Source organism: Candoia aspera, chromosome 4 (genome assembly GCF_035149785.1).
Source record: "Candoia aspera isolate rCanAsp1 chromosome 4, rCanAsp1.hap2, whole genome shotgun sequence".
Lineage (NCBI taxonomy): Eukaryota > Metazoa > Chordata > Lepidosauria > Squamata > Boidae > Candoia > Candoia aspera.
Window position 1 is genome coordinate 68,757,193 of NC_086156.1, and position 57,956 is coordinate 68,815,148.

The window sequence follows — 57,956 nt, forward strand, 5'->3', positions numbered from 1 at the left end:
CAATGGCAAACTACCTCCGTATTGTTGCCAAGGAAACTGAATGAACATGGCTGTAACATTTAAATTTAGGTACCAGATTGGAAGACATTCCTCTAACTACAGAACTTTTATCAGTATATCTGGAATGATGGTGTGATGGTTACACAAAGCCAAAGGAAGTCTGGTGGTGTCAATACTGAAAGGAATAGGCAATCGCAAGCAATTGAGCCCAACCTGATGTCACCTAACTAACTTCAGTGATTCCAGTGTTGTTTCAGAAGTCTGTTTTCCTCTTCTCTATGCTTTTGGTGGGTTATCTGGCTTCTTAAATATAGGCCACATATATATTCTACCAAATGTTCATTAGTACTTTAAAAAAAATGATCAGTTTAAGAAATATTTGGTTCCTAAGAGCGGGGAGGAAGGATGCTAATAAGCATGATGAATTGTAGGATCTGCTTTAGATGCTGAACTTGCAATCAGTTGCCTCATTTACCAGTTTCCTGCCTGTTTTATCCAATCCAATTAATTAGATAGGCCTGTTAGAAAATGTAGAGGTCAAGCTTAATTACAAACCATAACAGGCTGTTTTATTGGACTCTAGCAGGAAATTTTTATTGGACTCCAGCAGGAAATTTTACTTGGCAGTGAAAAAAAATAAGAGGAGAAAAAAGTGAAATAAGACTTGATTTAGTTGATTATCTCCCTTCTCCTATATAGTGTAGGGCCTAGGCTGTAGATTATAGCCTATCCTATGACAGAATCAAATGTTTCCATTTTACATTGGCAGTATGATGGGTAAGCACATTTAGAGCTCAGGTGACAGCTTTGTAATAATAGCCAACTAATTCAGGACACTGATGCTTTTATTTATTTTGCTTGTTTAAAAACTTGAAATAACTTATCAAATGTACCTAAAGCACAGTAAAAAAAGTCCAAATTACAGAATCTAATTTCATGTAATAAAAGAAGAGCAGGGTCAAACAAAGCACCACTGAAACAGGGATAAAACTCAAAGCCAATAAAATTAAAATGTTTTAATAGGCTGAAGCTCAACTGAGAGAAAGCTGAGTGAATCTCTATCAGTAGGATAGTAAATAGGATTGGAATACCATAAACGGAAGGTACCAAAAAAGGCCCTCCCTTGTACTATGATCTGGTGTATCTCCAGAGTAGAGCAATGGCAGATGCAGAACATATACGCACAGGAATTTAGGGAAGATGGCTTGATCTCAAATTACTTTGGGCTTAGCAGCAAAACTCTGGATATACATTTTTTTTTTTTAAAAAGTTGGAATATGAAAGAAAAAAAAGAAACAACATCTTGTATCTTACTCTTTAAAACATTGAACTCTGACCACATGGAATAATATTGATCCATCTTTGCATTTCGTCTATAAAGAGCCAGTTCATAGTGGTTCTTTATTATTGATGAATTCCAAATTTTGGTACACACCTCAAAATCACATTCACACCTTCAAACTTCATTACTCTTCCCAAAACTATAGTAGCAAATTTACAGATAAACCAAAATGGAGCAATAGTGGGACAAGGACAACATGCGTAAGTGCTCACTCCATAATTTTACATTTCCAACATAGTGAAGCTGACAGCCAATTCCTCAGTATCGAAATAATCCCATTTTAAAAATGGTATGGAACATAATATTCTTTAAAACCTTAGACATTTGTTTATTGGGCATTCTAACTCCTTATAATAAAATTCTTGCAAGAGTTGACATGCTTTAATTATCTATACAAAATTCTGTAGATTTGATCAGTAATCACTCTGAGCCTTGCTGGTCTTTTATAAAGCCAGATTGCACTGGGTGGATAGTCAAAGGTAATAACATCTGTAGTGCTGGGCTTTTTAAGTGTATTTAAACAGAAACTGGATTCCAGAGCAGGTGGTTTAAACTTAGAGTAATGTGATTAGAAAACCAGTAATGTGATTAGAAAGAAAATAGTCTGGATACACATTCTGTGCCTGTAAAACCTTCTGAATATTAGTGCAGTGCTAATCAGCATATTAGCATGATGGAAAATAATAGGGAACAGGAAAGACATAAGAGAATCTGTAGATTTGTGAAGTTCTATTTCATGCTGACAGTCCATTTTGTAGTCGTAGTCGTAGTCCAAGTTCTTTACCAATATCCCAAATACATTAGAAATTATTAAGATAAAAGCTGAAGATGATAAACGAAAGGATTTGGTAACTTTTCAGTGGAGCCTGAACTACGGTAAATGATTTCTATGTAAACATCCTATGTAAACATATGGAGCTGTCAATCTGTTATTACAAATTACTTCAAGTTCTCAAAATTGTTAGCTCTAGTTTTGAGAACTTAACTCTAAACCCAGTTCTGTGAGACTTCAAAATGTGAAATTTCTGTCTTAATTCCTTGTTATGTGCTAAACAGAATGCTGATCAGAGAGTTCCAAAGTCTGTACCGTTGGTATTTAACTCCTGATAAGTTGTCAAAAATGTATAATGGGGTAACAAATATATGTGGAAATGTTCTCTTGGTGAAGGAACCTTTTATCATCTTTGGTGGGCTTGTGAGAAGGCCAAAAAATATTGGGATGAAATGTGTGTTAATATTCAAAAGATTCTTAAAGTGGATTTACAGAAGAAACCAGAACTGTTTCTCTTGGGATCGATGCATAAACAGCTTGAGAAACACCATGGGACTTTGTTTTTACATATGATAACAGCAGCAAGACTTTTAATATGCACAAAGATGGAAAGATTCACAAATCCCCACAATGGAAGAATGGATGGTTAAATTAATGGAACTGGTTCAAATGGCAAAGTTAACAGCGTTAATAAAAGAAAATATGGTGTCTGGATTTATCTCTACTTGGCAACCACTTTTGGATTATATCCTTGTGTCTGAAAAAAATGAAGTCTTGATATTGGGTTTTGATGATTAAATGGTTTGATTTTATAGAAACAATGAAACTAAGGTTTAATTAATGGTAAGAGATTATATTTGTATAATATGCATTTATATCTGTATTGGAGAAAGTCAGAAGTTACTCTTTTTTCTGTTTTCTACCTAATTTATAATTTTTCTTTTGTCTTTAGTTCTGTATTCTATCTTACCTATATTCTATATTTTGTATTTTAACTATACTTTGAAAATCAATAAAGTTCTTTATAAAAAATTAAAAAAAGAGTTCCAGAGTCTACTGTTCAATGCATTAAGAATACTGTAATGGATGTTCACCTTTTCGTTCATTTTATTTGGTATCAATGCAGGAAGTTGCACGTGGAAAGAATGTTTAATGTTTCATTTAAAATATACTAATATTTATTTATTAATTTTTCAGATTTCTATTTCTATCTAATAATATTCCTTATTTATTGTGTATAAGTGCCATTTTAGCAGAAAAGATAGCATGTACATATATGAAAAAAGTAAACAAATATTTTTAAAAGCTAAAATAGGGGATTGACTGACTTCTGCTAGATTGTTTCTTGCTAAAAGTACTACTAAAAGGCTCTCTTTTTTTGGTAAGTTGTATGTCTCTCTCTCACTACTGGACCTGTTCCACACAACTAACACAACCTGGCTGTTGCAGCAGTTGTTACCTTCAACTGGTATTTACTTCTGCAACCTCCCTCCACCCCAAGTTATAGGAGCAAGGCTGAAAGGAGAAAAATGGCTGCTCCACCTGCTATTTGAGAAAGGATAGGACAGTGTAAGCCTGGTAGTCAATCAGAAGTGGACTAGGCATTTACAGGTATGTTACCAGATTACAACTCTCCACCAAAGCTGTAAACTGGCACCACAAATGTCTGTTTAAAATAGAATTTAGGTTCTTAGAAACACACAAGAGCAGAGAAAATACAGATGAGTGTTTGGCTTAGAGAAAAAGAATTAGGATTCAAAGAGCAACTATGAAAAAAAAAAGTAGGTAGGCCATAAAAAATGGAGATTAAGCCAGAGTGAAAAAACTGTGAAAGAAATTAGGCAAGGCATGAGTATATCTAGAATAAAAAATTTTTAAAAAATGCACTTCTGGCTGAAAGGAAGAAAGTGCTTTGATGTGCACATGGACACACAAATAGCAGCTGCTGGCACCTCCTTAAAACAAACACATGTTTTCCCAGGTTTACACAGAGACAGTTGTGCAATGCTGGTAGAAGATGCAGCTGCTTTAAAGAGTTACTAATAGGTGCTACATGGCTGCTGCCTACTAGGAAAAGACATAGCTGCTTTAAGGGAGTTACTAATAAGTGCTATGTGAGCTCCCCACACTCTTTGAAGTACCTTTGACTCTGTAGTACTACACATCCCTACTAATAACTTATTGCATCTAGAAATCTGAGTACACTGGATTCCTTCCTGAGCCCTAGAAAATTTCATCCTGCTATCTGGGGAATGACTAAATTCTTTCCTTCCCTTCAGCTACCTGCTGAAGATTCAAAGAAACAAAAGCCTCCAGAAAAGTCCTCTCTTACTTTGTAAATCCATTTAAGGGGAGGGGAATTACCTGAGCCTTCTAGGGGCTTCCTTAACCAGAGGTAGAAGGTATTAATTTACAGATTAATTGCAATAAAAGTTACTATACATATATCAACAGTAATTTCAGTTTGTATCCCCAGGCTATGGAATTCATCTTTTAGTATGATAAAATTCGGCTTACTTAGTTCAGAAGTTCAGCACAGAGTGTTACTTATATTCACAAGCAAAAGAGTATTTACTACAAGACAAGTAACACTTTTTATGTTCTGGTAAAGTCTCCCAAGTGGCAAGCAAAGCTGTTACATATCTTTTTAGAAAGTGATTCCTGCAAGGTCTTCTGGCTTCTGCATACTTTTACAAATTTCTTAGATGGGGACCTATAATCAACTATAGGGTCCACAAGGGGATATTTTCAGTCCCTGGTCTTCAAATACATCCCAGCATAACTCTGATCGTATATGAAACAAATGCATCATTGTTTAATTTTTTTTAAAGGACAGCAGACGGTATTAAATGTTAATGGACATTGCATACCACTCGTACCACTTAGCAGCTGTTGATCCCTGACAGGCAGAAGCATCTGGTTTCTAAAAATACTTGCCAGAATGCACACTATCTTCCCAGTAGGCGACAGTAAACTGAATGTTGTAGCTGTTGCATGCACATTTTTTTCAAGAATAATAGAATTTTACTCATGGTTCCATGAAGCCAACCCTGGTTGTGTGTTGCCTACCTTTCTTTCCTCTCTGCAAAGGCTCTTTGATGAGCTTAAAAAAGCCTTTTCTGTTCCCCATGGAAGTTGGGTGCTAATTGGGAGGTCCTGAGACTGCCCATTTATAGGATTGGTTCTCTGAAAGTTGGGAAGTCTTTAAAGAGCAGGAGGGATACAAAACCTGAGTCATTTGGAACCTTCCTGTGTTGAAAGCTTGGATGTGTTGATTTAGAAAGAGGAGACATGGAAACAGTTGAAGTGTTCAGTCCAGAAGGCAAAGGTAGAGGGCTGAAGGCAGCAAAAGAATTTTGTGCTGGAGATGTTATTTTTGCAGAGCGAGCCTATGCTGCGGTGGTATTTGACAGGTAAGCAGGGAAAATTAATGTTTGCATTGTTAGGAAGCAAGAGGGAGATGGTAGAAGATTCATCACACCCTAATCAGGGAGAATGTTATGACTCCTTGTCTAACAGATGAGAAAATAGGAGCAGTTGAGGAAGAGACTTCCTGGACAGAGCTAGTTTTCTTGAACAGGGGTGAGAGATAAGATTCCTCTTTTCACCTCTGTCTTGAAGCTATTGGGTGATCTTTAGAAAATCACTGTCTTTCAGGCTCAGACACCCTCTCCCCCAAATCATGCAATGGCAGCCTAATATGGTCAGGGTATATACAGAACATTTAACACCTTGGTGGTGCTACACAAGTGCTTAATATGTATTAGTTATTACAGCCAACTGGCAGCAATCTGGTGTATCAAGAGGCTCATACTGGCAGTGCTTCACTGAGGCTATCAAATAGTAGCTATTACTCAGATATTATTAATCCAAAATGATGAGAACAAGATTCATGAAACATTTTCTTCACTGGCTTCCTTCGAGGTCCCTTCTTCTCTACAATTCAAAGGATGCTTTAAATCCCTGGTGGTGGTGGTGGTGGTGGTGGTGTGGTGGTTTAATATGTATGTTTAGATTTGAATAAGATCTCAGGTTGAATCTCCCAGAATTACTGGATGACTCTCACTCCTTCATATATCATGGATGCATGGGCAATGAGGGTGGAAAGAGCCTGTAGTTGTAGGGCTATGCCTTTGTGGTTTCCCCTGTTTTATAATCCATAAGTGAATATGGATCTATGAGATAGGGAAGCCTGTTTACCTAGATTACTTTGTTCACAGATTTCTGCAGGTCCTGGAGCCCTGCACAATCAGCAGTCTGGAGAAATATGCTGTCCCTGTCTTGCCTGCTTTTGGATGTGGCCAGTGCTGTCATGTGTCCCTGAAGCAGGAGTAGGGATGCCACTCCTTTTCTACCCATATTGCTTCTTCATACTAGCAAAACCCAAAAGACGTAATTGATTTTTCACAGGGAACTTAGGTTGAACTGGAAAAAGAAAATGATGTAAGACCAACAACATTGGCTTCACCACTAATTCAGGCCACCACACATTAAGGCACTAAATGCTTCTTTAATCCCTTCCTTCCAAGTGTGAATAGTAACAGAGGTTTTATCGGTGCTCTGCTTGAGTCGTGGTGCTATATTTAGGCATGCTGTTTTGCCCCTTTAGTTCAGCCTCCTGAATCTCCCTGAGCCTTTTCCCATAGGCTGAGGGTCGGGATCAGTGTACGTGACTTCCTCAGCTTTGGAATCACTGCTAGCTTCACCTACCACCATCACTGTACATTGTTGCTATTCTCCCCAGACAAGAAGTCTTTGGATCTTCATTGGAACATTTTCTTCACACATATAGCCCAGTGAAAGAATGCTCCTATGCACAGTTCCTCCCATATATTCATTCAGTGTGTGAAAGGCCTTGTGTGCAACCTCCATCTGAGAAGCATACTGGAGACCTGAGTGAAAAGCTTGTCATGATGAGGTTATATAACCAAATTAGTAAAGCCCATTTATTCAAAGAAGCCTGGGATTTGTTCACGTATTATAGCTCTTCCCTGGTAAAAAAAACCAAGAGTCCTTCCTTTGTACACCTTATCTTTCAAATACCGTTCACTAGATACACAGAACAGAACTTCATTCTAGTTCACATACACGTGTCTATGCGTGTAGATATGTGGATAGGTGTCTTTTATCAGTTACTAGTTCTTGCATTCCTTCCCAGTGTTATTTCAGCCTCCATCTACAGTAGGTGTGTGTACTTCATTCATAAGTCCAAATGGCTATGGTGATGTACATAGCAGTGCATGATTTTGGGATCAGAAGTAGGGTCAAATGAAAATGGGAGTGAATGATGATGGTAAGGTGTTACTTGGAAGGTGCAGCAGAAATTGAAATGGTTATTGAAACAATATTTTATATTTCAAAGAAGTAACTAAATAGTGGTCTGAAAATAATTGATTGCCAGAAGCTAAACTCACCCTTTTTGTGAGTTCTGAGAAAAGAATTACTTGGTCTACAGACTACAGAAGGACTACAGAAGGCATGTCATTGATGCCATCATATTGGTTGAATGGGTAGGGCCAGAATTCCAGTATTACTGTTTTGGGGAGGGCAACAGGGAGCAGTTTAATTGACAAAACGGATACCTTAAGCTTTGCAGAACAGTCTATAGAAAACCGGTGTCTGGAGGTTAGGGTTTGGGCCAAAAGAAGCTTTGGCTGAATCCCAGCACGATGAATTTGTGTTTGTCCAGAAATACCTTGGCTCATTAAATGATTGCTCTGAATGGGGTCATCTCCCCTCTGAACGAAAAGGTCCACAGCTTGGGGGTTCTCCAGGACTCATGGCAATGACTGGAACAGTAAGTGGCAATCATGGCCAGGGGCTCCTTTGCCCAGCGTAGGCTGCTGCACCAGTTGCAGACATTCCAGGACTATGAAGCCCTGATGACTCATGTCCTCATTACCATGCATCTAGACCACTTTAATGCACTATACATGACAATAAACTTTGAAGATAACTTTGAAACTGCAGCTAGTTCAAAATGGTGGCTGCTATTGTTGAGTGAGAATAATTACCGTTGTATAACATCAATTTTCTGGTCACTGATCAGAAATAGCAGGGCTGGTGAAACAACTTAAACCCAGCAAAGCCCCAGGCAATGATTTTATTAGAGCTGAGGTTATTAGTGGTAATCTGGAAGGGTGGACTCCGGTGTTAGCATACCTGTTCACTTTTATAGACCTACTGCACAGATTCCAAGGGAGTGGGCCTATGGGGATTATATTATTCAAAATGCCCCAAAATCTGCTACAGTCTTGCAATCTTTCCATTATTCCAGAGGGGCACTATTTGTACCAGCTGCCCTTAAAATTTTTCCAGCAAACGTTTGTGCACATGTTTTATTTGGGGTGCATCTAGGACTGTATAGCTCTTGTGCCTTTCTTGAGAGAGTACAAGCTAAATTTTTCAGTAGTATTTTATAATTTATAATTATAATTTTATAATTTATAATTATAAATTATTCAGTAGTATTTTCAGTAGTGCTCAGCATATCCTTCGCTGTGAGACAGGTATGATTAGAATTGAGATCAGTATAGGGCTGTGTACATTTTCACACTGGCTAAAGTTAATGTTCTTTCCCATGGGCCTGAGGCCCCTAATTCTTGTGGATAGTTATGAATCAGCTTGGAGAAGAGGAACTCACCAAAAATTACAGAGGTGCAGCCTGTTAAGGGACATATTACTGATAACAGGTTAAAAGAAGTCAGTGGATAGTTTAAAACAATGTGTGTTTGATGCAGAAAAGCAATTAGATTTGTCAGCTCTTTCTAGAGATGTGTTTTGGAGTAGACAATCTCATTTTAAACCAGCAAGTTATCTAAATAGGATAACTATTCCCAAATTTAGGAGAGCATTAACCTGAGCTCATTTTTAATGCACTCCCAATAGCTGTACTTGATGGAAAGCTTTGGAAAACTACCTATTCTTCAAGACTTTGTTCTTGTGGTGGTATGACCCCTGTATTACTTTGCTGTTCATTCTGTAAAGATGCACAATTATAGTTTATAGCCCTTTATTAACTACATTTCCAGGTCGTACAGAATTATTTATATACAATTTGTATAAGCTGACCAGTATGATTCAGTTTCTTTGAATATGGCCAAATTTTGTTTTATTGTCTGTAAAATTTGTCACCATCAATTGCATTGATAATTTAGACATAGCTGTTTATTTTATTATTTTTTTATAATGTTTGTTTTCTTTTATTTTTATTTGGTATGTTTTAACATTTCTGCTTTTCTAAATGGAATACTGGTCATTGACTGTAATAATAAACTGACTGATCACTGCATTTCAAAGAGCTTATCACCCATAAAGCTCTATGTGACTTGGCTTGAGGTTATCTTAGAGAATGTCTTCTTCAGGTGGAATCTGCCCAGCCCATGAGGTCAAATTTGAGGGTATTTTTAGGTTTCTGCTTCATGAAAGATGAAGGCAGTCCTTGTAACAGCCTGTGTGCTGTGGAACTCCTTGCACAGATACAGGTAGTCCTCACTTAACAACCATTCATTTAGTGATGGTTCGGACTAACAACAGTGTTGAAAAAAACAACTTACAACCAGTTCTCACACTTATAACCATTACAGCATCCCTGAGGTCATGTGATCACGATTTGGGTGCTTGGCAACCAGTTCGCATTTATGACCTTTGCACTGTCCCATGGTCATGTGATTGCCATTTTCAACCTTCCTGGCTGGCTTCTGGCAAGCAAAATCAATGGGGAATGCATGATTTGGTTAATGACCACATGGTTTGCTTAATGCCTGTGGTAATTCGCTTAACTACTGCATGTCCTGTTCAGACTATGAGACAGCCAGGCAGAATTACAAAAGGAAGTTCTTTATTAACAACCTAGTATTTACAACAGAAAAGAGTCCTAATTAATAGGCAATATAATTCAATCAAGTCCACCCAGGCAGTGGAGGAACACAGGGCAAGGCTGCCAGATGAAGAGTAGCAGGAGATTGTGGCAACACAGCAAGACAGAACTTGGCTAACTCAGTGAAGCAGCAAGACCATGTGCGGCTAGGGCGCGTGGCAAGGTTGTAGCTTGAGATTTGATTGCAGGACGCGGCATGGGGGCGAGGCTAGGCTTGGCAATGGAGGCTAGGCAAGACTCTGCTGGAGCGACAAGACAAGGCTTAGATCTGGAGACAAGGCTGAACTTGGCTGGATCGACAAGACAAGGTTTGGAAGTGGAGGCAAGACTGGACTCAGCTGGATCGACAAGACAAGGTTTGGAAGTGGAGGCAAGACTGGACTCAGCTGGATCGACAAGACAAGGCTTGGAAGTGGAGGCAAGGCTGGACTTGGCTGGAGTGGCAAGACATGGCTTGGAACTAGAGGCAAGGCTGGACGTGGCTGGAACGGCAAGACGAGGCTTGGAACTGGATACAAGGCTGTACTCAGCTGGAATGGCAAGATGAGACTCGGAACTGGATGCAAGGCTGGACTCGACTAGAACGGCAAGACGAGACATGGGACTGGAGGCAAGGCTGGACTCAGCTGGATCCAGGTGCGAAGGAGGTAGGTCCGTGTTGGTAGAGGGAGCTAGCACTGATTCCGTGTTGGCTACAGGCAAGGCTCCATTTCCTGGTGAGAATTCTCTTGTCAAAGCTGTTAGTGCAGTAGAATGGTTGTCTCCAGTGGTTTGCTCCTGGCGCTGGTACCTTTTTACACAATACTTTTCACACTGTTTCTCCTCTGTAGCCAATTGGGCTGCCTTTTGCTTTACGTGCTTCTCCACTCTCCTCTCTCGTGCACTAATTGGAGGATTCAAACCTCCCTCCAGATTCTGCTCAATTAGAGTCTCCGAATTCTCCCACTCTGCTGAGTCACTACTAGTTTCTATTTCCCCAGATCTTTCCTGATAAGTTTTGTTTTCCTCTTCTGGCTCAAAATAAGTTTCGTTTTCAGAGTCAAGGTCAGACGCAAACCTCACACTGCCCGAAAAAAGGTCGTAAAATTGGGTTGGATTCGCTTAATGACTGCTTCACTTAACAACCAAAATTCCAGTCCCAATTGTGGCTGTTAAGTGAGGACTACCTGTATATGCTGCACAGCATCCTTACTGACTTTCTGTAGAGCCATTAAAATGATCCTGTTTCAGCAAGCTTTTAGTGATTGATTTTTAGGTGATTGTGGGCATTGGGCCTGTTGATGGTGTGTTGCAGATATTTTATTTTTTAACTTGTAAACTGCTTAGAGGCCAATTTAGCAGATTATCAACTTAGATTCTCTGACCTAGTACTACAATCATCTGCCAGAAAATATTTATTTATTCATTTGTTAGATTTATAGGTCACCTTTGTCCAGGAGCTTAAAGTGGCTCCAATTTTCCCCAGAAAACAACCCTGTGATGACAATTGGGCTGGGAAATAATACCTGAGCTTCCATGGTTGAGAATAGGCTTAAACCTGGATCTCCCTATTCTTAGTCCATCATTTTAACTATTACACCCTGCTGGCATGCACTGGGAAACCATGGTTTAAATGATGGGCCTTTCCTGGTCCTGAAAATATTGAAGGGTGTTCTTTCAAAAAATCTGTAAAAGGATTGTTTCTCTTTTGTTGCTCTCACACTGAATGAATATCAGTTAGATGGAAGAAAGGAAATCAATGAAATTCAGGCTTGTTCAATCATTTGTCTTCAAAAAAGAGCTGTTATCTTTAGTTTTATTAGAAATGTATACTGATAAATAACCATGTTTCACTTCCTGGACTGCTGGCACAATTGATGGATTTATGCGGTCTACTTTTTTCTTCTCCCAGTCACTGCAATGAAGTCTTGGAAAAGGGCATGTGTGATTATGGTGGATTTCATTTCAGGCATTGAAGAGGTCTGTACACAGCTGGTCTAGAAGATCGCTTTTGTACTTTACTTTTCTGTACTTATTTTGAGAGGATGTACACAGTAGCAGCTTTCTGCATTGGACTATGTTAGCAAATGTTCTAAATTTTGTATCTCCAGATATGTTGGAAATCCAGCACCCAGAAGTACCAATAGCAACATTCTGGAATTGTGAGAACACTGGCTGTGTCATGCCAACACAGCTGGAGAACAACACATCGGGGAAATTAGCTCAGTACACACTTAGATGATTTATAGAATTCCAACATGACATTTTATTTCAGTTCTCAAATTCAAACCACATTTTAAATCTCAGATTAGCTATATGGAGATTTGTTTGTGGGTTGATGTGATCCTTTTGGCAACTCATTTACTAAAATTGGAATGCTACAGTGAAGATTGACAAAGCTCCTGTACAAGAACAACAGTACAATCATGTTTATGTACATGACAGAAAGAAGTGTCCATCTAACACGTGTGTGCATCTAACAAGTAGAAGGGAAAGCAAGGTCACACTCACATTCCCTCTTTCCTTTACAGTGCTATGGCCCTTTATACAGCATCTTCATAGCATAAATAAATTACCCAGCCATCACTGAAGTGATATAAAGGCTGTCCTCATGACTGTTATTTTGGCCCAGCAATGGGTGGCAAGAAGAAAGGAGGCCTTCCCTCGTCGTCATTGTTTTGCAGCAATGACAATTATGGCCCAGCCTGGAAGAGTGGGATCTCTCGAATTTTTCCCAGGGCAATTAATGGGAGGGAGAGAAAGGGAAGATGCTTGCTCTCCTCTTTTCCTCTCGCAGGGTCCTCTGCTGCTTTTGCCACCATCTGTTCGAAGCCGGACTGATGGTGGGGTGATGGTAGTGGTTTGCTTTGGAAAGTGTCAGCTATTAGAGACAATTTTTGGCAAGGAGGTGGGGGAAAAAAACCTATATTGAAAAACTTTGTTTTACAGTGTATAAAATATTACCACATGTGGAAAATGTAGATTAAACGGTTTTTCCCCTCTCTCAGAATGTTACGGTGTGTGGTCATCCTTTGAAACTAAATGCAGAGAAGCTCAGGACCAATGAAAGTAAACACATCTTTATACAACACATACCTTAACTGTGGCCAGCAGATGGGGTGATGGCCACCAATTTAGAGCCAGAAAAAACAAAACAAAAACAAAACCCAAGGCTGCTTTAATGAGTCACCTCATTAAAGCAGTTACTGTATATTGTTCTTCAGGCTCATGAGGAAGACTGAAAAAAGATGTGGCTGCTGCAGTTGCTTTAGAGAGGTGCTGCCCTTGCAGTCCTCCACGTTCTGAAGCGCTTTTCAGAATCATTTTTGAGGCATACACAGACCTGTTAGGCAAATTCATGGTGCTTCAGACTAGCAATGGCTACAGTCCTGGTGGTAGTATATTGTGTCCTGAACTGCAGGCAGCATGCCAGCTACTGGGGAGCATCATCATGGCAGAGGGCTGCAACTGTTCTGTCCTTTTTCCTGAATGGAGTTGATTAGCCACGCTGGGACCCAGAATACTGATCTAGAGGGAGCTTGGCCTGATCCAGAAGGACTCTTCTTAAGTTGTCACTTGCATAAAAGGACGGTTTAAGAGAACAAAATGAGACAGCGAACAAATTTACTATATTTTCTCATTTTGTCCCTACCAGGAAACTATGGTTGTAAATTTTAGAACAAACTAAACTATTAAAATGTAAATCATTCTTCAATACTGATTGGTTCCCATTCAGATTATATTGGAAAATATAACTAATGAAGATGTCCTGATATGTTGCTGTCTCATGCAAAGGGTGGAATGAATAGGTTAATGCCTGGAGGAAAGGCTTGTTCATACCTTGGCTTATTCAGACTCTTCTTTTATTTTAGTAATCTATATAGCTACCTAGTGAGTTCAATAGGAATTACTCCCAGGTAAATAGATTTCCAGTTTCTATGAGCCCAATGGGATTTATTTCCTGGGAAATGTTGCTGCCTGCCATCCTCCAAGGTCTCCTCCAAGGCAGCTGAATTGAGCTATAACTGTTTTAAACCAGGCTTTTGTCTCTTTGTTTCCACATAAGGAGAACAAAGTCTGCAGCACCTCTTCACTGCACAGACTTGACAATTGATAGAAACCAGTCAGGTACTTCAGAATGATGTCTGCCCTTGCCTAGTGCATGCCATAAGGATTCTGCCTGGGTTTGTGTGGCTTCTCCAGAGCAAGTTGAGCTTCCTTTTTAAAGCTGAGAGTCTGGTTTATTCTTCATTTGTTATCAGCCTTGCTAAACACAATGACCTTATCTTATTTTAATCACAGGAAGAAAAGCATAATTTATTAGGTTAGTGGTGGACTTTGCAATAAGAAGAGCAAGATAAATATATTTCAAGTCTCTCTTATTCTTTCCCTCCTGCGTTTGTTCTTCCCCCTTTCATTAAGCGTGCTGGATGCCTAATTCCTAAAGAAAGCTGTTAAGACAGATCAAGAAGGGATGGCAGAATGCTCATGAAATGGACTAAGTATTAGAGATTGATGAGCGAGACCACTTTGCATTCTATAGTCCTTCAGGGAGAGCTGAGAGTAGCTCTTTCTGGCACAATGTGTGGGAATCCCACCATTATCTCAATCCTGCATTTTGCTTATGGGGAAGCAATTGTGTGAGGTTGTGGCTGTCTGATCCGGAATCTGAGCCTGCTCCTGCAGGCTTTCAGAAAGTGGGCTGGAGTTTAGTTCACCACAAAATGAGTTCATGACTGAAGTGTCTCAACTTTCTCATCACAGGCAAAAGATATAAGCTTAAAGGTAATTTGGGTTGAACCAACCAACCCTGTACCATCAAGGGAAAAAAACAAAAAGATATCTATTCTGAAAGGGAAGATGCTTGGTTCCTTAAAGTGCTCTTACCTTAAAGTTGGTAAAAAAGGCAGTCACTTTATTTATTGTTTTTACTGATTATCCAGCCTTCCTATTGAAGAACAAAATTCCAGAAGGCTAACAACAATAGAATAATACAATAAAACAATGTAGCAATTAAAGCACAATAAAGCTATAATAAATACATTAAGTAAAGGTAAAGGTTTCCCTTGACATTAAGTCCAGTCGTGTCCGACTCTGGGGGGTGGTGCTCATCTCCGTTTCAAAGCCGAAGAGCCAGTGTTTGTCCATAGACACTTCCGTGGTCATGTGGCCGGCATGTCTAAATGGAACGCCGTTACCTGCCCGCTGAAGTGGTACCTATTACTCTACTCACATTTGCATGTTTTCGAACTGCTAGGTTGGCAGGAGCTGGGACTAGTAACAGGAGCTCACCCCGTCACGCGGATTCAAACCACCATACATTAAACAGGGACAATAAAACAAAATTGCAACCAGTTCAACAGGCAAAACCTGTTTCTGTCCCACAGGTTTGTCTAAATACTGTAAAAGTGTCTCCCCAGAGGGGGACACCCAGCCAACCTTGGCTGAGCCTGGAAACCAAAGCAAGAACTGGGTCGTGCCCTGGTTACTACTTTTCAGGAAGGGCTGCCTGGGAGTTCCAGGGGTGGAGGCTAGGCTGCAAAGTTGCAAAAAGATCCTGGAAGAAGACCATGGCAGGGCATTTCCGTCACACTGCCCAGACCACAGTCACCGGGAGTCCAGCTTGCCTGGAGAGTGTCTGTACCTGTTTAAAATAAAAAAGTAGGTCCTCCTTAGCTTTGTCTTGAATTCCTTGTGTTCCCTTCTAATATGGTTTGCCAAAGAAGCTTTCCTTAGTGCTAGGATTTCTCAAAGCAATCTTTTATCATCACACACCAAAGATAAAGGTGTTTTAAAAAGCATGAAATAAACCAGGCCTACTTCTTTTTGGCTTCCAAACCTTCTCATGCACTTCTCCGCCCTATACAGTATCTTAGTGCTCCATTTTCTGAGGCTGCAAATTCATGGCCCTGGGCTGATTTGGGAAGCTCCAAAGGTCCAAATTCATTCTATTTCCAGAGACTACCAAAATGGAGGATATATTCTGGCCCCAACAATTACACTGTCTGATGAATTCTCTATTTTTCACAATCCAAGAATATATTTTATTACCCTTTGAACAGTTTTTACTAGTTAGCTCTTGAAAACTTAAATGCCATAAGTTTAAGTGTAAACCCCAGATTTTAACAGCATCAACAGATTCTGTTGATAAAGGCTAGTCTGCAACTGTTCATCATCTTTGACAAAGTGTACTTCGCTTTTAAAATGGTATAATTTATGGAGAGAGAGCTTCTCCTTAGGCAGCAATCAGCTGACCCTTTGCAGCATAGTATAAACCCAGGCTGATGTGCCAGGCTAGAATGTTAAAAGGACCAGATATGCAAGGCATGCTTTTGGGGGCGTGGGGGGGGGGTTGAAAGGCAGTTCATAAATAGTTCATGAAAGTAGTTCCATAAATACAACTATTTCTTATAACTGTAGTATTCTTCCACATGTTTCTCTCGTGCTGGACAAGTGTAATTAAGGTCCTTTTTGCTTCCTCTGAGGGAAGGAGGAAAGAAAGGCAATACCCTTTTCAGCTCGCCCTAGTTATGTTGGCCTAGCAAGGAGGCATTACTTCTTGACTTCCCGCAGAACCCCTTCAGGAGGGCCTGGGACACAGGCCTTCCCGCCTCTTCTCTTGTGTTTTACCAGCTGCCAAAGCTGCCAGATTCTAAATAATAACCAATACTGTAGACATAATGACTGGGATCTCCTGTGCAGCTACAACCATGATCAGTAGGTGGGCTGTGTGGCAAATCCAGTGCAAACACACAGTGTTCTGGTCCCTGCTGCCTCTACCAAATTATTGGGCCTAAATAAGCTGTCCTCTCATTCCCTGAAATAGGCAAGAAATCTATTTTAGTGTAAGAATAGTTCTGATAGTTATATCTCTCTTTTGCACTTTGAAGGTAGGGACCCTGCCTGAGTCCTATGTAGCTTGGAAGCCATTATAATGCAAACTGGTTATCAATTTAATTATAAAGCCAAACATGTCTGAGTTAAGTGTGAGGGGTGGGAGCAAAAGTTATGTTTGATAGCCCCTGAAGGTTCCTTGCTTTTTCTAGCCACTGCTTCTCATAGCCGCTATACTTCTAGCAGACTGTTCAGACAACTGGCCATGCAGAGCAAAAAATGACCATTTTCTTGAGACCCTTGGTTGAACTTTTTTTTCCTTTGAAAAAAGGGTATGTGGCTTCTAACTTCATAATGTTACCGAAGAGAGTAAAGCAATCTTTTTGGCCTGCCTTTTTTAGGGTTTGGGGTTTTGGAAACTACAAAATGTAAAGCATCCATTTATCAAAGTGATATAATTTGGGAATATGTGCTCAGTGTTTCTGTACCCTTTTACCTCTTAAACTTCTAAGAAAAAGAAGCTGAAAATACTAGCTCCAAGCACCTGAAGGGTGCTCTGGGGTGCTGGGATGAACCATATATGTCTTACAAAAGTTGTTTCCCAACCTCACATCCTCTAGCTGTGCTCGACTTCTGGCATGCTGACGATGCGCTACAGTCTGCTGCCTAAGGGTAGGCAAGGCTGTTTGTGCCCATGTACCTTACTGTCGAAATTCTGCTGCTGCTGCTGCTTCCCTTCATCCAGGACCACCACCACTGGCGGATGGTACCTGGGTAAAAGGGTGGAGCAAGGGACAGGAGAGGAGAGGAGAGGAGATTTCAAAACATGCGAATGGGAGAGGCTGTAACAAGTGACAGAGGGGGAAGGTTTAAAAGGGTTATAGGAAGAACAACAACAATTTAATGAAGCTCTTTAGGAGTGTTGAAGGTTGTCTTGTATGTGCATAATCTATTTTATTTATTTTTTTACTTTATTTAAAAAAATACATGCTACCTTTCAAAACAAGGTGGAGTTTTAGGAGAGGTGTGTGAACCATGGGTTGTTGAGATTACATCCTGAATTGTACTGTCTCATTCCAGAAGGCAATGCATTTCATGTTAATGTTATTGCATGTGTATATGGAACTGAGGTTGATGAGATAGATTTTATGCCTTGGACATAGAGAGATCTTTGACAGAACTTGCTCTGCCCAAACCTAATATTTCTTCAGTGTCACACCAAGACTAGGCTGACCCAGGTTCAAGTCTGCCCTCAACCGTGAGTGACTTTGGGTCAGTCATTGTGTTTCGGCCCAACCAATTCACAGGGTTGCTGTTGTGAGCAGGGGCATCCGCCATCTTGACTTTTTTTTTTTGATACAGAGGATAAAATTAGAGAAGACTGCTTGAGCTCTTGAGGAAAGGTAGGGAATAAATGAAACAAAGGAAATTAGTACATATAAAATGACATTGGGAAGGGCCACTGAAAAGTCTGGGAGCATGCTGTGTTATCCTGTTAACTAAGAGTTGAACTGCAATTTCCAGGTGACTGTTAAGGCACTATTTTCCTCCTTTCAGCCTCACACATCTTGTCTGCCACACTTGCTTCAAGAGGCATGAGAAACTCCATCGCTGTGGCCAGTGCAAATTTGCCCACTACTGTGATCGCACCTGCCAGAAGGATGCCTGGCTGAACCACAAGAGTGAATGTTCTGCAATCAAAAAGCGTGGGACAGCCCCAAATGAAAACATCAGGTGAGAGGGACCGCACTGGGAGACTGAGAACAATTGTAATGAGTTTGTAATGAAGTACCCAATGGCTTGAAAAGGACAGCAATATCAGCTTTGTTCAAGGCTCAGGCAAGCGGAAATGCAGGGCAATTTTTAACCCCCTTTCCCCTGGAATGAAAGTCTGTATGGCACAAATTTCCTTTTATCCACTTGAATTGTTTACTCTGATTTATTTATTTATTTATATTTATTATTCAAATTTTGTTACCGCCCATCTCCCCCAAAAGAGGGGAAAAATTTGCTTATTTTTTTCCTGTGCACCTCTGAAATTTGAAAGCTTTTGAGAGGGGACACCAAAACTGAATGAGATTTGCCTATGAAAATGGAAGAAAGGCAGCGTTTCGATGTTTTTCTAGTTTGTAGTGGTTGCTTATATGCAATTTTTCTCACGATTCCACCCATTACTGTGCTCATGGAGAAGACCCATTTCTCGGGAACATTATGGTCCAAATGATGGTCAACCCACCTATGCTTTCATCCAAAACAGTGACATGAAAATGACAACACATGTGGAGTGAAGTTATCATAGAAACATTACAATTACATACTTTCAGTTCAACACAAAATAGGCAAGTCTCAGCATTTGTGAGATGATATCATCATACATGTGCTGTCATTTGCTCCCCTGCAGATGCCCATGAATGCTTTTATTACGATCTCTATCCCATTCTCATCTGTTCAACTTATTTTGTCTAAAATACTTCTTGGCCCCTTTTCAGTTTACAGCTTCAGTTTTCAAAGTTATTTTAATGTTAAATAATTCATTTAAAGCAACAAAGAGGAATAAAACAAGTTAAAGCTGAAAAAGATGTAAAACACATTTTAAAGACAAATTGTGATGTATAAAACAGGTTTTTTAAAAATCCCAAGGGGGGTCTTGTTCAGACATATAGTTTCACCATTATCCCCATTCCGACATAAAAAAGTGCAGTCCCCAGTGGACATCAAGTTCAACCCTGCTTCCTCACAACAATACTCAACTTGTGTTTTCCTCCTGATAAAAAAGGCTACTGGCTTATAGAGAAGCCAGCATAGGTTCAGTTGTATAAAGTCTTCTCTCCTGCCGAAACCACAAATATCTGCGGGAAGCTGAGACAATTTTAGTTCACTGATGGGTGGGGATTTCATAGTGAGTGGGCATAGGCATTCTAAAGGCCTTTTTCTGGTCTACCAACATTCAGAAGATGGGAGGATCAGGAAAAGGCCTTCTGGAAAATGATCTTGTTGAGAGATTTTTTGGATGCCAGTCCTAACCACAGCATGCTTATGGCTTAATGGCGGTATAGTCCTTTGCATTCTGAAGTCCCTGCTCAGAGTGCTGGTGACTGTAGCTGCTCCTGCAACCTGGAGAAGGATAGGAATCTTCAGCATTGTGGCTGGAGGATTCAGAGGAAAGAGGACTACATGGTTGTTACAGTGAGCTGTGTGGATATGTGGGCCATGAACATCACTGATATCCAGCAGTGTGATCAAGATGCCCACCTGTGGGAAAGCAATGCAGAGCAGAGAGGTCTGTGTGAGCCAAGTGGTGTGAACAGGGCAACTTCCTCCATAACCAGCCAAGAAAGATATTGGCCAGTTTCTGCAAGGAAGCCATATAGAATCTCACACCTGGCCTGATCCAGCAAGATCTGCTGGGATTGATTAAGGAAAAGGAGGAGCAAATATATTGTACAGACAACTCCAATAGGAGAAGAAGAGAGGAGGTGCTTGGAAAGAGAACAACCATAGGCTCTGGAACTTAACCCCCAAGTTCCATTGACTTGGCCTTTTTATTTCCATGTTTTCACACTGCAACAGAACCACCACAATAACAAGGGCTACCTGTATAATGTCTATAACGATTGTTGGATTTGGTTCTCAGTTCTATTGCAGTTGCTCATTAGATTTGTTAAGTGATTGGATAGTCAATATTCAAGGCAAATAAGCTGGAGGATATCTTTGACTTTCCCACTGCTTACCACAAAAGGTGCTAGTAGAAAGTTATTTTTAAAAAGATAGGTAGGCATTTCAAGCATTGTATGAGCATGTTAATATTCTGTTAAAGGAAGACAGCTTGAGAGAAAGTCTGAAATGCCCATTTGCACTCTTTCCCAGGTTTAACTACTATGGAACTCCATACTTATCAAGCATCCTATTTATAGGAGCTGGATAAAAATATCCCGTTGTGATGTATAAGACAGGAAGGCATTGTGAGCTGCAATGGAAACTATGCTTCTAGCTAGAGAGTTAGTTCTTCTGGAAGGCTTTCAACAGTATATTTGTAGAAAAACTCAGGCTGATTTTTCCATTCTTTGTACACAGATCAACTGCTGTTCACAGGAGCAGCAGCAAAACTTCGGTCAACCATGTAGCTTTGCTATGCAGCTCTCAAAAGAGAACCCCAGCTGCTGCCCAATATTGGTATTCCCCCCTTCATATTTTTTCAGCAGGTCTGAGCAAGCTATGACCATCCTAATGTAGTTGAACTTCAACCCCAGCAATTGCAGCCAGCAAGGGCAATGTGAAGCATTTATTTATTTATTAACAAGCTTGATAAGGCTGCCTAACTCAAACAATGTGACTCTGGGCATAAAAACGAACAACAAACAAAAAGTAAAAAAAATAAAAAGTACCCACTCACATGCCATATCTCCTTAAACATATACAAAATATAAATACAAAATATGAAATGGCAACCAAGCAACATAACAGAACAACCAAATGCTAGTGATGCTAGGATTTGTAATTCAGCAGCTAGAGGAAAAGATCCTCCCAGATGGTTCAGGACATCCCTGCAAGTTGAAGTAGCTGGGCTATCCCATGAGTCATGGCATGGCCATGCCTACAAAATGCTACATTCATCCTTTGCTTGTGAGCATTCCAGAGGCCAGCACTTTTGGAAACTCTGAGGGTTTCTAAAAATGAGGCCATCAATCAGCTGATGCTGTTTCACTAACTCACCATTCACACATCAGCAGGGAATCCCTCTCCTGTGCAGACTAGGGCAGAAACTCATTAAGAAAAGGAGGCTAGGGCTACAAGATATGGCTGGCAAAAATCTAGATAACCATTAGATGTCAGCAATATTGCCTTTTTAAAAAAAAATTCTTTGTTGCTATCTTATGATCATCCAGATTTTTGCAGCCCATATCTGGTAGCCCCAAGGCAGACAGGTGCAGGAGAACTGAATGACGCTGGCAACTGATGGATACAATCCCTGAAATGGGTGTATGCAAAATGGGTTCACTGTACAAAGTTCTTGCATAATTCCTAATGTTTGAGTTCATTTCCATGCCTCTTAAAAGAAGAAAGATTTAGAAGAAATTGGATATAACCCAAATGGGTTGTGCTTCTTAGAAGAGCCAACAACCAGTTTCTCCTGGCCAACAAGAGAAAGAGGCTGCAGATTACTTTTTGGTACATACATAAAAATGAATCTCAACTTAGAAAGAAGAGTCTGCTTGATTCTAAACATCGTACCAAGCATTGTGAAATACAACAGGCCCACAGTTTAAGAAGGTCCCAGTTTACAGACGACTCCTAGTTAGGAACAGACTGCCATAAAGATTATTATATTAAAAATTTGAGTTAAGTACAATATTTTGGGTTAAATACACAATATTACTTCATGTATTATTATGTTTAAGATGTTTTAGCATATTTTGAAGTGTTTCTTAAGTGTTTTATATGCATGGAAAGGTAAAATATATACTATATACTAAGACAAACATTTGACTAACTGATGCTAAATAACTGTTTTGACTTACATACAAATTCGACTTAAGGACAGACTTAGGAATGGAACTTGTTCTTCAGCCGGGGACTACCTGTATTCTGAGCTTGGAGTCAGAATCCTTTTACCTGCCTTTCCTGCCCTAAGGGCCTTTGTGCATGCAGGAAGGGCCAGTCTAATTTGATTACAGTCTGTCTCTCTGCTGAGAGTGTCACAATTCCACTTCTCAGAGTATTGAGAAAAATAATCAAGCTTTGCAATTCATTATATAGTTTCTATATCTACATACTGTCATATACTCTCTCCTTCTAGGCTGGCTGCCCGAATCGTGTGGAGAATTGAGAGAGAAGGAGGGGGCCTTACCGAGGGGTGTCTGGTCTCCATTGACAGCCTGCAAAATCATGTGGAACATTTTGGGGAGGAGGAGAAGAAGGAGCTGCGGAGAGATCTGGAGAGTTTCCTGGAGTTCTGGCCACCTGAGAGCAAGCAGTTTGGGATGCAGTACATCTCCCACATGTTGGGTGTGGTATGTATGCATTGTTGAAGCCTGGAAGGACTTGTCGGGAAGGACTTGGGCCAACTAAAGCAAACCATTCCACCTAAATGATTTACATGGCAGAACACAGAACAATTCACCTTAGACGTTTGGCTCACCTCACTTCATTTTTCAGTCTCAGATGCCATCTCTTCATGTATGTATGTATGTAAATTTTTATTAAGAATTTTTAACAGAAGATAAAAACTAACAAGAACTGATACCAAGTAAAAAGAAAAGAGAAAGACAACAAAGAAAAAGTCAAAAGTGCAAAAAGAAAAAATAGAAAAAATAGAAAGAAATTGTTTCCAATTTCAAATATAATTACAAATACAAAATTACCTCTTACTCTATGGTTACAAACACAATCTCTCTTTTTTCTATCATCTATTTTTTTCTGATCATCAAAACTGCAAGTTCATTTTTTTCTGTTTCACACGAAAAGTCTATAAGGGGCTTCCAGTCAGCAATGAACATAGATAATGTCTTTTCTCTAATCAAAGAAGTCAATTTAGCTATCTCTGCAAATTCCATCATCTTCACCAATCATTCCTCCATTGTGGGTAATATCAAGTCTTTCCACTTTTGTGCATATAATAATCTTGCTGCAGTTATATATAAAAACAAAGTTCCATGACTTTTTTCAGATGCTACCTCTTCTAATCTGAATAGGAACGCTTTCTAAAATTTAGCAAAATAGGGACAGGGGGTTTGTGTAAGGCAAGTGTTTTAAGTCTGCAGGTTTTTTAAAAAGGGGTGCCCATCTCAACATATAATTTTGTGGGGAATTTGTTCTGTGTCTCTGAATTTGATTCACAGATTGTGCTAAGCTATAATGTAGTTTCTTTGGTTTTGTGGTAGGTATTGTGTGATTCAAGATATGATGGCTTGGATTATGGATTATAGTGAGCATATTGTGCAAACACAGCCAATTATATTCAATAAGCCATGATTAAACAAAGCATGACTTAGCACAATGTGTGAACCCAACTAGAGAGCATTGGAGCAATGTTTGGTGCATTTCATAAAACTCTTGAATGCTTATAAAGAACTTCACTCTTTCAAGCAAAGGTTGAGGTTTGGGCTATCTGCCATTTATAGCAGAATTTGTAGCAAACCAAGATGATGCCAAAATGATGGCGTATGTGCTAGGATGTCATTACACTAGTGTTTGTTACCCCTTCCTGAACACCTATGGCTGTTTATTTTTTAAATATGAGTTCTTTCTCCCATCCCTTTTCCTTACTACCTGGTTACTTAATGGATCTCCTGGTGCTCTGACACACCAGTGTGGTATGCCTTTAGAGCAGGAAGATGGTACTTCACTGGGTGTCTAAACAGGAAATGCTGGAAGCTTCTGGGGCAAATCTGAGGTCTTGGTTATTACACATTTAATTACTTACTTAATTAATTAATTATTATTTTTATAAATAACTCAAGGCGGCGAACATACCTACTCCTTCCTCTTCTTCTTTTCCCCACAACAACAACCCTGTGAGGTGAGTTGGGCTGAGAGAGAGCGACTGGCCCAAGGTCACCCAGCCAGCTTTCGTGCCTAAGGCAGGACTAGAACTCTCAGTCTCCTGGTTTCTAGCCCAGCACCTTAACCACTCTCAGATGCTTCCTGTGAGTTATTTCCAAGATTGCAAAAAGGAGCTTCAGTTGCACTCCATAGCTTGTTTCTCGGCTCACCCCTGGTTTCCCTTATACCACAGTGCTGAGTCCTCAAGCTTTAGTTACACAAAAAGGGAGGATATATTCTTCCTTGACCTTATCTACTACTCTGATCCTGAAAGTAAAAGAGGAGGAGGAGGAGGAGGAGGAGGAGGAGGAGGAGGAGGAGGATCTACTGGTTTAATCATTCACGATTTCCTATTTTTCCTGAACAAAGTTTCTCTCTTACACTACACACTTATTTTTAGAGGATGCAAAGGTGGGAATAACTCATTTTTTTGCATGAGCACCAATCTCTGCATATCTACACACACATACACACTTATACAGTATATATGTATATATGTGTGTGTGTGTGTGTATAGATATAAATATAGATATTTTGTTGTTAGTTGCCTTTGAGCCATTTACGACTCATGGCGACCCTATGTATAACAGAACAAAATGCTGTTCAGTCTTGTGCCATATGCCTGCCTGTTCCAAATAGACAGATACAGATATAGATCTACACACCAGGTATCCACTGAGTAGGCAAAGTTGGACACCATGTTAGCTCAGTTCTTAAGCTATTCCAGGGAGCCCAAAATGCTGCTGTTTTCTCCCCCCACCCAAAAAAAAGCAGTGGAAAAAGAAACAGCCCTTGATAAAGATAAATCTGAATTCTTCACAAACCTTGTGAGATTGGAAGATAAAGCAATCAGTCATAACCCCCCACCACCATATCTAGTTTGTCAAAAAAGGCAAGATAGAAGTTGCAACCACATGATCAAAACCCTGACCCTTTATACATATGTGCATTGCAGGGTTTTGATCATGTATTTTTGATTGCCATCTTGCCTTTTTTGACCCCTGTTATGGATGCTCCTGCAGTTGATTAAATTGCCTTCATAGTAGATTATGTGCCTTGGATCAATGTTTTTTCACAATCCTATAACCTACCTCTAATAGCCCCATTTAGAGCCATTTCTATCTGGCTGCTTTATTGGACTTATAAATCAGGTTACCCAATGGGCTAAGGGGATTTTTCTGTGGTTCATAATCTACCAGCTGGCCAGCCCTGATCTAGACTTTGGAATATTTGTAACTAGTTGTAAATATTCAGCCAGCAAAGCAGACCACTTGGCTATTTTAGAGCCACACTCTGTTTCATGAGCCACCAAGAACATTGTTTACACTGAAAACAAATTAGGAAAATACATTTCTAAAGTATGCAAGAAACACAGTGAGAGAGATAAAGGAAAAGAAAGAGAGGGAGATGACTGTTGTACATATTCTTGGGATTTATACAGGTATATACTAGTAATTTCTAGTAATTTCTTGCTTATTTTAATATAATTCTTAATAGCTGGAATGAGTTGAACTGCATCAATCTGTATTTCTGTTCCCAAATTCTGTCTGGGAAGTAGATCCCTTGTAGATACAGAAACTGGTTGTCTCTGATCTAGAAAATGATGTTTTTTTCTGATCTATCTTATTTTTTTGTTTTTGTGGGAGCAGATTAACTGCAACGGTTTCACCCTGAGTGACCAAAGGGGACTTCAGGCAGTTGGTGTAGGTATCTTCCCCAACCTTTGCTTGGTGAATCATGACTGTTGGCCCAACTGCACTGTCATCTTTAACAATGGCAAGTAAGTATTCCTTCTCTGCAATTCTCTTTTCAATTCACAAAGCCCTTCAGAAAACAATTTGCTTTTCATAGGAAAGATTGCCTGACTCTTTTGAATAGCAGTACTGACAGCCATTTCCAGAAAATATTTAATGTGAAGGCCACTGCTGCAAGCTTATTTCTGAACTCACCTAGAAAAATGGGGAACCCGCTGGAAAGTTATCTTGTGGAAGTCCCATTTCAGTGAATGGGGAATGGGAAATGCAGGAGAGCATTACTGTGCGCTTGGAAAGCTGAGATTTATTCAGTGGAGACAGTGCCAGTAAATATTCCAGTGGCTTGAATTCAAAGGGTATCGACAGCTCTATTGAACAATCTTGGACCTGGATAAATAAATTAGGAAAATTGTTGAATCTAGTAATACATTTAACGATTCTGAACTTAAATACTTTAACTACTTTAGTTTTTTCATTGAGTAAATTCCTAGCATGATTTAGTAATGTCAATTATGAGGTTCTGATTCACTAAGATTGTGATCACTCTGTTGGTGGAAGCCACTAAGACTCATCATGGTATTTCTAAAAACAGAAACATAGAACCAATCCGTCTTAAATCTGTACTGTCCAGCAGGGTTCCTCAGTCAAACAGGGTAAGGCTTATCCAGTTCTGTATGGAAAGACAGCACCCAGTAATTGTCTTAGAGAGGGGATAATGAGAATTACTTTCTCCCTGAATTTGTTCTATAGATAATCTGTTTGATTGTAATAGGTGTAACAAATCTACTTCTAGAGAACATGGGATAAGAGTTGGAGGGCCAAACTTGATCCCTCTCAAATGTTGCTGTGCATATATTCTAGCTGCATCATAAAACAAACTGTGAATAGCAGGAGATGCATTTGAATTCCCAGCAAGAACCAAACCTTAAGTAAATGTTGCCATTGCTCAGTGATGAGCAACTCATAACCCATTGGTTGTTTACGGCTCCCAGACCTTTGCCTGCAACTCTTGGAGTTCCTAAATCACACTACCAACATTCAGTGGCAAATCACTAACGTTCAGGGCACAACTTCTGTGGTCTTCTTCTTCAGAAAGTAGAAACAAAACAGGTATGTTAAACTTCAGTAGGCTTAAGACTTTTAGTTTATTAAAATCTACTGCAGCTCCCCTTAATCCAGAAAGAACTAAATACTGCCACTCCACTTCCTTGGGTGATCTCAGTGCATCTGTCCTAACAGTCAGAAATCACGCTGAGATGAGGAGTAGGTCTCTGATGTTTATTACTGCTACATTAACGGAATCCTAACAAACTGAAGAAGCGTGGGAAAAACCCAGACAGATAAACCCCGAAAGTTAAGGCGGGTCTGATCTGTGTCTCTTTGAATAGCTGCTTAATTCCTCAGTACTACGCATGCATTTTCCACCCTGGATGGGAGCCCCCTCCTGCTCACCATCAGTACTCATGACAGCATCACTACATGTCCCTGCAGTCCTCGGGGCTGCTTAGAACAAACGAACACAGTCCTGGTGCAGAAGGGCCTGGCCGTAGCGTGAGTCAGAATATCAAACTGGTATTTTTAATGTAATTGGAGGCTTTGTCTCCCACTGTAACTGTGCCATTTACCTTGAATAGGAAAAGGATTGCATGGAACCTTTCGGCCGTGGGTGGGAGAGGGTGATGCACTTGTCACTCCAGTCTGTTTGACTGGCTGGGGTGTTATTTCTGAACGTGCTTGAACGGAACCCCGTGCAAGGAGGGAATTCGAGGTGTGCAGGGTCAAGAACTGAAGCCATGGACAGGAAGCTGTTGAAGAACTCCTGGTATGCTCTAGCAGTTCTCTTTGTACTGTGAGGGGCTGCTTTCCTGGCTATTTCTTGATTGAGAGGCATTTGCACTGGGCCACAAATTAATAAGGGAGGTGGGGAGTGAGAACTACTGGTGCTAGTGCCCGTGTAGCAGCGGCTCTGGTCAAAACTGGCTTTTTGCCATTCCTTTTGATCCAGGCTGAGTAAGGATAGGTCAGTTCACGAAGGGCTCCTAATGCAAAAGAAAGCAACAAGGGAAGGTTCTTACCTAGCCAGTTCTGTCTTCTGCTACTTCTGCCCAGGGAAAATTTTTCAATATAGATTTTGAGACGGAGTAACAGAGACTGGGAGAGAAAGCCCGGTTGGAAATCATCCCCAGCAATACAAACAAGAAGCTACTGAGTGGAGGGGTCCATCTTTCTCTGGTTCAACTTGGAGACTGCCTTTCAGGCTGCCAGAGAAGAACTGTTTTAGTACTTGCCACCCTCCTCCTTTCAGGAGGAGAATGTGAATCAATGAAACTTGCTTGTAGACTTGTGGTGTTTAATCTTAGCTGCCTGAAAATAATCTCCCTGAGATCAGCTCTCTTATAAGGTTCTTGGGATGGATCAAAGCATAACAGTAAATTATTCTGGTCCAGCAAGAGGATTCATAGGGTTAGGGTTATATATTTTATATACATATAAGTTTATATCTATTTAAAATATCTATCATCCATCCTTTCTAGTAACTCCTGGAGGTTATGTATCCTGTCAGTAGGTCCGGATGAGCATACATCATGTGCCAGAGGAAAACCTGAAATCAGATAATGGCGTTAAAGACAAAACATTATTTCATTGTGTCTTGCACTACTTTTTATACTGATGAAAGCACTTTGCAGCATGATTTCAGAGAACTCAGTAAGGCAGTACATGTGTATTTCTTAACTGGCAGTGAGTATGCTAGAAAAAGAGTTCTGCTTGCTGCTACTTATGCTACAGTGCTGAAGCTGATCTGCTAAGCAAGGCCAAGGGAAGGTTCTATTAAGCCTAGGAGCTTAGTTTCACCAAATTCTCATTCATAAATCTAAAACCTTCTCTTGGATGGGGCAAGAGGGAGAACAGGAGGGCCAGGAGGTAGAGTATCCAGGCATTGTGCCTCCTTTCAACTCTCACACCCCCACCATCAGAGAAATCAGTTAGTCAGTCAATCAATCAATCTTGGTGAAATAAAAGTATTCCTGTTTGAAAAGCCTGTTTGAGAGGGACAATTGTCTAGCCCGTTTAAGCTGTACAGTCTTAGGCTTCTAGCTTACAATTTCAGATGCGTCCTTTACTGTTGTCTTTGGTCCATGCATGTCAATGTACAGCTGCCTGCAAGCATTCAGTCTGCTAAATGTCTGGACTCAGATTGCTTTTTCAGTGTTTCTACCTCTGTAAAACTGCAGGTGTCTGTTTTTTTCTTTCAGTCATGAGGCTGTAAGATCATTGTTCCACACCCAGATGAGGTGGGTCAGTCTTGAAAGCATAATACTCTCCCTTTGAACACTACTGCTCTCTCATCCTGCATCAGCACCAAGAAGCACAGACAATAATAACCACACTTTTAAAATGTCTGTTGGCACATAATTCCACTGTTTCTGTTACCTCTAAGCTAAGTCCCACTAAACCCAGCCCTTCGTTTAAAAATTCCTGCATTTTGTAGTGTAATAAGTAATATTAATTATGATTGTCCTTATCAGATCAACCTGTCCACACATCTTAACACCTGTACCATCTTCTTTTTTCCTCTCTGCTTTCCACAGCAATGACAGCATGAAAGCCTACACCGGTGGTAATAAACCCCACCAGTCTTTCATCTTATTTCAGATGTGTGATTGCCTGAGACTCCTTTCTCTAATTTTGGTTGCATTGATTAGAACTAATTCCAGCTGAGGTGAGGGACTGGTCAAGTGAGCCTACCCATCTTCCACCCTATGATGAGTTTTTGATTGTAAACTCAGGAGGGCCTAACAGGAGCAGGGAAGACCACCCTGGAACCCTGGCCTCTGGAACCCTTCAAACATTTTGTGAGCATTCTTGGCAAATCTTTGTACAATCCTTGGAGATTTATTCTGTGTACTTGCCAGGAATATTCTCAAAACGTTTTTTAAATAAAAAGGGATTATTTGCATGTCTCTGGTATAAACTAAAGAAATCCACTCCTTGATTCGACTGGTGATAAACGAAGCCCTTAGTGGAAGGTGTTGCACATTCAGAAACCAAGCATCTTCACAAGTGATGTAAGAAAGCATGATTGTCTCTGTATGTGTGCGTGTAATTACAGTTAATGTGGCATGTAAAGAAACACTCTTTCCAAAAAAGGAAAATGAGCAATGAGGTGTATTGGGCAGTTGTGGTTGAGCTCAAGTGTGCTAACAGGTGTGTTACCATGATCTGGAAAAGTGGCATGAATTTAAAAATGCTATTTGTTTAATGCCTCTGGGATAGCATTGCTGAAAACAAAACTGGAATGGACCAGCTCAGTACCTGTATGTGAGGTTTATGGAGGCCATTCCAAGTGTTTTAAGGAAGAGCGGAGAGAGAGAGAGACTGAGAGTGAGGAAGAATGTAACTCTTTACCTTACACATTTGGAAGCAATTGCTTTTTATGTTCAGATAGACATAATTTAATTGCCTTGCACCTAAACGTCTCCAGTGACAGTACCGTTGGAGGAGAAGAAAGTTGGAATGATAAGCGTGCATGGCAGGAATGCATTCATGTGCTCAAAAGCCGAATGTTTAGGAATGGCATGGTTTCTGTATCTGGAGGTGTGCACGTAAGCGTTCTTTTGCTTATTTTTTACAACAGTTCAGTTTCTGAACAATGCACCTCATGTACATGATCTCAGGCCTGATTCAGTTGGCCTAGAGAGTATGCTGAATCCCCCAGGTTCAAATTCTAAAGCTAAGATGGTCCACCCTGCACAAATACCTGGAGGATACCACCCAGAAGCTGTCTGCTGTTGGCAAGGATAATAGACAAAAAGTATCCTCAGGTGAACCTCTTCCTCATCCCCACAAATAAGTGTACACAGGGCCATCTCTTTAGCATGTACTCTGGCTGACTAACTTACTAAAAGATTATCTATATGTTAACTGCAGCTGTATAAAGCAGTAATCATATGGGATGCAATTTTCAGTGGCAGCTGCAAAGTGCAGTATTCAAGTGAGTGTGCTGAGAGTGAGAAGGAAAATGTCAATTAAAAGATAACTTGTATAACAAAATAAAAATGGGAAAGCATGTACCAAGAATTTTGTAATGGTGCTTTCAACATTATACTCTAGGCTACACCTGAGTATGCTGTAGACTCTAGTCTTCTCAAAATACAGGAAGGTTTAATTTGTTCCAGAATTCAGTGTACTAAGAATTCTAGTTTTAATTAAAGGACAATAACATTACATTTCTGACTTTTGAAATTTTGAGAATTCATTCAAAACTAGGCACAGCATGCTGAAATTGTAGAGGTTGTTGAATGAGATTTTCCCCTTCGTCAGAAAGCAAGGCCACTTAGTCCTACAAAAAGCAATCTTGAGCAAAAGCAGTGAAAAATTCCAGAATAGGGAGAAAAATCCTTCTCAATAAATTATGAAAAATAAAAGAAATCTAAAAATTGTTTTGATTTCCATAAATTTATGCAGGTATCAATTTTACCTTTCCTTATTACAGAATTTTGGTCACCCTTGTGCAGAATTTAGTGCAGAAGACAGAAAATCCTAGAAAGTAGTCCCTGGCTTTGCTAGGGGAGATAAATCCTTAAAGAGTTTCATTCCTAAGAATCTTATCTATAGAATCAGATAATTACTGCAATTGATCTAATGCTGCCGCTTGCCTTATTTAAAACTAGGATAGAGCTGCGTGCACTGAGTAAGATCTCTGTAGGAGAAGAGCTGACTGTTTCCTATATAGACTTCCTCAGTGTCAGTGAAGACAGAAGAAAGCAATTGAAAAAACAGTATTATTTTGACTGTACCTGTGAGCATTGCCAGAAAGGAATCAAAGATGACCTGATGTTGGCTTTGAAAGAGGGGAACGAAAAGGTATGACTTTGACAAAAAAGTTAAGGTCTTGGTTTCAGAATATTTCCAGGGATACGGATGGATGAGGTGTTGAATTGGAAACAGGAAGGTGTGAGTTCAAATGTGCCTTCAGCTATGGAAGCCTACTGAGTAACTTTGGGCCGATTACTGCCTCCCGTCCCAACCTACTTTACAAAGTTTTTGTTGTGAGGGTAAAGTTGGCAATAAAGCAGGATGCAAATCTAACAAATGAATAAATGTAAGCAGTAGCACATGTCTTGTTTCAGTCAAGAACTTTACAAGGAAATACTAAGATGCAGTCTGTTTTTCTGGGTGTTTTCTGCAGTTCCTGGGCTTCAGTCTCTGATGAAGCACAATGTATCTACCCTCACTGAACTTTTTAACAGGTTGATTTACTTATAGAGAAATATTTATGTGTTGCAGAAGATTAGCAGGGAGAGTATACTGTGGTGTAGTATCACTTGATCCAGCAGGCCAGCTCAGGTCTGTTGGCTCACCCTATCTCTTGGGGCACCAAGGATATCTAGGGAAGGTGAGTATACAGGTAGTTGAACCAGTGGGAGAAAATTGGTATAGTGAAGTAAGCTGTTTTACAGTGAAGTATGTGTCCTGTTACCTACCTTTTTCTTAAGAAATATTTAGTGTCCTTGGTCTCCTAAGAAAACAAGGGTTCTGCTCTCCTCCGCCTATGGATGGTTGTAAGAAGCGCCCAATATCTTCACTGCTAATCTGCTGAATAACTAATCTGTCCAGAAGTAAGCTGCCAGGTGTTTCTTAAACTGCTCTGGCTCTCACTATAACATGAAAAATGATCACACTAAGTATTTATCGATGTGTATATTGTTGCCAGACTCACTGTTAGTCAGTTCCATAAAAACTTTGCAAGTATTGGGCTCCATGTGAGAAACTGTGGGAAGAAAGTGGAGGATGAGTGCAGTTTAGGTGGAGAACAGGCAACACAGACCAGATATGAGAGCCATGGGAAGAAAACATTTCAAAGAGGCTCTGCTTTTACTCTTCCTCTCTTTGTGTGTGTCTTTGAGTCAGTCTTGACTCCTGGTGATTGCCTGGACAAATCCCTGAAGTTTTCTTGGCAACATTTTTGGAAGTGGTTTGCCACTGCCTTCTTATTAGGGCTGAGAGAGTGGCTGGTCCAAAGTCACCCAGCTGGCTTCATGCCTAAAGCAAGATGGAATTCACAGTTTCCTGCTTTCTAGTCTTAAACCACTACTCCAAATGAACTCTCCTGTCTTTAATAACTCACCGTAAGTTTTTTCTAACATTCAACTGGAATTTGCCTTCCTGTAAATTACATACATTATTCTTTTCCTGTACTCTCTGGAAAAAGAGAGAAATTCTTAGCCTTCTTCTGTGTGACATCCTTTCATTTATTTGAAGGGTGCCATCAAAATCTTTTTGTCAAAATCTCCTCTCAGTGTCTTCTTCTCAAAACTGAACCTGGCCTCCTCCTTCAATCTCTCTTCTAGGACTTAGTGCCCCGTTCGCCTTCATTACCATTCGCTGAATCTGTTCCAATAGAAAAATGAATTAAAATTAATCTGGCAAGATTTGTTCCAAGTTGTTATTTTGATAATAAGAGGAAAAATGGATTTGTTTTATGATGCTCTTTGGAGAACTTGATAAAAAAAATGAAGAAGCACACACCAATAGTTTCCCCTTATTTCTCACAGCCATCCCAGGAAGCAGTGAAAGATGTCATTCACTTCTCCAAGGAGACCATGGAAAAAGTTGATAAAGCTCGTTCTGATGGAATATACCATGAGGTAAGTCACTGAACACCAGATTTTCTGCTGTGACTTTCTTCACAGTAGTTTAATGAAGCCAATTCAGTGGCCTGCTAGAACCACTGAAATGGAGCAGAGCTTATAACACAGCTGAGAAGCTGGCACAGAAAAAGAAAATTACCTTAGATGGCTTCAATGAGCATGCCAGAGAAACACAGGTTATTGCTCTTACACATTCAGCCCTCCCAAGCATAAAGAATCACACGCTTAGACACATTAGGTTAAGAAGTAAAAAGAAGCTTACTGACTTTATTCTTTGTTGCTTCTGCTACATCCATCTTGGTGGAAAAAGATGAAGTTCCTTTGTTCTTCTTTTCTTTCTAATTACATAGTTTGCCCTAAACTCTCAACCCTACAGCTGCCAAGAGGTGTGTGAAAGAAAGGGGCAGAATCCCTCATCAAGGCCCAAGCACATGGCCCTGATGAAGAGAGCAGCATCCATGCTGCCTCTCCCTGGGTGGAGAAGGGGGAAAGAGAGAAAGAGGAAGTGGGAGTGGCAACAAACAGCTTCATCTGAGTTGCATTGGGGGGCAACTTAATTTACATGTTAATGAGGCATGCTGGATTTGCCAAAACTTCCAACATTTAAGTGGTACAGGACAATATTTTCCCATGTCCCTAGGACTCTATAGCAGTGTGGGCCACCTGAACCCATTTTCTGTGAATCTCAAAATTTAGCAACAAAGAGCAACTGCCTATCATTTTTTAAAATAAGGAAACAAAAGTGACCTTTCCAAAATAGTTAATAAATGGGGAAAAAAGCTCAATCCTGGTTCTTCTAGGGACCATGCCTTCCTTACTGACAATAAGAAGAGAAATTTTAAAAGTGTATATTCTCACTGCCAAAAATTGCCTACTCCTGCTTCATAGTGTGGGACCACTTTAAGGCAACTGAAGGAAACCTGGAGTTTTTTCTTTTAATGTTCAAAATAAAATATTTTCCCCACATTATCTTCAAATGGCTCTGTAATATGTATCTGCCCACACATTAGGATATTGCATGTGTGTGTGCGTGTGTGTGTGTGTGTGTGTGTGTGAGAGAGAGAGAGAGAGAGAGAGAGAGGCTCTTCAGCACCCCATGTCTGAGAAAAGTGAATTATTATGAAGTATGGGAGAGGGCCTTTTCTGTTATCCCCCACCCATAGCCCCCAGGTTTAGAATGTCCCTCTCAGGGATTCCAGGCTGATATGCCAACATTGTCTGTTTTTTGGTGCCAGTGAAGATCTCGCTCTTTACTGACGCATTTGGAACTTAGCAACCCATCATATCGCCCCTTACTGTATTGTAGTTACTTCAGTTTAAAAATAAATATGTGAATGAAGTTCCCATTTTGCTCAATCTCAGCAGGAAAGACGTGTCATTCATTGGGGAAGCAGTCTAAAGGGCCTTTCCTCTTAAATTAATTGGTACAGAAGGATAGCTAAGGCTGGCTGCCGCAAGAGAGAGATTTTAACCCAATGTAAAATAGACCATTTATATTGGTTATTGTCTTTTCAACTACAGTATTACATTTCAATTGTCTTCTCCAGGATTTTAAAAAATTGGAGCTGCCTTTTATGGAAATACGAGTTGAAAAGATGGTGCCAGTCTAGGCAAAATAAATGTGACTTTCTCTGATGGGATTATCCTCCAAATAATCTAAGATATAAAGCATGTGGTTTTGTTTTGGTGCTTTCAGATTATTGGTTTTATATCTATGCAGATTTGTGCACATTTATACAAGTGTTTCAGTTTCAATTTACTACAACCAAAGATCAGCCAGAAATACTACAATTCAGTACAAAATACAAATGAAAACATACATAATATATAACAGTAAACACCATTTGTACAGATTAAAACCCTACCATCTTACTGCATTGCTGGTAAGCAAAATAGCAAAATTTTGCAAGCTGAAGTGTTATTTCATGGATTGAAGCTGAAAATAATAGTATAATGGATTGACTTAAGATTCACATAATTAGATTTCTTTTATTATGTGAGGAATCCTTCATTTACAAAGTCTTTAATTTACAAAATTTCTTTAAATAAGCCCTAAAATATATATCTTATGGGCTTTTATACAGAACTACCTTTCCAGTATAATCTAATTTCCTATCCACTCCAATATTGACTGCCAGCATTACGGTTGGTGAGTTTCTGCTTGCAGAGTTTTACCTCTTTCAAGCCCACAGAAAAATAGGGCATATTCCAAAACTGACAAAATACAGAGGGAACATTTCAACAAGGTCTAATCTAATCTAATCTAATCTAATCTAATCTATTCATCTCATCTCATCTCATCTCAAGAAATAAAAACAGTATTTAACTAGGAGTTCATGCCATCAGTGAATAAAAAGCCCACTGGTGATATGAAAGAACTTGACTGTAAGTTTCTTTCCCAGTCTCTCCGGTCTGATGCAGAAGTGGAAGAGTCCAAGGGATGATGCTCATGGTTTCGAGAGTCCAGGACCCACAACCTGTAAGGATAGTTAGTTTGTCCCTTCAAAGTGTGAAGGGAAGGCAGGTGAAGTAAAGAAAGGGACCACTACGATGCTCATGCCATCACCTCTTGAAGAGACTAAAATTCCTGGGACAAATCTGCTCTTTTATAGTTGCAGTTTTATTTGGTGTTAGGTAATTATAAGATTAGCAAGTCCTCCCTCCTTTCCTCTAAGGGACACACACACAACATTAAAAATAATGATGTAAGTAAGGGAAAAAAACCCAAAGTGGCAACAAGTAATTTAACTATACTTCGTTTAATAGTTTAATTTAACTGTACATACACAAACAAAAGGGTTACAAATCATCCTGTGTCGGGGCCTCCTGAAAGAGCCCAGTTTTAAAGGCTTTTCTAAAGCCCTGGGTACACACGGATTTCAACGCTTAGAACGTGTAAAAGAGTAGAACTGTACCCAATGCTAGTGTATTATTCTTGTTCACTAACATGGAACTACTCCTTTACATTTGTTCCAGATGAATTGTAGAACATTCTTTTAGAAAAGTGGGGGAACTGGTTACAGAAAATGAATCATATCCGTGCTCAAGGCTGACCTGTCATCAGAACTATGTACTGTAGAGGCAGACCTCTTTATCCTGTTCAGTTCCCCTCTCTGATGATTTTGTTCTTTGTGGTTGTGGCAGGTGGTAAAGCTGTGCCGAGAGTGTCTGGCGAAGCAGGAACCAGTGCTGGGAGAAACCAATATTTATCTGCTGCGGATTCTTAGCATCTTGTCCGAAGTTCTCTCTTACCTCCAGCTCTTCGACGAGGCTGCTGGCTATTCAAAACAGATGGTGGATGGTTACCTGTATGTGACCAAAGTCCTCTTCCTTCTCTCTTCTTCAGTAACTTACTTATAGAAATAATAAAATAAGCAGACCTGGTAACTCTGTTTTACTTAATCGCAAGAATATCCATAATTGAAACAAATGAGTGAAAGCATTTGTGATTCTTAGAAATTAATAAAATCTAGTTAGGGGCCTAACAGTATGAGGGCTAAACGTGTCAATGAATAGAATAGAATAGAATAGAATAGAATAGAATAGAATAGAATAGAATAGAATAGAATAGAATAGAGTACTTTATTGGCCAAGTATGATCAGACATACAAGGAATTTGACTTCAGTGCAAGAGCTCTCAATATATTTACATAACATCAGAAAATAAACAATAATAAAGTAATGTTATTTACTAAAACTATACAATCAAGAAAAGAAAAGAATTGAAGGAAAGTAATACTATGACTATTAACTAACACTCATATTTAAAGGGAGAATTAAGGGACAATATACTGCATCTGTTGTCTAACGTATGTTCACATTACTGGTCACATCTTAGCAGTCATGTCTTACCATAAATTATCAATCATTATATCATGCTACATTAATTAGGTGTTCAACAGAGTGCTTTCAAGTGGAAAGAGCATATAAATATTTTAAATAAGTTAAGTGTAGAGAGTTTTCTCCCTCTGTATGTAACCAAAATAGAAATCTGATTACTTAGACCCAGATAAATTTGCAACTGTGGTGCAAATCTTTGATTCCATTTCTGGCTTGCTGGAAGTGGGTTAGTAGTGTGCTATTCTCCTCTCTGCATATTTGTGTCCTGTATATCAGTATATCCATCTATATCCTTTTTAATTCAGTGTTTTAATAACAGTGAAATTAGTCAGCAGGGAACTGTGGAAGACTCAATTTTTTCACTTCCTAACTCTTTGACCTGCTCCTTGGAGATGCAGGGAAATTTAAAACTTGCACATGTAATAGATTAAATGAGAGGCTGAAGGGACTTGTATACTATGTAAGAGGGAGGAGGAACTATAAGATTATAACTATCTGTTGAAAAGAAGGTCGGAAGTCATTATATCTCTTAACCTTTGTTTTTTTCCTCCTTCCTTCCTTCCTTCCTTCCTTCCTTCCTTCCTTCCTTCCTTCCGTCTTTTATTCTATGAAAAAACTTATATATATATATATATACATATACATACATATACATACATACATGTATTTTTTAAAAAACCCTTGCACATGTAGATTTTTAGGTTGTGCAGCTTGTTTTTTCTCTTTTGCCCTCAGGAAACTTTACCATCCCAAAAACGCCCAGCTTGGGATGGCCCTTATGAGAGTGGGGGTTACCCACTGGCATGCTGGACTAATTGAAGTAGGCCATGGGATGCTTTGCAAAGCTTATGCTGTTCTTCTGGTGACACATGGCCCCACACATCCAATTACCAAAGACCTGGAAGTAAGTGATTTTCACAGTGTGGTGAAGCTCCTTCTGGATTCAGAGATTATTCATGTGATTAATAGTATTTTGTTGGTGATGCTTATTGTTCAATCTGTTGGAAGTAGATCTATGTAGCAACTTGTCCATGTGCAGGATTAGCTATAATTCCCTACATGACTAGCAGTTGCTGAAGTAATATGAAGGCATAATTAATACACATAGCAGAGTTTGATTGATTATTGATTTGCACAGAGTACTATGACAAGATAAGCTGTTTGTGATAAAGACTGAACCTTGAAAGTGAGGATTTTCCTCCACAGACTACAGTTAGGATGGTATACCAAAAATTGAATTTCCTGTCACTTGCAGCATCTCTGTTTGCATTCATTTAGGCCATGCGTATTCAGTCTGAGATGGAGCTGCGCATGTTCCAGCAGAACGAATTTATGTATTACAAGATGAGAGAGGCAGCTCTGAAGAACCAAAAGATGCAGATCATGCCTGAGCCCTCCAGTGAGGTTTCACTTGGCCTCTTCCAGAAGAAGCAATAGCAAGCTCCTTTGCTGCTCTGAAGATGTATCCTCAAATTCTTGCAGCTGCTGCACCATCAGCATTTCTGATGCTAAAAGAAAGAATGTGACCCATCAAGGGAAAAATGTTTGATCCTGTGACAGCTCTAGTTCGAATAATGTCATATACTTATTATGTTATTTAGGTATGTTTCACACAGTACTGAAACTTACCTTTACAATTATTAATAAAACTGTTGCAATTTTATACACACACACACACACACAAATAAAATTTTTAACACTTATTTCATTCAGCTAAGTCTGGTACATACGTACAAAAATGTCACTTTGTCCTGCTTCATGTGTGTCTTTTGAAGGTAGAGTTGAAATGGTGTGGTGGAGAGAGCAATTGCATACAGACAGGGGTATACTGTTCCCTCCACAAGTTATCTGAAAGCTTCCTGTGGGCAGGTTTTAGCTGTCAAAGTTTTATTATGAGCTGTCCATGCTGTTCTTAGTGACCCTTCCTTCCTAGGTAAGACTTTAAAATTTTGGTACTGTTTTATGAGTTGGGACTGGAACTCTGAGAATTCCCATTCAACGTTGAGTTGAAGGTTGCAGTCTTAACATATTTCAAGGACATCAGGCTGCCAAATATTGTGTAATTGCAGCCACACAGATTTTTAAACTGAGCAGTACTTAATATGCAGAGGTACTACTACTCTTAACTTGGTGAACACAAACTTGATAGCTTGGCATCTTGCTCTGTGCAGATCTTACATAATGGCTTAAGGCAATGTGCATTATAAATCTAGGATGCCATGGATTAAGGCTGTGCAAAGATTGGAAACCGATCCTCAGCCCAGGATACTGCCTCTTCTCAATCTGGAGGCAAAAAATCAGAAGGAGCCTGATTTCTCTTTTCTCAGTCTGGGGGGTAAGTCATCATAACTTCTTTCCAATTTTGGAGCATGAACCAGAAAAACAGAGCTCTACACTCCATGACCTAGAATGGGAAGAACAAATACCTACCAGACTACTTTTTTTTTTAAATCAGTGGTATGGAATTTGAAAGAAAGGAAATCAGAGAGAAGGAATTAAGTATGTCAAGTTTAGTCTAAATCAGTTCAGCAGGTTTAAATTTACACTTTCTTGCACTTTCGCTGTGTTTCCAATGCTCCTAGTAAACGTTGGCTAGTGCAGTTTAACCAGCATCCATCCCCAGCCTAATAAGTAGGCTGAATAATAATAATAATAATAATCTCCAGCTGCCTAATAAGTATGTAATTAGATCCTTGTCATCAGGGCCAACTTGGGATGAGGGAGCAGATACTGCTTACATTTACATCTCTGGGAGTTGAACTCCACACTTCTTAAATTGGCTAAGGTTGAGAAACACTGGTATAGGGTTTTCTGGGCCAGCTCAGCTGCCTGCTAGAATGTAAACTGGCAGGCTATAAATCTGCCACAGCCAGAAATGTGAGCTCAGGCTGTTTCACAGTTCGTAGAACATATACAGCCCTTGAAAAAGTCCTTTTCCTGTACCCTGAGGCTATCCTATGCTTGTAGTCAAACAGGTCAGGCACCTATCAAGACCAGTAAACAAACAAACAAACAAAAAAGACCAGTAAACAAACAATCAGGCAATGAATCCAGAGGACAGGCAAAAGACAAGGTGAGATGAAATCCAGGGTCTAAGAGAGGCAAAGCAACACACATGCAAGTCAGAACTGAATTTTCAACAGTTGTTCTCAGCACTTTTCACAGGGAGAGAGTACAATAAATAAGCCACAATGAGCCTCCACCTGGTGCGCAGCTGAGACACATCACACAGGAGCTGCAGAGTCCACTCTCCTGTTAGCATTCCCATGCCTCTCAGATCCATGAAGTTCAACTCTCTGCTCATGAATCTCCATTAGGCCCCTCTGCCTAAAACTAGGGGCCTGAACTTCTGAGTGGGCAAAGGTTAGGGGTCCTGGGAACCTGCTGATTCTGCAAAAGTCAGAGTGGGGTCTTGTAGTACTGTTGGAAACTCCAGTAGCAGGATTGCTGCTATGGATACGTCAGGTTCTACTTCCTCCCATCCTCTTCATCTTATATTCTCTAGCAGGGCCATAACAAAAGCTAGCGGTTGACATGTTGGATTGGAGAGACCACAGCTCAAGTTCCCCTCAACCATAGACCTCACAGGGTGACTCTGAGTCAGATATTCTCATTCAGCCTGGCCTCCAGAACAGACTTGAAATGAGGGGAGAACTTTATGTACGTGGCTTTCAGCTCCCGGAGAAAAAGCAGGAAGTAAATACAAACATAAATGAACTGGCAAGCAAGCTGTGGCAATCTGCTACCTTGCTGTCCATGTAAAAATGGCAAGCTTTCCTACTTCAGTTTTTTTGGATGTAAAATCCAGTAAATGTAAAAAAAAAAAAAAAAAGATAATAAATGACATATTTAAAGTTGCTGGTAAGCAGAACTTTAGCTACCTATTATGGGTATTTTCAGGGGTGAAGTGACATCACATGTATCATCATGTCATTGTACAAATTATGCACATTGTGTCAGAATGTGTGTTGTAGTTGGGTGGCTATAACACATTTGAATAAATAAATTTGTATAATGACACAATATACATAATTGACTATTAATGTGACATCACCATGGCTTCCTGTCTGCTCTCTGCCCATGTTCAAAAGAGATGATCAGTAACAGGTTTACATTTCCCTCTCTTATACAATGCTGCTAATGAAAGAAACCCTATTTTCTATGATAACAGTATTTGAATGGTTAACTTATTACTTCAATCCAGCCCTTCCATTAAAACAAAGTTTTCTCCAGGTCTGCAAATAACAAAACACAAATTTTCACAAAATGATTTTGGGGAATAGATACAATTTCAATATGCATTCTACTTCTGCCAGGGGCTTTTTATTTCCGAAATAAAGCTGAGTGTCCAGTATATTTCCTCAAAAACGTTCACTGGAAATGAAAGAAAACCTAACCATATATGTACACACATGTGCACATGAATGTGAGTGCATACCTATATAAAAATGCACATATTCAAAAAATGTGGGGCTCAGTAGTGCATTAATGGGGAGCACTAGCTGTAAAAATGTACTGCAATCATCTTTACCCCAATAGATACATATAGGAAAGGACTGTATTCATATGTCACCCATCATCTGGAAAGTGATTTGAATAGATCTAGTGCCATGAAAAAGGCAGTTTTCTGGACATCCATATTAGAAAAGACAAGTTATCTTAACTGAGCAGTAGAATATGGCTTCTATTTTGTTCCTCTATTGCCCTCTAGAGCACTGTCCCTGAAACTGAGTTGAAAAAAGAACAAAAGACAAATTCTGAGGCCAAAACCAGTTGGTTATGCTGCCATGTTCAATAGAGTTTGCTTTCAGATAACTATATATGTGATTTTACTACATGGTTGAAATTCTACAACCCCCACTTCAGAAAAAGCAATTCATACAGTATGCAGGGCAGGAGGGTGCAACCTGAGACCCTGAGCAGCATGCAATGTTCCTCTCCCAAAGCCTTGTTACAGCCATGAGAGTACCTCCAACTTGGCACTGAAGGAAGTTGATATAGGTGATCCTACTGACCTTTGTAAGATTTTGTTCTGATGTCTTGAAATTATCCATTGGCATGTTTTAAGACTGATGCGTTACTGAATTTGTCCAGTCTACTGATCTGAACACTGATTTATAATAATTATCAGCTGCAGTACATGCCAAAGAGCTGTATTGACAATGAAGAATGGACAGCACTGAAGAGTCTTTTGTACACTTTATTGTATCTGTCTTATACAGCACAGTAAAGAGATGCCCAGGTTACCTAGATTCTCTTACTGATCCTCTTGTAATGAACGTCACCCACACTCATTACCTAGAAGAAGAAAACAAGAGCTTTACTTTTTCATGCTTATCTTCTGAAGACAGCCAACAACCTAAATCCTTCCTATGCACGGAGAGAACCTAAGATAAGCCAACAACATGGGTTATGTGGAATGCAAAGCAATGCAGTTTTGGGGATGCAGCTCTGGCTGTAGGCCGTAGATGGAAATCTTTGTTAAGTGTGAAGTATCCTCTGCAATTCTGGACACCTCACTGTTCCATTCTACTGAAGAAAAGATTGTAAAGCATTTGGAGAAATGCCGTAGAACAAACTAAAATACTGTAGAACAATGTGTAAACTGACTTGAATGGCCCTCTGATAGAAAGGGATATATCCTTTCCTTTTGTGCCCCTTTTGTAACTCTCTGCCCCTCCTTGGCCTCTTTTTGCCTTGACTTCTAGGCTGCAAGGCCTTGGGAAAGAAGCCAAACATACCATGTTCCTCTGTAAAATGCAGCACGTATCAAGTTGTTTGTGTTGCTGCTAATACATCATCATCATCTACAAACATTAAATATATTTAACCTTTCACTGAGCCATACTACTTTTGAACAATTGATGGACTCTCTTGTAAGTGCTCAGGGGGCCTATATATATTCCACTTTTCCTCCGCTGAATGTAAGACGGCTTACAATAAAATTACAGCAATGCTATAAATACAAATAAAAAGCTAACAAGCAAAAGAGAAAAAAAAGAACGCAAGAGCAGAGACTAAAAGATATGCAGTCTACAGCATGCATAGTGGATAGTCATGTACCCAGCACAGTGCAGCCTCCAGGTACTTATTATGAGATCTGAATAGGTATGTGTGCGTATATATGCATTTCTATGTGCATATAGAACACACACAGTCTTTTACTACCACAGTGCTGTGTTGATGACATATTCAGTATACACAGGTAGGCCACAAACAGTTATTCTGCTAATTTGGGGGCTCTCTTAAGGTCGTAGAGATGATCAAACATCTTGTGTGCAACACCCAACAGAGATTGTGTTAAATAAAACTGGAAAAGAACAAATTATGTTAAGGCTTGCCTTCAAGGTTAAACACACAACAGTATGATGATTATTTTTTCAGGGTGACATCAAGCCATAAATTAGCCACCTCAAGCATGTGATAGGTAATTACAGTATAATAATAATAATAATAATAATTATTATTATTATTATTATTTCAAGGCCAATTTCCACTCAGCCGTGCTTCTGAATTTTGTTTTACTGAAATATGTACATTCCATCTGAATTTGAAAGCAAACCATCAGTTCCACTGGAACTGGGGAAGAGTGCATATTTTATAGCAGTGGAAAATGTTTGCTTATAAATATTTTACTGTGACTATGGATGGTATACCAGCTCATCTGCTGTACTAGCCTCATTGGCTTCCAGACCCTGCAGTGGACAAAAATGATCAAGGTCACAAGGGGGATGCTAAAGTGGCTTACATTTGTAGGTAGACTTACATTAATGATGGTGTCTCCATTGATTTCTGTAACAGACTTGATATCCTTCAAGTTTACAACCAACTTATTGTCTCCTTCCATTTGAACAACAGCCTGTGTGAAAACGAAATAAAAGAAAGTGATAATGAAGCAAATCATCATTTGGACTCTAGTTCTGAAATAATCATTTCTGGTTCTGAATAACTTGTTCATGTATAATGAACTTAAATAAATATAATGTTGGGAGACCTTTTGTTTCCAACATTTGTGTGCCACCTACTCATGACTCCAGGTGCCTTCCAAGATAGGCAGATCCATGTATAGCAAGGGCTTATGTTACTGTCTTCAGCACTTCCTGGTTCAAGTGGTCAAAAACTATCATGTTTTATGTAAACTTTGGCTCTCTCTATATATATTTGCCTCTGTGTTTTTATGAAGTGGGCAATATGCATGCAAAGGGTCAAGGAATAAGATTTCTCGCCTACAATAAATCTCCCCATTGAGTATTTCCTTCTACCTGATTCAACCTTTTTCTGTGGAAGTACTATATAATGACTATTTGCAGGGTACTGTATATCTGAATTTGTTTCAGGAGAAACCACCTTGTCAGAAAGTAATGCTATAAAGTAGTTAGGAGCTTTGTGCCCTACCTTGATCTTTTCTCCTGTTGGAGTCTGTAGCTCAGCTTCTTCTCCAATTGTAAACTCATTTGTGACAACTTTGCTTCCAGTTGTCACAGTGACTTTGAATTTCTTGCCATTTTGTACAATTTCGGAGACGCTTTTGATATCCTTGCCTTTTTCAATCAACTCGTCAGAAAGACCTGGGTAGGACCAAAACAACCATTATAATGGCACTCTCCATAAAAATGCACTGAATAAGATATCCAGAGAGCAGGCTCTCAAATCTACAATTGATGAAAATTTTTTTAAAAGGCCCATAAAGAAAATTAAGACATAACTGCACTGTATGGAATGAAGGAACAGCTTTTTGAAGTTTGTTGCAGAGAAGAGACTTCCTTATGAAGTCATCTTTCCTTTGTGAAGTTTTCTCCCTTGATGGAGTGGAAATGCAGCTCCCTCCACAAATATCTTAAACAAGATTAAAGTGCCTTTTCTTAAGGAAATGGAAGGAAAAGAAGGTAACTGATGGCTGTATGGATCACAGGAATAAATCTCCTTCCATATGCCAATGTTAATACCTATGCCATTAGAGATCCAGTTGTCCTTGTGCCTGACAAATGAGCATAGGTCCACCAGGCTCTTTTCTAAAGGAGAGGGTATGTGACATATGGTTTTAGTGGCCTGGCTTGGTTGCTGGGTGCTGGCATGAGTCATCAGAAGGAGAGAGAAAAATGGGGAGAAGAGGCTCAGATATGGCCTTGGAGTGCAGCTGTGTTGTCACGAGGGCAGATGAGCTGGCCTGGCTGCTAGCCAGGACTGTTGTGGGCAGATGGAGGCAGCCTTCCCATTGGTCAAGCCTCACATATAGGAGTTGGGGACTAAAGCCCTGGGGGGAAACCCACCACCACAGTTGCTGGGGGACATATTGCCCATCTGACCTGTGAAGGAAGGAAGGAGAGAGAGAGAGGAGAGAAAAGGATATGTTGCCATGTTTTAGCAAATACTGTGCAATGTGCTGTTGCGTTAAAAGTTTTCACTGAGAGAGACATTGTAGTAAGAGTGTGGGAGAGTTTGTGTGTGTGTGCCCAATTTCCTGACTCTGCGAGGGAGAAGTCAACGGGAGGCCTTCCCTTGGCAGAAGAGAAACAAAACTACACCCCAAACCGAAGTCAGATGGGAAAAGAGGGAAATGGCTGGCTGCAGATGGAAGCTTGAAGTCTTTGAGGAAGCCCCAAACCAGGAAGGGTTGGGCAGAAGCCTAGAGGCAGAAGATGCATCATGCAACATCTATGCAGAGGATGGCTGATGAGATCCTAGAAGTCAAGACGCACTGAGCACACGCCACAGTAATTTAACCAATTCCCTTCCTATCTCTTAGTAAGGAACTAAACTGGAGGGAGGACGAGAAGGCAGGGGAGCTGGTAGCCTAGCAACCAAGGGGGTGGTTATTAGTGAATACCCCTGAGAAAGAGACTGGCAGAAAGTGACAGTTTTGTAAACAGAAGTTCCTACTGATATGAAAATAGTAGATAGTAAGAAACAAAACATAAAAGCCTTCATCATCTCAGTCTCAGTTGTTGTGCTGCAATTGTCCTCCTTATGGTAAAAGGATATCCAGCTTCCAAAGAACCCAGAGCCACACTATGACAATGTATTTCCATGAAAGGAGAGAAGTTGATCAAAAAGTTGCATGTCATTGGGTGGGTACTCACAACTTTTTTAGATCAGTATTGTTAGAAGTCAGGGACTGTAGTTGGAAATTAGGGGGGCTATAGCAGGCAGGGCAGCAATGCCGCAGAGCAGTATTTCTCAACCTGGCTGGGGAATTCTGGAAGTTGAAGTCCATACATCTTAAAGTTGATGAGGTTGAGAAACACTGCCATAGGAAAGAGGTAAGTTTTTCCCTTTTGGAAGGGGATTCTAAGTTTCCATCCTTTAGATGCAACTAAGATTCTTTGAAAGCTTAACATGTCTTATTTCTTCTGTGCCCCACCAAAAAAATCAGCAGAAAATCACACTTTTAATATTTGCTCCATGAAATTCCATTCTTAAACATATAAACTAGAAGTAACAACAAGGCAAGTCTGAGGCTAAAACAAGTTATTTGTTATGGAAAAGCTTACCAATGGCTTTCATGAATGGCTCAAAATTTTCATGGGACTGAAGTTCATACTTTCCAGTGAAGCCCATTATGGTTTGGTTCTCTTTGTGCCCAGTAGAAGGGAAGATAGTTTCTGGAGGCCAAATCTCCTTTTTATGCAGAACATTTACCTTGGAAGTCAGACAGAGGTGTGCCTAAATGATCAAGATTATCACTTAACCACTCCCATGTTTAAAAGCTACAGATTTCTTTAAAAAAACCTTGTGTGAATTACAGACTGAAACTGTAAGTAAAGAATCATTTTTAAAACTTGGGCAAAAAGGTATTAACTGATGCTGAACTCTAACTTGCATTCTCTTGAAAATACTAAATACTAAAAGTTATGAGGTTACATAGCAATTATTGCAATTAATGCTGTGCCTCCCCATTTGATTTCAAAGTACTGGTCTGGAATAATTCAAAAGACAGAACAGAATCATTAATAGAAATTACAACAACAGCTATCATAATAACTTAGTATTGACATTAATATCAGAGCCTTAGTCACTTTTTTCGGGAACAGACGTTTAATAGATATGTTGACTTAAACTAAACCTTGCTGGGAAGAAGGCAGAATCAAACAGAATATCATGACTTGGAATGGTCTGCTTGTAACTGAGATCAGCCAAAAGGGATCAGTGGAAAAATTCACCTTGAACCAAGACAAGATTCTACAAATCATGTTTGTGGAGCTAGTATCTAAGGGGTTTTCCCAGCATATGTCACAAACCCACCTGGCACCAGAAAGATCTTCATCATGAATGAGACCAGTGTTAGAAGGCATTACATCTACACATGGAAAAATAGTCAGATGAGTCTGTTTCAAACACATAATTAACATGTGTTAGTGGAGTTGTACCCAGGACCCATTATCTGTGCCACAGAGCTATCAAAGGAGGTTGATATGTGGACCAAGTTCCAAATTCATTTGGGATTTAATGAATTGCCTGGGTGAGTCTTTTGAAGAGCATGATTGTTTTAACCAGAGACGGAGTGGGTCACACTGGAGTAATAACCCATCATCCTCTATGAGGCAAAATATTTTCCAGTCAGTTATTGTAGTGTGTTTAAGCCCATATAACTCTGACATAGATTTGGAAGCCAAATGTTGTTTTATTATTAGGTTGTATAATCAATGGATTGGTATATGCTCCTGCTTCAACCACCACTTCATGCTTTGTCAAAGTAATCTGAGACAACCTGCTAAACTTATGTTCCCCTTTTGCTTGAGGGAAACATAATTCTGAAGTTTTCACCAAGTAAGTGGGACACTACTTGCTAAACACTGCCTTTGAGTCTAGGGCTTAATACTTTCTGGTTTGTTTTGACGCAAATTCAATTATATTATCAAAAATCATGGAGAAAGGATGTCTTGGCTCATCTTGTTGAGAATGAGCAAAGAAAACTAGTTCTGTTGAGTGAGAGATTTACTTTTAAATTGGAGATGCCAGGAATTGAAGCTCAGATTTTGTGTACAAAGCAGAGATTTTTCTATCAAGTTTATGGATAGACAAATTGAGTAGATGATTGATTGGGGAGGGGGTGGAGAACAAAATCTCCAATTTCTAAAGAGCAGAACAATCCTTTAGCAGCTACTAAAAAGCTACTGAGAAGAATTCCATTATCAGTTTTTCCCTTTGGGTTTATTTGAAGTGTCAGAAACCAGGCAAGCTGCAGAGCAGTGATAAGATGATGAAAAGTAGGTTATTCACCACAGATTTCCCACTCCCAGTTATTTCAGAAACAAATATATGTAAGCTTTTCTAGAATCCTCTTCTCCTTTTAAAGAATTCTTTTTTTTAATTAAACATTTTGGATACAATAAAAGTGTAAAAAAATTGTAGAAAGAAAGTAATTAGAAGGAATAGAACTATGACTTCTGCCCTTCTTTCTATCCAGTAGTTACCATCTTACTCTTTCCTCTCCCCCTTTTTTTCTTTTCTTCTTACTTTATAATTCCCTTCCTCCTCCCTTTTAACCCTTTTTAATCCCCAAATCCATAGATCATCAATTCAGTCTTTTCTTCTTTCAACAAAAATTTGATATAAGGTCCCAGTCTTTCAAGGTCTTTGTCGTTTTTTCCGTGACCAGGCTGGTCAGCTTTGCCATTTCCACAAGTTCTCCCAGTTTTATCAACCAATCTTCTACTATGGGTATTCCATTATTCTTCCATCTTTGTGTATACAATAACCTTGCAACCATTACCATATATAATATTAATTTCCCATATTTCTTTTCTAATTCAATGTCCATAAATCCCAATAGAAACAATTCTGGTTTCATCATACAGCATATTAATCCGCAATATATTTTGCATCGTTATGTGAATTTGGACCTAAATGTTATTTATTTATTTTTAAATTAATTTATTTTTTGGTATACAGTTGTTCATTCATACATGACAGGTGTTACATTTTGTAAGGCATGTCTTTCTTAAACCTGCAGAATAAATATCTGACCACCGTAAAGCATAATTAAGCCACCTTACTTCATTGAAACTGATCAACTTATTACAAAAAGCTGAAGGGAAACTAAATGTCAGCCTTCCCCAGCCTGGCATCTTCACAGCCTTCACTGAGTCATGTTCATACTTTTCATTGTTGCACTCCATTTCGGGCTGGTTTGAGCAGGGAGTTAATGGGATGTGTGTCAGGCTCTGCCTGCTAGCTCGGGCGTGCCTCGTGGTCGGGTGTTGTCAATTACCTTCTTTGCAACATTGTATCTCTTCCTTCCGCGTCTCCGGCTAGAGTCGTTACTTTGTTGCCAGCACCTGTTGCTCTTTTTTGTTAACCAGTTTCCTTTTCCCTTAATCCCCCGGCACCCATTTCCCTGTATTGTTATGTGAGTCGTTGCGCTGTCACAAGCCTCGCAACGGTGATCGTGACAACGTGGTGGTGAAATCACCTAAGGGCACATTTGAAGGGCAGAGTTGAAATGCAGTCTCACCTCTGCAGGTTAAAAATGTCACAAGCATTCCATTAGGGGAGCTTAGGACTGGGGGTGGAAGGAAGGTTGGCCTTGAAATATGGGGCTTTTAAAAAGGACATGGGAATGGATCAATGGCTATGTTCTGCCAGGATCTGCTTGAGAATGGCTTGTTGAATAAGCTGGTTTCGTCAGCTATAGACCATGGTTTACAAACTCCAATGGCTGGCATTCAACAACACCAAATAACCTACAATAAGGCTTCATGCAATGTGTGAATCAGCCAATGCTAAGGGGTCCTATTTCTGTTTTCGCTAGCTCATGTTGCTTGCAGTCTGAGTCTGATTTTAAAATCCAGGACCCACAAAACCCTTCCAGATGTCACTCCTTTGATTAGTAGGTATAAGCATTTTCCCTTTGAATGTTTTCTGCATTAAAATAATGTCCTTGCATAGTAAACAGGGACAATCTCATAAACTTTATTACAACATTTTTTCTCTCTCCTTAATAGTGTGCTAAATGATATAGCACTGAATTGCTAACAAATTTGGTGATGCTATGTTGTATTGTTAATGGGACGCAGTGGCGCTGCGGGTTAAACCACTGAGCTGCTGATCGGAAGGTCGGCGGTTCGAAACCGCGCGGCGGGGTGAGCTCCCGTTGCTCGTCCCAGCTCCTGCACACCAAGCAGTTCGAAAACATGCCAATGTGAGTAGATTAATTGGTACCGCTTCGGCGGGAGGGTAACGGCGTTCCATGTCATCATGCTGGCCACATGACCCGGAAGTGTCTACGGACAACGCCGGCTCTAAGGCTTAGAAACGGAGATGAGCACAGCCCCCTAGAGTCGGACACAACTGCACTTTACGTCGAGGGAAACCTTTACCTTTACCTATGTTGTATTGTTAATTTTCTAGATGAGATCACTGCAGTAGATGGTGGTTGATGGTCTTTATTCAAATATTATAGGCCACCTGCTTGCAAATTGTATATTGTTCCTGAGAAGCTTATATCTTTTTAGCTTTGCTCTAGCATCTTCACTTCAGTTCCCTGTTCTGACTGGAGAGTTTAGTAAAGTAGGAGACTTGGGCACAGCCAGGTCAAGTCAGTTGTTGTTTATTGTAGGCAGAAGTCTCACAAATCTGAATAACTTCATGAGACTCCTGGACAGTACATATACCTTGAACCTGCTCAGTCTGCAACTTCACTAAGCCATGACAGACTAAAGTACATTTTGCCTTTGTTGAGTCTGGAGTCCTGCTGAGGGAAGATTCCAAGCCTGATTACATTGATATCATTGCCACCTTAAACCTTAGATGCTAGCCAAAGGCTCAAACCCTAGATGCTATCAAGTCCAGAGTGCTGTTCCCAAGTATGACCAATTAGATGTTTCCAACTCCCACCATAAAAGCAACACCAATGTTCATATGTGAAAGGCAATACAAGCTTGTTCTCTACAGTATATAGGATATCTGACGGCAGTTATACCATCAATGTTTCCCTGACTTTCTCTATATCACATCCTTTGTCTCCCACAACTTCTCTTTCTGAGATGGCTGCACTGCTCATGACATTCTTTGTGTTCTAAGTTCTAACCCCTATCGGGTTTGAATGGCTTTCTGGTATTTTCTAGTCTCCTGTCTCTGTATTTGGTATTAAATTTCTTCTGATTTCCCTAACATGGTCTTTCAGGTTTTCTGACAGTGCTCCCATTGCCGCTGTAGTTGAGTCCATTGCCTAGCTACTGGCTTCCTCTTCTCCTCTTTCCTTCCACCTTTCCCAGCATTAGAGCCTTCTCCAGAGAGCTGGGTCTTTGCAGGATGCATCCAAAGTAGGATAATTTGAGCCTGGTCATTTGTGCCTTGAATGAGAATTCTGGGTTGATTTGTTCGATGATCCATTGGTTTTCTTAGCTGTTCATGGTATTCTCAGGAGTTTTCTCTAACATTTAATTTCAAAAGTGTCAATACACATTTTATTCTGCTTCTTCAAAGTCCAACTTCCATTTCCATAGAGGGTCAGGAGGAATACCATTGCGTGAACTATTCATATCTTTATAGGTGTAGACACATCACGACATTTAAATATCTTTTCCAAGGCCTTCATGGCTCCTCTACCAAGTGCTAGTTTCCAATAATTTGTTGACTGCTGGTTCCTTTACTGTTGATACTTGATCCTAAAAGGCAGATGCTATCCATCACTTCAATATCTTCATTGTCAGTTTTAAGGCAGGTTGTTGTACCTGTTGTCATTAGTTTGTGTTTTTTTTATATTTAATCTTAGTCCCCTTTTTTCCATTGTGCTCCTTGACTTACATTTTTGGCTATCATAATAGTGTCATCACTTCTATATCTTCCTCCAGTTTTAAAACCATACTCATCTTCTTCCAATCCAACTTCCCTTAATATATATTCAGTAACCTGGTGCCAATCTGTTTTGCCATGTTCTGTCTGTACTGTGGCTTCCTGATTGACAATGAGGTGTGTGTGTATGTGTCTGTCTGTCTGTCTGTCTGTCTGTTGGTCTATCTAGGATCAGCTAATTTTTTATGGGTAGCCAAGGGCAATACTTCATTTTTTTAAGTTGACATCATCAAAAGGGGGAGCAGGCCCCTAATTATCAACCTGTTTATCCATCATTTTGAATGTGAGAGGAGACTTAGTTTTTCCTGTTCTTTTAGTTTCCCATTGAAAATCTGAATAACTGAATATCTGCATTTTGTTGCTGATTTTGGCAATGTGACTTTGAAAGTCTCTGGGGATTGTAAAATAGAGCTGGGGACTACATGCAACCTGTACTTCGCTCCCCATCCTGCTCTAGTCCACTGTCTGATTGCTGATTCTCCATCACTTAAGGCCAGTTCCTCACTAGTGACTTCTAAAACCTTCTAGCATCACCTTCTATTTCTGCTTGGCATGAGGAGGGGGGAGATAAAACCACAAGATCATTTGTTGTAAGAATAAGCCCACTCCTGCAACAGCCCTCCAACGAGAACCCCCCACCCCCGTTGGCACCAGCTTATCTGTAGGACTTCCCAGGCTCTTGTAGGCAGGTGTTTTGGGCTTGAGAAATGGCCAGCCAAGGTCAGGTCTCATAGTCTGCAACCATGGAAACATGGTCACAAGGTTTGAGGGCCAGACTTGGATAAAACTCCTGGACTAGCTTTTGGGGTTTGGGAGCTTCTGTACAGATCCAGTGCACTGGGTGCTGTAGAACATTTGCCACCCTAGGGGCATCCCTGTTGCCTTGGTCCAGAGGCTTTTGGCAACATAAAAGGGATTGGGTATCAACTTGCTTGGTACGTATGATTTCTTTCTGTATGCTATGCTTTTTATACTTTTGTTTTATCTGCCTAAACTGTGTTTCTGGTTTAAACTGTGTTTCTGTTTAACTCTGTTTGCTTAAGTTTATAATATAGCTTAAACTCTCTTTATCCACCAGTGTGCTTATTGCCTCTGGATCTAAAAGAACCAATTGTCTGAGCACCTGATCACTGCGTGGACACTTGGCAGAACAACAGGCCATCACTGAGATGATATAAAGCCTATCCTCATTACTGTTACATTGGCACAAGGATGGTTGGATGACTCTAGAAGACACCATAGGCTACTACTGGGGTTCCTGCCTAAACTTCCCTACAACATAGATATACTTGTTCTTCTAGTTAGATGCTCTCAAACACCAATCCCTCTGATACTCATGAATATAAGTTAAGTGAATTTGGACTCACTGCAGCAATAAATACAGTTACATACTAAAATACTGGGGTGCCCCATTGCTTTCTCTTTAGCTCATGATAAGGTTTATATCTTTTAAGTGAACTGAAAATGAATTAATGTAAATTGCTTTATTAACATTTTAAATTTACATTTTATACTCAGTTAATTTGAGGAAAATGTGGAATGCAAATGCATTGACTATGAATATTAAACTTTATTCTGAAAGCTTCTGAAGAACTGGTATGATGCATATACTTTGTAGCAGCTCAAATGGAGTAGGCCATTGTTATTGAAAGGTGCAGGGAACCAAAATGTGCTAAATTATTTATAAATCACACTGGTCAGTTGTCTTGGTGCAGAGCTATATAATAAGACATTACTCGAATGTCTTGAGAGCCAGTTTGGTGTAGTGGTTAAAGCACCAGGCTAGAAATTGGGAGACCAGGAGTTCTAGTCCCACCTTAGGCACAAAGCCAGCTGGGTGACCTTGGGCCAATCACTCTCTCTCAGCCCTAGGAAGCAGGCAATGGCAAATCACTTCTGAAAAACCTTGCCAAGAAAACTGCAGGGACTTGTCCAGGCAGTCTCTGAGAAACGGACATGATTGAACGAATTAAAAAAAAACTTGGACGTAGGTTTTAAGTTTTTTTACTAGTTTTAATACTGTTTTAAACATATTTTATTCACATTATTGTATGATTACTGTTTCAGCAGCATTAATTGAGGCATGCCAAGGGGAGAGTGAAGAGTGAAAAATGACTCTTATTCATTTATCAAATTTATATGGCTGCCCATCTCACAAGAAGTGACTCTGGGTGGCATACAGCAAAAAAGTATAAAACCATAACATGTCAAACACAGTCATATTTAAAAAGTTTTAAACACACACACACATTCAAGAGATTTGATCAGCAACAGAGCCACTTCAAGATTTCACTGGTCCCCTGAGATAGACAGATAATGTTGACCTTAAGAGCATTATTTTTAAAATTTTATCTGTACTTCCACATCAGCACTGTCTGTGCTGATCAGCTGTGCTACTGTGCATTACTAATACTGAATAAAGGAAGGTACTTTCTTATATCAAGATACTGTCATTATTTCCAGGGATTTCCAGGTGGATCCAGAATTTTCTTAGCTTCCACTTGTTTCTTCCTGTGCCACTGTAATTAATACATTTAAGAACATATGCAGTATCCTGCTGGATTGGACCCCTGGCCCACCTAGTGCAGCAATCTGTTCTCACAATGGCCAAACAATTTCACAAGGAAGCCCACCAGTGTCCCAGCAGATGGCCTTCAGAGACGGTCACACTGCCATTGAGGCTAAAAGCCATTTATCCCCATGACTTTCATCAATTGGTCGAACCCTTTGTATTGGCTACAATAATATTGTATACGATCAGGATCCATTTCTATGCTTGGGCCAATCAATTTCCCCCCACTCTTGTTTGGAACATCCCTTTGAAACCCAAATCTAGCCGAACTACCCAGCAACTTTTCAGAAATATACCTGTTTGAGCAGGATTGCCTAATTGGTCCATGAGCAACCTTTGGCTCTGCAAATTAGTGTTGTCTTGCTTCTTGCCCTTCAGTCTCAAAACAAAAAAATGCTGTTGAGCTGTCTTTCTAATGTCTTTTGCAAAACTCCTGTTATCTTTTGAAACAGCAACACAAAGGCCTTTACTGCATTATCACTCATGTTCTTTCTGATTTTCTTCTAGTAATCTTAGCAACTCTCAAAACGAATGGTGGCTTATAGATTCAAATACAAGACTTCACTCACAGTGAGAAGGTATCATTTATTCCTCACAGATCCTGGCTCCTCATTGATTTGTGCATCTACTGTTAGCCTGGTCAGATTACGTTAATAGGTACATATGTATGTATGTATTTATTTATTAAATTGATTTGTATAGCCACCCATCTCGTTTTGGTGCCTGTTGATTTAGTTGCTTTGTGGCTTGGAAAATATGAAGAAATAGTGTTTCCAGTCTAGTTGCATGTCCAATAACCTGACTAAGTATTTTAGGTCCAGAAATACAGAAAAGACTGAATGACCAGTGCAATAATTCATCTAAGCTAACGAATAAGGCACGTAACAAACAAACAAGTTTTTATTACAGTCAAAGACTTTGAGGTATGGTCAGTTAAAAGCATAGAAGGTACATTAAAATCTAATATAAGAAGCTAAAACACAGAAATACATTAAGATCTGATATAAAAAGCTAAACCACAAAAGTCTAGAGGAAAAGGAGAAAGTAAAAGGAAAGAAAAAAAAATCTAGGGGAGGGGTAGGAGCATTAGATGAGTGTGGGGGAGCATGATGTTTAGTGTATCTGTAAATACAGTACTCTAGTAAATTAAAATTAAATGCTAGTTTGTGGCACCGGTCATCATCTGGCAAATTTTGAGCGCTGCTGGGCAGAACCTGACAACGCTGTACATTGTAGCAGGGTTGGTATCTGACAGCAGCAGGAGGTTTAAACGTCAGAGCACTCTGGGTATTTATACAATAATGGTAAAATGAGGCTAGTTTGAATGTCTCTATAATACAGGCACTGGAGGAGCACATGCTCTGCTGTTTCTGTGTGTCCAGAGTCACAGGGGCATCGTCCCTCCAGGTAAGGAGTCTTCCTGTATTGGCCTTCAGGGACAGATGAGGGGAGGGTGTGACATTGTGCCAGGGTGAAGGCCCTCCGATGGTTGGGTACCTCGAGTTTAGTTACGCATGTCATAGGGGAGGCAGAATACCTGCTGGATTCACTGGCAATAAAGGATGGGGACCTGGCTAAATCCAGTTGGTACTCTGTGTCTGCTACACGCTGTTTAATGAGTGCTTTGGCCCGATCATATCCCATGCTGAGTAGGAGACCTGGATAGAAGCCCAGGGATGAGATTTTAGTTGCCACTGCCTGGTTCCATGTGGACTGAAAGTCATCCCTCATAGTTAATGGGGCAAGGCCAAGGGGAAAAAGGGATAATCTGAGCCAATAGTTTAGCTCACATCCTAGCCTCCACTTTCATGAGGCCTGTCTCTAGTCTCAGGGTGGATTAGAGACACATTTTGGGACTGGAAGGGCTGATCTTAGAAATTTGTATTGCACAAGTTCCAATGGTGCAAAATTGGAGAAGGGGCCATGCTAGGCTCCATACAGGAGTTGTGCTACTGGCTTGGCTTCGAATAGTTTGAGTGCTGCAGGTATATAGTGGCCACCTCTTGACTTGAGGAATTTAAGAATGGCAGAGGAGCTCCTTTGTGCAGTTTCAGCAACGTGGTCCCCATGGGCTTTTCTACTGCTGGCAGAATGGAGGACTACTCCCAGGTATTTGAAACACGAGACCTGCTCAGTTCTGTGGCCATCTATGCTCCAGGGCAAATGCCATGATTTTAGTTTTCTGATAATGGAGTTCTAGCTGGTCTTCCTTGCAGTACTGTGTTAGTGCTCTCAGTGCTCTTTTAAGGCCAATAGGTGTTCTTGAAAGTATTGCTGCATCGTCTGCATAGAGTAGAACCGAGATGTGTCTTCCAGCAAGTTTTGGGGAGTTAAGTTCGTGTTGTGGAGATGGTCCACCATGGAGTTGATGTAAAAATTGAATAGGAGAGGGGCCAGTATGCAGCCTTGCTTGACGCCTTTCTCATTTCCAATGGCACTGGTGAGATGGCCCTGTGGGTTACATCTTACTTTGAGTGAGGTCCCTTCATGAAGCATACATATTAAATAAACGTTGGTCAATTGAAGAGGCCTCCAGTTTCCCCATAGCTTGGCTTGGGATATGGAATCAAAAGTTGCTTTGAAGTCTATGAAGGCGGCGTAAAGGGAGGTTGTATTATGGGAGGAGTATTTTTCAGTGAGGTGTTGGAGTACTAGACACTGATCAGTGGTGGATCAGCCTTTGTCTAGTTGCATGTCTGATCACCTGACTAAGTATTTTAGCTGCAGAAATACCAAAAAGACTGAATTGACCAGTGCAATAATCCATCTAAGTGAATGAATTAAGCACATAATTCCTGCTGGGATGAGCAACCGAGGAACAAATTTTATTGTTTTATTTTTATTTATTTATTAAATTTGTCCCCACCCATCTCCTCCCACTGGGGGGACAAAATATTCATGATATGATATCATGCTGTGACTTATATACTTGCATCTGATGTTGGGGTGCAACTACATAAAGGTGGCATTTGTGTGATAATGTCACCATATAGA

General features: G+C 39.9%; 2 protein-coding genes across 3 annotated transcripts; one reads left to right on the forward strand and one right to left on the reverse strand.

Annotated features, from left to right (window-relative positions):
- The first annotated feature begins 5,342 nt into the window (after nucleotides 1-5,342).
- On the forward strand, nucleotides 5,343-39,031 carry SMYD1 (SET and MYND domain containing 1). Of its 2 annotated transcripts, XM_063300371.1 has the most exons (10): nucleotides 5,343-5,527; nucleotides 18,364-18,540; nucleotides 22,604-22,817; nucleotides 25,998-26,128; nucleotides 29,357-29,395; nucleotides 31,775-31,967; nucleotides 33,659-33,751; nucleotides 36,899-37,062; nucleotides 38,330-38,498; nucleotides 38,873-39,031. In XM_063300371.1, exons 1-10 carry the CDS (start codon nucleotides 5,406-5,408, stop codon nucleotides 39,029-39,031), a joined length of 1,461 nt encoding a protein of 486 aa, XP_063156441.1. In that variant the 5' UTR covers nucleotides 5,343-5,405. The 2 variants fall into 2 exon arrangements, with proteins under 2 accessions (XP_063156441.1, XP_063156442.1); XM_063300372.1 differs by lacking the exon at nucleotides 29,357-29,395.
- A 3,743-nt stretch (nucleotides 39,032-42,774) lies between these two features.
- Nucleotides 42,775-47,195, reverse strand: FABP1 (fatty acid binding protein 1). Its single transcript, XM_063300380.1, has 4 exons — nucleotides 47,086-47,195; nucleotides 44,990-45,162; nucleotides 44,361-44,453; nucleotides 42,775-42,892 (listed from the first exon to the last, which is right to left on the reverse strand). Exons 1-4 carry the CDS (start codon nucleotides 47,150-47,152, stop codon nucleotides 42,842-42,844), a joined length of 384 nt encoding a protein of 127 aa, XP_063156450.1. The 5' UTR covers nucleotides 47,153-47,195; the 3' UTR covers nucleotides 42,775-42,841.
- Between the last annotated feature and the right edge of the window lie 10,761 nt (nucleotides 47,196-57,956).

Bases quoted from the DNA above. Each gene is read 5' to 3' on its own strand.
- FABP1 (XM_063300380.1), bottom strand. From the start codon at position 47,152: ATGGGCTTCACTGGAAAGTATGAACTTCAGTCCCATGAAAATTTTGAG. The intron at 45,163-47,085 runs GTAAGCTTTTCC...GGTCCTACCCAG, and splicing joins GCCATTCATGAAAGCCATTG to GTCTTTCTGACGAGTTGATT. The intron at 44,454-44,989 runs GTAGGGCACAAA...GTTTTCACACAG, and splicing joins CAACAGGAGAAAAGATCAAG to GCTGTTGTTCAAATGGAAGG.
- SMYD1 (XM_063300371.1), top strand. From the start codon at position 5,406: ATGGAAACAGTTGAAGTGTTCAGTCCAGAAGGCAAAGGTAGAGGGCTG. The intron at 5,528-18,363 runs GTAAGCAGGGAA...TCCTCCTTTCAG, and splicing joins GCTGCGGTGGTATTTGACAG to CCTCACACATCTTGTCTGCC. The intron at 38,499-38,872 runs GTAAGTGATTTT...GCATTCATTTAG, and splicing joins CAATTACCAAAGACCTGGAA to GCCATGCGTATTCAGTCTGA.